General features: G+C 35.2%; 1 protein-coding gene across 2 annotated transcripts; it reads right to left on the bottom strand.

The window, feature by feature from the left end:
- Window positions 1-20,719: 20,719 nt before the first annotated feature.
- Window positions 20,720-39,492, bottom strand: LOC131161696 (protein RER1A-like). Of its 2 annotated transcripts, XR_009138598.1 has the most exons (4): window positions 39,051-39,486; window positions 21,912-22,092; window positions 21,636-21,747; window positions 20,720-20,977 (listed from the first exon to the last, which is right to left on the bottom strand). XR_009138598.1 is itself a non-coding variant. In XM_058117638.1 (3 exons), exons 1-3 carry the CDS (start codon window positions 39,407-39,409, stop codon window positions 21,700-21,702), a joined length of 588 nt encoding a protein of 195 aa, XP_057973621.1. In that variant the 5' UTR covers window positions 39,410-39,492; the 3' UTR covers window positions 20,720-21,699. The 2 variants fall into 2 exon arrangements, 1 of the variants encoding a protein (XP_057973621.1); XM_058117638.1 differs by having other exon boundaries at window positions 20,720-21,747; window positions 39,051-39,492.
- Between the last annotated feature and the right edge of the window lie 32,597 nt (window positions 39,493-72,089).

The following is a 72,089-nucleotide window of genomic DNA, read 5'->3' as shown; positions in this document are numbered from 1 at the left end:
TTACGTATCCACCTTGCTTTTAGTGTTAGTGAGAATTTGGACTTGTCTCCCGTCATATGCCTTGAGCATCCATTGTCCAAATACCACTTGTCTTTTGAAGGGGTGGACCTAAAACATACCTACAAAAGGATTTAGGTACCCTAAACCTTCTTCAGTCCTTTTAGGTTAGTTTTAGATGTCTCTTTGACTTTCCACACCTTTCTTGTTTTAACATGCTTTCTTTTAAATGGGCACTCAAATTTTATATAGCCCTTCTCTTTACATAAGAAACATGTGGTGTGTGTATGCGTGTGTGTGTTTGTGTGTGTATGGTTGAGGAAGTATTTGTGTAGTTTTTAGATTCTTTTACAAAATAGCCCCTATAGAGACTATTTTTTCTCCTATTTTCTATTTCATTAAATCTAATGCCTTCTTTGTCTAAAGATATCTTTTGAGACCCACCTAGTTTGTCAAATTTATCTTTTCCTCTTGTGAAGTTGTATATTATTTTAGATTGATCTTCTCTCTTTCTTACTAGACTAGTTATCTTTAAATCTTTCTCATTTTCACAGGTAGCTTGTGATTTCAAGTTCTCTAGTTCTTTTGACATCTTATTAGTCTTACTTTCTAGTTCAGCAATGTATAAGTCCTTTTCCTTTTCAACAAAGTGAGTTGATTCTAATTTCTTCATTAACATTCTCGCTTTTTAGTGTGGTGTTTCTTTTGGACACCCTAACAAAGATTGTGTGCAATTTAAATAATTCAATTTGCAATTCAGTGTATAATGGGATGCTATCACAAGATTCATTGCAAGATTCATCACTAAAGTCAAAGACCGAGTAAGAATAAGAGTTTACCTCATCATTTAACGCCATGAGGCAGAAGTTTGCCACCTCTTGATCACTCGAATTGCTTTCCAAGCTACTTGAGCTGGAGTCATCCAAAGTTGTAGCCTCCATTGCCTTCTTCTTCTTCTTCTTCTTAAACTCCTTTTTAACTCTTAAGCTGTGGACAGTTAGGTTTAATGTGACCTAATTTTTTGCAGTTATAGCATGTTGGAGGTTCTGCTTTTGTTTCTTTCTTGCTTGTTTCTCCTCTGTCCATTTTAGATCCTCAAAATTTCTTAGTAAATTTCTTATTCTTTTTGAAAAATATACCTTGTCGTGTGGTGATTAAAGTTAGGTCTTCATCATCCATCTCTTCATCTTCCTCATCACTTGAGCTTTCTTTGGAAGCTTTAAGTGTGATGGATTTCTTAGGTTTGACAACTTCAGTTGTTCTTTCATTAATGGCCATCTCATACATGAGAAGTGACCCAATGAGTTTGTCTAAGGCCATGGCTTTTAGGTTTCTACCTTCAAGTATAGTTGTGGCCTTGGGTTCCCAAATAGATGAAAGTTCTCTAAGGATTTTCCTAATCATTTCGTATGTCGGGTAGTTTTTCCCAAGTGCGTTTAGGGAATTTATTATATGGGTGAACCTAGTGTACATACTCGATATAGATTCTTTTGGGTTCATCCTAAAAGTTTCATACTCACAAGTGAGCATGTCTATTCTACTATCCCTAAAATCTACAGTTCCCTCATAGTTTATTTCTAGCTTTTCCTAGATTTCCTTGGCACACTTGTAACCCAGTATTCTATTGAATTCATTTGCATCTAACGCACAATACGAGGCATTCATTGCCCTAGAGTTTATCTGCATTTGTTTCATGTTAGTCTCGTTCATTTCATTTTCTTCCTTAGGAATTTTCTATATTTTCAACGATTATAGTAGGAACATAGTTTCCTTGGACTACAACTCTCCAAACCCTCCAATTCATAGTTTGTAAAAATATTCTCATTCTTTGTTTCTGGAAGGTGTAATTTACACCTCAAAAAATTGGGGGTCTAGTATAGGATTGTCCTTCACCAAATAGGGACACACCTAAGTTGGCCATTTTGATCTTTGTGCAACTACCTATTAGGATATGTTGCAACCTATGCTTTGATACTAATTGAAAGTGAAGGTGTAATTCCAAAAGGGAGGTGAATTGGGTATTTTAAAATTTTTATGCAAAAACTTAATTAATTTTACTTGTTTACCACGTACTCTAAATATTTAAATCACTATGAAAATCTATTCAAAGAACAACTATACCAATCATCAATCCTAAGTATGAAACCAAATCGCAATACTAACAATATTCTTGGCAGGTTAATGTCAATAACAATATGTTCAATCACACAAATATTTATTCTTGTATTTAAATAATTAATCAACCAATATCAAGCAATCCTCGAAAATTAAATCAAGTCTGAATGTGTAGCTATAGCAGAGTTTGCTCACAATACTATTTAAATCATTCAAGGCATCCACAAATCAAATTAATTCATTCACGGCATTCCAAAATCGAACAAAAACATTCACAACAAATAAAGAACAATATATATTTGCGAAAAAGTAAAGAGATAAGGGATAAGAATGACACCGAGATTTTTTATAAGGTTCGGCAACGTGCCTACGTCCTTGCCTCAAGCAACCTTCTATGAGGATTTTACTAACTCTCTCCATTCAATAGGTGGAGTACCTCTCTCCTTTTAGTAGGTCGAGCACCTCTCTCCTTTCAGTAGGAAGATCACCTCTCAAGCAAGAACACCCTCTTGCTTGTCACTGATTTAATACTCGAATCGTTCGTTTATAAATAAACAGCAACAGATTTTTGTACAATAATGTAACTCTCACAAATAGCATATTTGTACAAGTTAAAATTACTAGGATACTCTCAGCAATAAATTTTCTAATGAAGCTCAAGATATTGCTAGGTTTTTTGGAAAGAAAGATAAGAAATCGAAGAACAAAAACCAGAAAATACTTTCAACGTAGATGAATAGCGCATAACAACTTTTGGAAGATAAATCAATGTATTTTTGTGTAATTAGGTTTTTCTAACAAGATTAGGGTTAGCCTTAAATACCTGGGGTTTGAATCTTGACCATTTGCTCAAGTTTTGGTAACAGTATCTTTCGAAAATGGAAACAAAACCATGTGTTCGGTCCCCCAAACTCTCTGATACTAGACCAGGTTGTTCAGTTTACTGCATTCGATCGAGTAAGCTTTAAGCCTTGGTTGCCTTAACATTCCGAAATTCATTTTTCCTTTTATTTTTTATTCCAAAAATCATATGTATTCATTTGAAAAGGTATTTGGACTTTTTGAAAATGTTTTCAAGTTGTGAAAACAGGTCTCTAAGTCCAATTATTTGTCATAAGAACTTCATAAACAAACTTAAAAATTGATAAGTACTTACATAAGACTCATATTACATTACATATGAAATATTAACCAAGTCTTCATGTCTTCAAGCTTGATCCTCATCCAAACTCTAGCCAATCTTCATTTAGATTATGTTCTTTATAACATTTAAACTTTAAATATGAACCATTGTTCTTGTAAAATATAATGCTTGTAAATTCACTTGAAAGCACAATTAGATTCCTTAGTTTGTCATTATCAAAACTGAGATTAAGCCCTGTTAGGCCAACAAGTGATGGTTCTAAATCGCCACTAATACACGAAAAAAGGTCGCTAATATTTTCCCGCGATAGTTTGAGCGGAAAAACTAGTTTTTAGTGATGAAAATATTAGTGATGCTTTCAAATTCGTCACTAAAAGTGCAGTATTAGTGATGGTTTTCTATTAGTGACAGTTCTCAAAACCGTCACTAATACTGCACTTTCAGTGACGAATTTGAAAGCGTCACTAAAATACTTTCGTCACTAAGAACTAGGTTTTTGTAGTGCATGTAGTATTTGGCTCGTGACAATTAGTGTCAAACCTCGATTTATTTTTTATGGACTTAACTGCCTTCAAATTGTGTAGTTGGGTGAAGCATTGGTAGGAGAACCATGTTGCACAACAATACAAAGAGACTTGATGTGTTAAAGCCACATATAGAGATTGTTAATGTGGCCATAAAGGTGGCCCAACTTAAGAATTACATTGGTATAGTGGAGGATCCCAAAAGCAATGACAAAGTTCTATCAAATAATTTGTGAAAAAATGTCATGGTATTGTAGAAGCTTTTGGTCCATGCTAGAAAGGTGAACCTTTTGGTTGAGCTTACTAGAAAGGTGAACCTTTTGGTCCATGCTTTTTCATGGAGATTGAACTTGGTAGAGCAAAGGAACCATAACCAAAAGCATTCAATGGTGTTTATGATGCTAAAGAGGCAAACAATTTCTTGTTAGACATAAAATAGTACTTTTGTGCAATTAGGGCCAACTTTGAGGATGCAAAAATGTCTATGAATATTATGCACTTAGGTGTGGATTCTACACTATTGTGGCATATCAAGTATAATGAAATAAAAAATGGTTGATCTACAATTAATACTTGGGAAAACTCAATAGCTTAAATCTCAACTCTTTCATGAGAATATTGAATACAATGTTTACAACAACTTACAATATCTTAAGCACATCATATGAATGTGGGTACAATGCTCAGTGCAACTTAAAAGATCTTAAGCATAGTAGGGCAATAAGAGAATATGTGAAGAAATTATTTTCTATGATGTTGGATATCCGAGATATGTTAAAGAAAGATAAGTTGTCATACTTCCTTGAAGGTTTGAAATCGTGGTCAAGAGCTGAAAATCATCAGCTATAAGCTCAAGACTTACTTATCACGTAGGCTATCTCAAAACTCTTAACTTACTAGATTAGAGGAAATTCTCCCACACCTTAGGAAAGTAGCTCCTTAGGTGAACACAAAGGAAAGTATTTCAAAATAGGCAAACCCAAGACTTGGAGAGCCAATAACAAGACATAGTGCTCAAAGGATTCATCCTTCTCTCAAGCCTCAAACATGCTCGATGGTAATGGTAAGATTATATGTAGACCTGGAAAAAAAGGGTCATAACCCGACGGGTCACCCATGACCTACCCGATTAAGACAAGTTTGGGTTTATAAAAATCAACCCTTTTATAAACGAGTCAACCCACGACCTAACGAGTCAACTCAGGTTCGGGTCGGGTCACCGCCCCAGTTTGTTCCACCTTACCTTACAGGCTTACACATAAAACATTAAAACCCTATCCCCAAATTCCCAATCCCTGTATATGTATCCCACTATCCTGCCACCTCCAGAGTCTAAATCCAAAAGGACCAGGATGACTACACCTACCAGTCACTTGCATGCTACCAACTGCAGCTGCAGTTGCAACTACAAGTTCTGACAACCACTAGGTTGATGACTCATGATTCATTAACTCATAAACTCATAGATCGGCCAAATTAGCAAATGGTGGGGTATGAACTCATGGCAAGGCTGGTCAATAGAAGGCCAAAGATGCAATTCAAGTGAACGCCATAGACCTCATTAACGATGGAAACAAGAATAGAAATGCTCAGATTAGCCACGACTACCATGGCAAAATTGGCATCAAGATTGCACACCCTTGTCGTGGTCGCTGAGATCCCTTTATGGCTTCACTCCCTTGCCCATCTAGCAGTCGCAGTTCTTAAAAACTACAGTTCTTCTTCTTCTTCTCGCCGTGGTCTGCAAGGTCCCTTCACAGACTACAGTTCTTCTTCTTCTTCTTCCTCAACCCGTCAGGCATCAACCGAGAGGTCCAAGACTCCGAGAGACGATCTCTATTCTTAATTTGGCCTAAAAATTTTAAAATAATTAAATTATTTTTTTTAATGGGTAACCCATGACTCACCCATTTATTAAACAGGTGAGTTAGGGTTTACATGGTTGTGACCTGTTTAATCTCAACCCATTTACATCGTTCACGGCCCGCTCAAACTCAGCCCGTGAACTCGTTTTTCCACCCCTAATTATATGTTTCTTACGTTGAGGCTTTTGTCAAGTTGCCAGTTACCTTACAAGTCATTGCTCAATGTCTTGCAAGATTCCATTGCCAAGAAGCCATAAAAGACAAGGAAGAAACCTTGCAAATGGGTGCAATTTGATTACTCAACACATTAGAGAGGTATATGAAACAACCCAAGATTTCTCAAGCTAAGGATTTAATGTTTTTGAATCTATAGATCAAGGGGAAGAGTACCCGTGCTATGGTAGATATTGGGGCTACCGATAACTTTGTCTCACAACGTAATGCCCAAGACTCAACTTGAAGTTAGATAAATGCTCTTGATGCATAAAAGTGACAAACTCCATAGCCTAATCTACATTTGGTGTAGCTAAAAAAGTGCTTGTGAAGCTTGGTCAGTGGGAAGAGCATGCAAATTTCACTTACGTTTTTATGAAAGATTCCAAGATGATATTTAGAATGGAATTCCTATGAGAGACTAGGGCAGTTCCTATCTCATTTAGATCCCTTTTTTTAATGGATGGCTATACTTTCTTGGTTCAATTTGTGGCAAAGAAAGGAGATAATGAGGAGTTACTCTCTACCATGTAACTTAAAAACGTTTAAGAAGGGTTAAACTAACAAATCTTGCCTCATTGGCAATGAATGAAGACACTGGGCAAAAGTTGATGCCCGCTGTCATCTAAGAAGTGTTGAAGGGGTTCCAAGTTATGGTACAAAATAAGCAACCAAACAACTTGCCCTAACAACAAAGTATGAGACATGATATCAAGTTTTTATCAATCTTGAAACCTTGTTACTAAAGAACTATTATACCAGATGGCGCCTCTAGAGTCCCTAAAACTATTAAAGAACATTAATAAGTTGTTGAAATTGGGTTACCTATGATATCTTAAGGACGATTCAAAGCACATGTATTGCTTTAAAATAAGCATAGTGGAAGTATGCAGGTATATATGGAATATCACACACTCAACAAGTTTCCTATTCCTTTCCTATTCCTTTTATTATTGATTGTTTGATCAACTTATTCATGTCAACTACTTCATCAAACTTGACTTGTCATCAAACTACTAGTAGATAAGCATAACAAAAAAACTAAGTAGAAGACTATTTATGTGATGCAAGGGTTATGAGTTCTTGGTGATGCCCTCTTTGTTAATAAATGTGTCAGGGATTTTTTGCATGCTGATAAATTAGGTGTTTTGTAACTACCTTGACAAGTTTGTTGTAATATATCCAAATGGCACTATTGTTTATAATTTAGAAGAAAGCCAAAAACATTTAGAAAAGGTGTTTAGTAGGCTAAAGGAGAATAGCCTATATGTGAAGAAGGATAAATGCTTCTTTGTGCAAAAGAATATCAAGTTTCTCAACCATGTGATTGAACAAGGTAGCATTCGGACAAATAGAGCACATGAGGATTATTAATATTGAAATATCCCAATGATGGTTAAGGAATTACATTCCTTTTATAATCTTACCAACTATTATAGTAAATTCGTTCAGGGTATTTAAAGATGACTGCCTTGTTAAAAGTGCTAAAAAAGGGTTATGAGTCGAGCTAGACGTAGGAGTGTTAGGTAAACTTCAACAAGTTAAATTCATGTGTATTTTATCTTTAGGATATCATAAAATATTTGAGGTACAAACAAATGCATTCAAATATGTCCTCAATGGTGTCTTGTTATAGGAAGGACTGTAAAGCTGAAGGAAAATGTATAACTCAAGAGAATAAGATGTTAGTAATGATTGATTTTCTTTGAGTGTGGAGACATTATTTACTTGAACAAAGTTTGTAGTTGATAGATAACTTGGCTATCAGCCACCTCTTTACCCTATCTAAATTATCCCCTAAGCAGACTCGTCAAAAAGGATTCTTAGCAAAATTTGACTTCCTTTTTTAGTATAAGGTGGGGCAAATGAACCAAGTTACACACGCATTTAGCAGGAAGGTCGAATTTATGGTCCTCCAAATGGTAGCACACTTGATGGTAAACAAGAATACCACAACAATGCATATGCACATCACCACCCTCTCAAAGATTTGATGGCCTAAAACCTAATAAAATTGCTGGAAGAAAGCATAACGTGTTATTCTCAATAGAAGTCGATATATTGTGAACACATAGAAATCAATTCTTCATTCCTCCAATTGGTGACCCTAGGAAGACACAGTTATTGGAGTCTCATGATATCAAGTAGGCAGGCCACCTAGGATGGTATCCAACTTTGACATTATTGAAGCAAAGATGCTACTAGCCATACAAACACGAGATGAGGTAGTCTCACTTGCCAACAAGACAAAGTCAAATGGAAGAAGATTACAAGGCTCCTGAAACCCATTCAAGTGCAAATAAGTGTAGAAACCCACCCAAAAAAAAAAAATAATAATAATAATAATAATAATAATAATAATAATAATTAGTTAAATAATTATTATTTATTAAATAATATAATATAATATAATAACATATTAATATAATATTACTATAATAATATTATAATATTATATACATTTCACCCGAAGGATTGAGATCCTTTAGGAGAAATCATTTCCTGAGGAGACCCCTCTCACGTCTCTCAACTCTCTGTGTCTCTTTATATCCTCTCAATGTTCTCTCTCTATCCACACGCTTTCTCTCTCCTCAATTTTCATAGTAAACGTGCGCCGATTGAAGAACGAAAACTATCCATGGGTTCTAATTTCAGCCCCCAATGTTTTAATTAGGGAGATTTTGTGGTTTAGGCGTCGAAGGCACCACTCCTGGGATAAGGTAAGGGGAATAGATTATGTCAGTCTTTCTCAAGATTTTGAACTAATTAAACTTAAGTTTATGATACGTTTATGTCGTACATGATTTTTCTGAACAATTCAGGCGTAAAATGTAGTGACCCAAAGAATTAAGTATTTAAATAATAGAGGGAGGAGAGAAAAGAAATTGCAAATGAAATTCAACAGGGGCCTCGTCGACGAACGCAGCCCTGAATCGATGACGGGGGCGCGTTTCGTCTAAGAGGAAATACTGAGAGGCTATTTCTCGGCCCTGATTTTCGTCGACAAAGAATAAGCATTGTCGACGAACTTCCTTCGTGACCTCGTTGATGAGGTGACGTGTCTCGTCGACGAAGGCTAGTGTATAAGTATGCAAAAACTGGATTTTTCAACAGAAATCATGCGAGGAAATTCTCTCTCTCCCTCTCTCCTTTTGTCCCTTCCCCCTTTCTCTCTAAGATTTTGAGCTGATTCTTCACCGGATCGACGATCCGAGGCCACCACGACACTCCTGGGAAAGTTCTCTTCAAGTCTACTGGAGTGGATTGTCGGTGGGGCTACTTTGAAATTCATTTTAGATTCAGGGTAAGACTTTTTATTCGAAATTTGGCTTTACCATAGTTATAAGAAATGTAGTACACAACGAAATACTGAAATTTTGTTCTAAGAGATGTTGTTTTCAGGGTGTTTAATAGGGAACCCTGCAGGTATAGGACCACTCATACTAGGAACTTTCCAGTAGTCAGGTAAGGGAAATATGCTATGCCAATTTAAATAGAGATTTTTACCAGTAAAGTATAGTATATGTTTATGGGTTTTCAGAGTAGAAAATTATACGGTTTTATAGATTATAATTAATGAGTTTTTAAATATTGTGTGAATGAGAATATAGATTTAGTGAAGAATTCTACACAGCTTTTACAGAACCACGGTTGAATAGTATTTATAGAATCATGTTATAGAGATTGTATAGTTTATTACAAAGCTATGACTACATAGTATTTACCAAATATATACGAAAATATGTTTTTACAGTATTTTCAAGATCATGATTTACAATATATACAAACAGTTTATTACAAAACTATGACTACATAGTCATAAGCCAATGTATGCCTCTTTACTTATGAATTTCAATATATAATAGAGGCTCAAGTTCAAATGGCTTTTCTTTCCTAACATTCATGCATAGGTTTCTTAGTTATTGCGTTTCCATATATGTTGAAACCTATGGTCATCATATTAGCCATTTATCTTATTTCTAAGGACATGAAGCTCTAAAGGATATGACTTAACGTTTTGAGAGCGTGTGGCGTAGATTAAATACTCTTAAAGATTATAATTCTTGTTATGTTCAAAGAGTATTTAATATAAGTGGACATGATTCAAGATATTTTCATGGAAAGGGATATGTCCACCCGCTTAGGCAAAGAGCATTTATGAGTATTTGAATTTTCTTGAACAATGCTTTTCGGAGAATGGAAAGTATCCTATAGATATGATCACATAGAGGAGCAAGGATACGAACCAAGGCATAGACAAAATCTCAACCTGATATAATCGTGGTGTGGTAAAGATTTCCTATGGATGAGATGAACCAAAATTAGAGGATTTTTATATCTTTGGTTCAAAGGGAATATTTTGATTTAATCAATAAAATACAATTCCCTTAGCGGACCCCTCTAATTCAGATTGTGAGAGGGATGTGTTATTATTAGCACAAGATAGATACGGAATTTATTATCATTGGTGCTTATACCTAGAGCGATGACTTAATTTTGATTGATGAGTTTAGGGTAAAATGATACAAGGCAAGACGAATTCCCTAAAGCTCAATTATATGCAATGAACAAAGTATGCTTAACTTAAGATATTTATATTTAAGTGTGGGTTAAGCATTTTAAATTAAATACCAGGCATAGATGTCATGTCCATTTGGAAGTGGATAAAGATTCTTAGTATAACAAGATAGTGTTTAGTGAATGCGTATACTAAGATTTGGAATTTTAAGCATGTACCACTTCCTAACCTTTTGGTCATCACTACCCTTAAACCTAGAAATTAAGGAAAGATTAACTAGAAGATAATTTCAATTTGAATTCATTTTTCCTTAAGTCCTATGGGGTTTGCCTTCATGATTACCCAAATCATTTTCTTATGTAAGTCTCTTCCATTTTTACTTGACGTAGCAGATTATGGGTTTGATGAGCTAACCGTGAACCCTTTCTGAAAAATTTATTTCTTTTAATTCTTAAGGATTCATTGTGATTATTCTTTTCATTTTTAATTTCAAGTGTTATGCTAGAATAATCATTTATCTTTTTCTCTAAGCAGATGATTTTCAAGATCTTCTTAACTTTTTTCTTTTCAAGGATGGCATGACACTCTTTTAATTTTGCTAATTGCTTTACCAACCTATTTAATCTCATTTTTCAAAACGGTTTTGTTCTTAGACATCCCGACTAGAATCTTATGCATTTTAAATAATTCATTTTCTAGTGTTGTATGTGAGGGCATGCTTTCATTGTAAGATTCAATACATGATTCATCACAAAATTTATCACTATAACATTCATATGAATCAATGCACACAGTATTATCATCAGAACCAATGGATGACTCATCATACAATATGTCACAGGATTTGGCCCAAAAGTCATCACAACATGCATCACATGGATTATTATATGAGCTAATAGCATAATTATCACTAGGGCAATCGAATGATTCATTGCGTGATATATTCCAATATTCAACATGAGAATCATCAAGTGCATCAATAACATAACTATCACAATATTTAACAGATGATTCAGTATTAGATACATCATAGCATTCAGTACCAGAATCATCTACGAAGACTGAGATAGGAACATATACCTCACTGTCTATTAATGCAATTATCGTGTCATTTACCACTTCCTGAGTGGTGATTTCATTCTCCCGGGATTCTCCATATTTCCTTTCGAGTTCATCCCAGATTTGTTGTGCACTACTATATGCCACAATCTCAACAAAAATATTAGTCTCTAAAGCATAGTATAGTATATCCATGGCATTAGAATTAATCATATTAAAATTATTTTCATTTATTTGTGTACATCTTCCTTTTGCAGTCACAAGCCAGACCCTCCAGTCCATAGATTTCAAAAATATAGTCATTCTAATTTTTCACGTGGTGTAATCGACACCATAAAATAATGGAGGACTAGAAAGTGACTGTCTCTCTCCGAATGGGGATACACCAAATTGAGTCATTGCGATCTTTTTGCAAAAATATTTCAGTCTAGTGCAATGAGGCTCTGATACCAATTGTTAACTTTGGTGTATTCCCAAGAGGGGGGGTGAATTGGAATTTAAAACTCTTTCCTAGGTTTCACCTAAATAGCAGCAGTACATACACAACCTAGGGTTGTTTACCCAAATGTGCAGATAAGTATAATATGCAAAATTTAAATCATATGCATCATTTACACAATAACATACACGTGCGGTAAATATAAAGTGCGGAAATATAAACAGACACACGATATGTCATCGAGGTTTGGCCAATTGTGCCTACGTCCCCGCCTCTAGCTCGCAAGCCTGAGGATTCCACTAATTGCTTACTTAACGGGTGGAGCGACACCTAATACAACTAGGTCAATTAGTGGGGATGACCTCAACCTACACCTTACATAGATGGTGTACATATCTTTCCTAATCGGGTTTAAGCCAATCCGGGACTATTTCACAAGGCTAGTCTCCCTCTTCAGGCCCGTGCCTGGAAATACAACAGTATTTTTCTCAATTAAGTTGGTATAGTGATTGTGTTTTCATATAAAGCAGATATGTACCCAAATATGCGCAATATAATCAATGCACTTCAATAATGTATGAACTATAAGCTCGATGCTCTACGTGTGCAATCAACACTCAGAATAATGACTTTATCTAATCAAACACAAGAGTATATATCAAACAAGCTATTCTTTGAAAACCAGATAAACTATATCTCAATCACAGATTAGGGTTTCAAAAATGCCAATCGGAGTCTTCAAACAACCTCAAAAAATATTTTCTCAAATGTATCTACCACAAGAGTTGTTTGAAATCTAGCTTTAAAAAAATATTTTTGCACACAAAAGAATAAGCCCAAAAGAGTATTACAATGATAATGCAAACTCACTTAGCTATATGATTTTTCCCAACCAAAGATCTATCGAATGAAATCAGGGGAAAAATCAAGCTAAACTCTCAATATGAAAATCACAAGCACAAGAGCAAGTGAGGGTTTTTAGCAAGATGGAATAATCAATAAAACACTCGCACAACATATTTCTCAAAAGAATGAATGTATTATGAGTGTAAGGGCTTGGAATGAACAAATAGGGTTTTGGAAATTTGAGAGATTTTTTTGTCTAATACTATTTGCTAATCCTCTCTAATCTAGGCAAATGAACCCCTATATATAGAGAAAATGGTAAATTATGACCATTAGGGGACATACAGGGTATTCTTAAATTTTTTAAAAAAGGTTTAGCAAAATTAACCTTATTTGCTTAATTTTAACCCCGATAGAAAATAATTTTACCCGCGAGATTCGGGTGGCTGAACCGAGGTTGGTCACCCAAATAGACTCATCTTAAAAAGCCCATTTAAAATAGTTCGGTCATCCGTGTGTAGGTTCGGTAGCCCAAACAAAAGTCAGTAGCATTTGTAGCGCGGTTTGGGTGTCTAGTGTAAAGTTCGGTTAACCGAACTTACCAATTCAGTCTCCCAAGCTCAATTTGAACGTGTCGTTCAGCCGCCCAAGTAGTTGAAAAATGCCTTGACACAGGTTTGGGTGCTCGAGGACGATACACTCAAAACAAGTTCGGGTGCCCGAACACAAAGTCAACATGTTGACTTGTTCGGTGACTCGAACCCTCTCAACATTTCCATTTAGTTCATTTTAGCCTTGATTTGATTCCCCCTGATATGTTGGGGACTTTCTTATTTGCAAGTGCTGGGACCTAGGTCTTTTCTAAAGCCTTTTAAAGTATGCCAAAAAACCTGGCGTAGGTCGACCTTCGGTTGACCAAAGGGTATTCCCTAAGGTTTCTACGGTCTTTGAGCTTTAGTTCCTACATGCATGTCATGCATTAATTATTACAAATCGTTCCTATATTACTATTACAGACCCATACAATATAAATTACAACAAGAAATAATCTTTTGGGTCTTCATGCTTTGCTTTCATGTGTCATTACTTGATCTGCTACAATGAACCTGCACATACACTTGAAAGCCATCAAATACCTGAGTATTTGTCATTATCAAAACCGGGTGTGACCTATAAGGTCAACAATAGTGACTTATCCTGGTAGGCCAGCCAGTGATGAATTCCGCCTACGGGCCGCACAACCCAGTCATGAGGGGTTAAATCATGACATACAGTTATCCATCTAGGGAGATTTTCTCAATTATTATATGTATAACCAAATTTCCAGAATCAATAGACATATCTATGAATATTAGAAGTATTATGAATAGAAAATGCATAAAGACAGTTATGTTAAGTAACATAGGTAAGATATATTATACGTCATTTATACATGCTTTCTCAAATTCAGTTATCTATGGTATTTCTCTAAATCAGATTACACAATATGTAACTCATTTGCCACACACTCACAATAGCATATTTCATCTTACTGAGCGTTGTCTCATCCCAATGATTTGACAATTTTTCAGGTGATCCAACTAGGCAAGTCGATCAGGCTCGCAGATAGAGGGATCTACAGTACTGCCCTATTTTTAGGGTAAGTTTTTGGGAGATTATTTTTTGTATAGCCCTAGTTTCGATTAATGGTATTTTTGGGAATAGTTGTGGTTGTATATTTTGGGACATATTTTGACACTCTGGTATTGTATATATGTATATGGTTATGGTTTAATGAAATCAGCTTCTCGCTGGTTAGGTTGTATGTTGAGTCTTAGATTTTCGTGGGTCATATCTAAACCATGTTGAGGGTTTGATTTATTAGCGCAGTGAAATTTCACAGTCAGTTGTTTTTTAAAAAAAATAAAAATAAAATAAAAATAAATGGCATGGAAAATCAAGTCGTTACAGTTTGGTATCAGAGCCTAGGTTGTTAGATTCTGTAAACTTTAGAGTACAGCAGAAGGAATACTAGGGTATAGGAAAGGATTGAGGTTTTGTTATGTGGTCTGGCTACAGGATTTTCGTGGTGGTTTCTGTGTCTTTCCTGGGGTGACGATTTCAAAAAAGTCATAGTAAACTATTGTCGGGTCATGTGTCTAAATTGGAGAATTGGATTTTGAATTAAGATCAGGAAGGGTAGTTAAGTGTAAACAGAAATAGCCTAAGATTCTTGGGGTAAAGCTATCAAGTGAATAAAGAAGTGGAAAAATTAAGAAAAAAATATTGTTGCACTTCAATCTAGGAGACCTAATGTTTGTTAAGCTCCATCAATAACAAACCAAGTTTCCTAAGAGACCACTTTATAAATATAAAGGACTAGCTTCCAGCTTAGATAAACTTAGGAAAAGAATCTTGCAAGGCTAATTCTCTGACTTGGATAAAAGCGCACCATGTTTTGCATGTCAATTATCTCGAGCCATTTAATGGCAATGCTAAAAATTCAAACTACAATTAGGCAACCAGAATATCATTTAAGACCACGCAGCTCAACAAAAGAGCAGTTGAATCATAAAGTGGAATCTTAGCATATGGTAAGGTAAATCACAAACAAATAGTAGTAATTTAAGGGTAAGAGGATATAATACTTAAGAACTAAAAGTTACAACAATGGTGAATTTGAAAATGAAAAAAAATTTATATAACTAGACAAAAAACTAGCAGAACATTTTTTGAATTTCAAAGTAAACAATATTGCATATTATCTTCAAGGCACTTTGTGCAACAGATATTCTCGTTGTACTTCTCTCTTAATTCTCTCTCATACATTTATATTCTCCTCTCACTTTATAATTGTTGATTCGAATGCGCAACGGAAACACACATAACTTGAATCTGGAACAAGTAATGCAAGCACTCAACGATGAATATATGGAACAAGCAATCATAATAAGAATAAAGGAAAGCAATTAAATCAATAACAAAAGAAATTACATGATTCGACAATGTGTCTACGTCCACGGGAGCAAACAGCTGATTTTCACTATCAAATTGTCAAGCTTACATCATGGGTTACAAAATATAGTTTATAAATCTAACCCTATTGCGCATAGAAGACTTAAAATACATCTAAAACACTTCTGTAGCAAATCCCGGAGGAAAAACCTCCGACTCCCCCAATCTACTGATCACCAAATTTAAAAATCTATAATCTGCGACAAACAAAACCCTCAACAGCTTTAGCAAACCGTCGGCGGTATGGGCTAAAACCATCAATATGAGTCATATCTCCAACAATAATCTATTTGTGTTGTTCCTCCTCAAAGTTCAACACGAGGTTAATGTCTAATGTTCTTCTTAGTCTTATTTTTTATGCATCCTATTTTTAATATCGAAAAATCAAAAAGATAAAGTAGATATGACATAGTTCTTATAATGGAACATATTGATTCGTATTAACAGCTGTTCAAGGAGGAATGTTTTTATGCTATGTTAATGATTTAATAACTAGTTTTGTAGCTCCAAAATGTTTCAATTTTTGCCCCTAGTTGTTATCTAGATATACCACAAAAGATGTATAATCTAATGAGGCTATTATGAAGTATAGACTCATGGGAGGGACAAGCTCTTCTGAGGATCATTTGGAACCACTTAGGCAGAAGTGTTTTTTTTTAAAAAAAATGCTGAATTTAATAAGTGCTAATAGTAAATGTTGAACTAGAAAAGTGTTGAAATTTATAAGTATTGTTTAGTTGTGTTTAAAATAAGTGATATTTGGATATTTACTTTTATTGTAGGGTATATGACTAATTTTAAATGCATTTTAATTTATAAATATTAAAATTTTTAATTAAAATTTTTATTAATAATTATTTATAATAAAAATTTAAATATTTTTTAAAAAAAATAATAGAAGATTATTATTTTTAATTAATAATAATCTTGTTCTAATTGTGTATTTATAGCATATTACAATCAAAATAAATTATGATAAAAATAATATTATTAATTAATTTTAATTTTAATTTTATTTAATGTTATTTAAATTTAATAAATAGTTCTTGTTCAATCTAGAATTGAATTATAATAACTAATATGTATTTGTAAAATTATTTTAAATAATATTATTAATATTCTATAATTAAAAATTTAGACAATAATTAAATTAACATTCTAATTAAAACTTAACTATTTGCTATTAACTAAAAAAATATAATATTATTTACTAATCACAATAATCTTATTATTAATGTATATTTATAGCATATGATTATCACATTAATTTTTTGTAAAAATAGTATTAATAACTAATAACTTTTTTAGTTTATTTAATGATAATTTAAATTTACAGATGATTTTTTACTCTCTCTAGAATTTAATTATATTTTATTAATAACTAATAGGTTATAATGCATAATACAATAATATATGATTATCTCATTAATTTATGTTAAAAGTAGTATTAATAACTAAATTAAAATTTTTATTTTATTTAAGGATAATTTAAATTTATATATGGTTTTATATTCTCTCTAGAATTTAATTATATTTTATTAATAATTATTAGGTTATAATGCATAGTACAATAATATATTTTTTAATTAAAAATTTAATTAATTATTATGCTAATTATTATTTTTTAATTAATATTTAAATATTTTTTTAAGTAAAAATATTTTAAATTATTTCTCAAAATTCACTTAAATAAATCTTGAAAAATATTTCTAAAAAAAGTTCATTTTATATTAAGTGTTTATTGTATTACTACCTTTGCACTCGAAGGTCAATCTCTGTCTGGCCCGAAAAAACCTTTGTACGCCTCTGCTGCCTTTTAGGAGGCTTATGCCTCATAGAAAATGTCTACCTGAGATTGTCCCTTGACTTGTAGGTCCTGACATAAGGTTAGAATTTTAACTCTTCCAGAGTGATAAGTCAATGATGGCTCTCCCCCCCCCCCCCCCTTCTCTCTCCCAGGAAGGAGGCCTTCTCTGCCCTCCACCTAAGCTGCACAAAAGAGGCCCAAAGCCAATCCTAAGAAGTAGTGGAGTTTCGTAGGGTCTTTTTGTCCAAGCCACATCTTCACAAACATGTTTATTTCACCGAGTCTCCCCCTGAGACAGTGCCCAGATCGTTACACCTTTCGCACGGATCGAAACTTATTCGATAAAGAATTTTGCTATCATAGGATCATTAGGTAAACGTCATTTTTTTTTACTAAAAGTATTTATTTTAAATGATAAGTGCTTAATTACTAGTACCCCAAAGCGAAGGCTGTCTAGTTTATGATTTCTCAGGGCTAGGCCTGGCAAAACGAGCTGGTGGGTCGGGATTGGGCGGGTCACTAACGAGTCGGGTTATAAACCAGCCGGGTCATAAACGGATTGATGTTAAACGGATCACACACATGCCAACCCTAACCCGCCCGTTTAATAAACAGGCAGGTAACGGGTCACCCGTTGAAAAAAATATAATTTTTTTTATTTTAAAATTTCATATAAAATGACATTTTTAAAAAAAAAAACTGCATTATATTTATTAATTTTTTGGTCTCCGCCACCGACTCTGGTTTGCCGCCATCGTCCCACTGATCAGCCCAGGATGCCCCGTATGGGCTGCATCATTCCATCTATCCCCTTTCCTACAGCACAAGCTTCAAACCCCATGTACCAACAAAAATCTAGAGAGAGGTTCCCCTTCTTCTATGTGAGGTGGGGCATACGTAAGAGCGCAACCTAGATAGAACGTGGAGCGCCGGCCGCCGATACAGTTACCATGCTTACCAACTCTTACCATTGCCGCCTATAGATATAGATGGGAGGTCAGTGAGGGTAGCTTGCTTCTCTTCTCCTAGGCTACCTGCACATGTTATTCTCGAATAATGTATATATATATATTTGTAATGACCCTCAGGTACACGTGAGGGCAATCCACGGTCAACTTGCCAGCCAGACAGGGAAATTTCATAGACGACCCAAAAGAGGAGACTGGAGAGGCGCGGCGCGGGTTAGGGTTAGGGAGTCGGAAACTTTACTTAGCCTTAGGGTATTTTTTTTTTTTTAAAGTGTATGTGATTGTGAACCTGAACCGTGAGGCGTGAAGGCTTGAAGTGAAAGGGGGGCTAAACGCTTAACTGAGAAGGGCTGAAATAGCGAAATAATGGGTCACCCACCGGATAACCAGCCCAAACCCGCTTAACCCGTTTATAAACGGATTGACCCATGACCCGTCCAATTATTAAATGAGTTGACTTTCTCAAACCCAGACCCGTTTTAAACGGGCGGATCCGGGTGACCCGACGTGTTTTGCCGGGCCTACTCAAGGCTGTAGGCTACTTGAAGGAGGGTCCCCCACCAAACGTTGCCCTAGGTGGTAGAGCATCATCATGGACTGAGACGAGATGTCCTGCCCCCATTCACCTCCCCCTGCATTGCATTTTGGGCTAGCTCGCTTGTTAGCTACCTTTATGCTGCATGTACTCAAGACAAGCCTCAGAAATACATACCCATATATTGTGGCCAATGTTTGGACTTCTCCTTTATATAGTACATGTATTATGTTGTAGCTAATTTTCGGATTATAGATTCTCCTTAGTAATGTTTTCTTATGTGGGCAAGAATACAATTATCCTCATTTCTTAAAGCAGGAAAATAAAGAAGGTACTTCAAAAAACTGTAATTCCTCTGATATGGCCAAACTAAAACACCATTTTACCAAACCTTTTTCTATTTTCTTGAACTAAATTCTAGCAAAGAGTTAGATGTGGTCAAAGAAAACATTCTTCTTTTAATTTGAATAAAAAAAATCTTGGAATTTGAATATAAATTTTTTAAAAATTAATATAATTATATTATGTTTTATTCAAACTTACACATTTAAATCCAAAGTCAAAACATTATTTTCTATACATTGTGTTGGATAGACTAATCATGGGTATTCTTTGATGCGTGTGAAGTCAATGATTTTAGTTTAATATTTCACATTTTAAAGTTAAATTTATTATTCACATCATGTTAGATACTTTGTAAGAATTTGAAAAATACAAAAACAATATTTCTAAAACATGAAAGTCAACATGATTTAAATTTGTGTGAATTCAAAATATATATATATATAATTTTATATTATATTTTGTTCAAATTTTATATAAATATAAATCCAACACTAAAATTGTATACCCCAAACACACGGTGTCGTTGAAAATTTTCCATCTAAGCTTTTAAAAATTTTGTTTGCAAAATAATTTATGCTTTTATATATAATTTAGAAATACATTAAAATGTTGACAGTTAGATATTTAATATTTAAGTACAAAAAAATCATAATAAATTACAAAAAATTACCTGCTAAAAGTTTATTTATTATTCTGTGATTGGAAGAGACTTCTAAACTAGAAAGCAAATAAAAATCACATAAAAAAGATTTTAAAGTTCAAATCTCAACTCATAATAAATTACTAAAATTTAGCTGCAGAAAAAATATTTATTACTCTGCAATTGAAACAAAATCCTTGACTAGAAAGCAAATCATAATCACATAAAATTTTTTTCCAAAGTTCAAATCTCAACATATGTCTAATATAAATACTCAAGATATACTCTTATATAATTCATATTGATCTTACATTGTAAAAGTATTTTATCTTAATTTCAAAAATAAAAATGTCCAAAATAATTTACCCTATCTGTATATCCTCTATAGATTATATATTATCATTAATAATGAGAACAATATTATTTCCAAAAATAATAATAATAATAATAATAATGGCCCATTTGAAAAGCACAAGAGAGGGCAGCTGCACCCTGCAGGTGAGGCAAGTAAAGAGATTGACAGCAACAAAATTGGGGGGCAAATTGGCATCCCGCTGTTTCTAAAATGACATTCCTACAATGGCCCATCATCCCTGCCCAATTTATCACCTTCATTATTTTCCCTATCCCTTTGGAATTGAGCCTTCCGTTGGGGCATTTTATATGCATACGCCTCATCTGTTTCACAAATCCATACAGACGCCCACTATAATAACAATTCAATTTCTGTAAATTAAATTTCTGAACTCATAAGAATAGTTTACCTAATTTGCATCAATGTAATACTACCACGACTTGACGTGAGAATGAAATGCTATTTGACATCATATTTTCTACAAAAAATTCTAAAGAGATCCCATCTATATATAAATATATATAGACAAAGGCTCGCGCACACAAAATAAATAGACCATTCAATCAGTGATGGACGGTTGGATCAGATCAGTGATGTCTGTTCCATCAGAATCTGCAAACAAATCTAGCTATCAAAAACAAATAAAAAATCAAGAACTCGACAAATAATAGTGTTTTTATTCGCATGAACGTAAACTATAAATTCAAAGAGGCATTGCCGTATAGCGCACCAAAAATGGACCACACCAGCTGACCTTATTGCCATGGCGCCATTATGAAGAGGCAGTCTCTTGAAAGACGGTATCAAGGACCCAGCCATTTAAAAATGGACAGCATGGGACAATGGTTGTGTATGACATCAGCCAAACACATCTTCGTGATATCCATAGAAAATTTTAAACTCTGAGGTACACCCCAAAATTCAAAAAGGACTACAGAAGTAGTGTCAAAATGCAAATTTGTTTTGGTACAATCCGAGTGTGTGTGTGTGTGTGTGTGTGTGTGTGTGTGTGTGAGAGAGAGAGAAAGAGAGAGAGAGAGAGAATGCGTGGAGCGATGAATTCAATCTATCTGCATTTACATTTGCTCAGACGAGAACAATCTTATATTTCTTCTATGCCACAAAGCACACAAGAAAACTGCAGACATGGTGGCACATAGGAGCTGCCACACGTTTCCTTTCCCCAGAAAGGTGGACTCTAGGGAGGATTATCAAACAAGATCTAAAAGATAATCTCATGAACCAAAATATCATTTTCTTCAACAGTTACCTAAGCAGATGGCATGCTTTCTGCAGTATATGGTCTAACACACCCACCCGAAGCCTTAATCCCTTTAAATATTTGTTTCCTCTGCTGAAGCTGCTTTCTTTCCAGTGTACCGCTGAAAAGAGAGCAAAATATCTCACTGATACTCCTATGGGTACATGATAATTCCAAAAACCAAAAAAAAAAAGAAGGAATAGTAATAGTAATAGTAATATAATGAAGAAATAACCAAATAAAAGGAAAATGGACTGACATGTTCGGGAGAGGGAATTAATTTACCTGTTTGCCCATGGAGAAAGGAACATATCGGTACTTAATCATGTGCATTATCTGCCTCTTCATTGTTGAAATGAAGAGTAGCAGCCAATAGAATAATAGAATTGGCCAAAATACAGGCACATCAAACGCACTGAAGAATGTCAACATAAAGGCAATACAGAAGGCTTTTGTAATTGAATACCTGTCACAAAGAAGAGTAATAGAAGAATGCTTAACCCAAGTAACTAATTTTTAACAAGCATTCAGGAGAAATAAGGCAATAATTACCAAGATAGAGACAACATTAGGAAATAAAGACATTATTTATCAAGATATCTCTCTTTTCTAAAGCAAATCCCCCGTCTGCCTCCCACTTCAAAAACTCATTTTTGGAAATTTTGACATACATCATTCATTTCCTAGCAGTTCCATTGATTTTCAAATTTCAAAAAAATATTTCTTTTGTTTCATAAAATGAAACAAAATCACAAGGTTTATCATTCATTCTCAACACTTATTACATCTTTTTCTTTTATAAAAGAATTTTATTAGAGAGAGAGAGCTCAAAACAAAAGGAATAAAAAAGCAAAATAAGAACTCCAGAAAACAAAGATTACAAATCAGCTCTATTGAAGCAAAGCCAGCCAGCCATGCTCTTAAGTCTGCCAGAAGTAGATACCAAAAGAAGCATTCGCCAAAACCCATAAGAGTGCAAGAAACACACTATACCATTCTATTCCAAAGCAAGTTGTGGGAAATCCAAGTTCTTAAAAACTCGGGCATATCTCTCCAACCAAATACATCAAAAGATAGCCATAATTGAACACTGTCACAAAGCCTTTATCTCCTTCCCCTTTCTGAACCCCTAAAATATCAAAGAGCAAAATGACCCCAAGGACGAAGGGCACGCCAAATTCTTTCCAGAAATACCACAACTAGCTCCAAAGGGTTGAAGAAAAAAAATGACAATGTAAGAACAAGTGTGAACAGGTCTCCCATTCTTGAAACAAAGGACACGCACATCAAGTGATAAGTGACTTGTTAGGTCTACATTTCAGAAGCAAGTTATTGGTATTTATTTTTTCCGAGATCACTGTCCACAAAAATGCATTAACCTTAGAAGGAACATTAGCTTTCAAAATGAATAAGGGCAAACGAAGTAGCATTAGGAACATGAGTCAAATAATTACAGAAAATCCCCAGGAGAATCTAAACCCAGAACTCTTTCGTCAGCCCCAATTGGAACTGAAAAGAATGAAGTGCATTAATCAAGAGGGCAAGCTCGTGGGTCTATCTCTTATTAAGGTTCCTCACAAAATGAAAATTCTAAGAATGCCCAATCTCTTGCACAGGGGAAAAAGCAGAGACGGGAATCATAAAAAGAAGATAATTTATAGAGACAAGGATAAATGATCACAAAGGGGCCTCCCCAAACCAACGATCCTACCAGAAGTGGATTCCTCCCCCCATTACCAACACTGTATCGCACATGAAGGGAAAACAAATGATGAATCAGTGACAGAAATTTCCAAGGGCTCAAATAGGTAATAAAAACCCCAACTTAGGGTCCACCATTTCGAAGAAGTCTAAAGTTACTACAGATAACCCCTGAACCAAAGAGAATTGGGATCCCAAAGGAAGTGCAACGCCTCCCGCCCACCCCAAGGAAATGATTTTTGGACACCAAGTTACCCAGACCCAAACCTCCCTCCTTTAGTACATCTTTTCATAATCAGTTGATTGGTATTTCATCAACTCCCAAATAAAGAAGAAAAATCTTGGTGTTAGTTCTGCATTTACTTAATATTAACTATTTATTTGGCATTTTCACCATTTGTTAATGGAACAAAATCTTAAGCTTTATTATTAGCTTTCTCAATATCACTTGTGCCTTTTATAAAGTGTTTAAGTTTCAGCCACCTAGTGAACTATTAACCATTATGATATTTTTTAACATTGCATACCAGCTTGCATCTCTGCCTCTTCCTTGCCCACTTCCAAACAGGGTATCTAGAAGGGACACAGTAACAAAGAAATCCACCTAAGGACCACAACAATAAACTGCAGACAACAAAAATGAATGATTGAACCCCTCTTGCTTAATGAGAATTCCTTTCTCAATGTGCAAAAGGACAAGGACCACTCCGGAAATGGGAGACCCAAAAATCAAAAAATTACATACACAACACAAGCATCATCAAAAATTGTTTATGTATAAACTAGTGTTTGCAAAAAAACACGGCACAATATAACAAATAGCAGATATATCCTATTCATTGTAGAGTCTCAGAAAAAATAAATCTTGAAATTAGCTAATAACAATTGAGGCTCTCCACCAATTGGCAGCACGGCAGTCCTCCCCCTGCAAGTGATCGCGCAGCAGCAGCAGCTTCTGTGCTGCACAGGAAGAGAAAGGGAGGGTGGTCTCAGGTTCCTACTTCTTTAGTTATTTCCTTCTAGTGCTTGTGTGAATCTCTCTTCCACAACCATTCATAGCCCATGCAGGCAGATCACTGGGTAAGCTGTCCTTAGGTTTTTTATTTTGGTCCATATTTTGCATGGTCCATGCAAAGTCTACATGTTAAGCTTTGGTTATTTCATGTTATTGTTTTATTCTATTTTATTCTCTGTGTTTAGTGTCAAATTATCCATGCATGGCGTCCTTTGTGTTATTTTATTTAGTTATTTAAAATAAAGCAAAAAACTAAGGGGGAAAGTAGAAAGTTTTCTTTTAAATGTGGGGATCATTATTTCTATTTATTATTATTATTAATATTATTATTATTATTATTATTATTTAAATCCTGCAAAAAAAATATGAAATATGTTTTAAAAATCCAAAAGAAAAATGTGTTTAGTTACTAGCCTTATTATTATTATTAGTATTATTATCCCCTTCAATTGATTTGATAATTATATTAATTTTATAATTAAAATTTATATTTTCCATTAATTAAAATAATATAATATTATTATTTATTAATTAACAATAATCTTGTTATTAATGTGTATATATATAACATATGATTATCACATTAATTTATGTTAAAAATAGTATTAATAACCAAATTAAAATTTTTAATTTATTTAATATTAATTTAAATTTATAGATGGTTCTTTTTATTCATTCTAAAATTTAATCATATTTTATTAAGAATCAATATGTTATAATACATAATAAAATAACTACAACAATTACAACAATAAAACCAAGCCTTAAGTCCCACTAGGTGGGATCGGCTATATGAATCATTTTCTGCCAATTTATGCGATCATGGACCATTTCTTTTGATAAATTCATAGATATTAAATCATTACTTACTATCTCCTCTCAAATTATTTTAGGTCTACCTCTACCCCTTCTACTGCCCCCTACAATAACTAACTCATTCTTCCTCACTGGCGCACTATGTAGTCTACATTGTAAGTGTCCAAACCATCTGAGTCGTCCCTCCCTTATCTTATTTTCTATGAAAGTTACACCTAACTTACCGCAAAATATGTTCATTCCTTAATTTATCTTCAATGTTATACCACTCATCCATTTAAGCATTCTCATCTCGGCAACTTTTACTTTTTGGATATTTTATTTCTTTGTCGCCCAACATTTTGATCCATATAGCATAGTTGGTCTTATAACTGCCCTATAAAACTTCCTTTTTAATTTTAAGGGTATTCTACAATCACAGAGCACACTTGAAGCACTTCTTCATTTTACACAACCTGCTTTAACTCTATGCATTACATCATCTTTAATTTCTCTTTCAACTTGCATAATAGATCTAAGGTATCGAAATCTACAAGTGCTATTTATTTCTCCATCATCAAGTTTAACTTTGTCTCCAATATTCCTCTTACCATCACTGAAATTATGTTTCATATATTCTCTCTTATTTCTACTTATCCTAAAGTCTCTAGAATCCAAAGCTTCTCTCCATAATTCTAACTTGGCCTCTACTCCGTCCCTAGTTTCATCAATTAATACAATATCATCTGCAAACAACATACACCATGGAACCTCCTTTTGAATACTCTCAGTCAGTTGTCCATCACTAAAGCAAAAAGATAAGGGCTCAAAGTAGATCCTTGATGTACACCTATGGTGATTGAAAATTCTCTAGTTTTTCCATCTATAGTCCTTACTCTAGTCATTACTCCATCATACATATCCTCAATGACATCAGTATACCTACTACATACACCTTTTTTTTCTAAAACCCACCATAGAATTTCCCTAGGTATCCTATCATATGCTTTCTCTAGGTCAATAAATATCATATGCAAGTCCCTCTTCTTTTCCCTAAACTTTTCCATTAACCTTCTCAAAAGATATATAGCTTTTGTGGTAGATCTTCCAGGCATAAAATCAAATTGATTTTCTGTGACCTTAGTTTTTAACCTTAATCTTTGTTCAACTACCCTTTCCCATAATTTCATTGTATGACTCATAAGTTTAATTTCATGATAGTTATTATAATTTTGAATATCTCCTTTATTTTTGTATATAGGTGTTAAAGTACTTTTTTTCCATTCATCTGGCATTTTCTTAGTTTTTATAATCGTATTAAATAAATTAGTTAACCATATAATTCCGTTATCACCTAAGCATTTCCAAACTTCAATAGGGATGTTATCTAGTCCTATAGCTTTCCATTTTTCATCTTTTTTAGTGCAAACTTAACTTCGTTAACTCTAACTTTGTGAATAAATATCATATTTTTAGTTTTTTACTCATTTGACAATTCTAAGTTTAAGCCTTCTATTTGGTTTTCATTAAACAAATTACTAAAGTAACTTCGTCATCTTTCTTTAATGTCTTCGTCCTTAACCAAGACAATATCATCATCACTTTTTATACATTTTACATTTCCTAAGTCCTTACTCCTCCTTTCTCTAGCTTTAACAAGTTTAAATATATCTCTTTCCCTTTTTTTTGTATCTAATCTATCATACAAACTATTAAATTATCTATATTTAACTTCATTAAAGGACTTTTTTGCATCTTTTCTCATCTCCTTATACTTTTCAAAGTTATCCATGTTTCTACATTTTTGCGACGTTTTATACCAAATTCTTTTTGTCTTTATAACTTTTTATACATCTTTATCCCACCACCAACTTTCTTTGCTATTCGAGAATCTTCTCCTTGATTCACCTAAAATCTATTTTGCTATCTTTTTAATAGAGCTAGCAAATCTACTCCAAAGAGTATTTGTATCTATCCCATCCTCTATAGTCCAGTCTCCATCTTTGATCATTTTATCTTTAAATTTTATTATATTTTCTCCTTTTAGGTTCCACCACCTAGTTCTCTTACACTGGTTTATTTTATCTTTTTTCTTCCATTTTTTAATACATATATCTAACACTAAGACTCTATGTTGTGTGACTAGGCTTTCACCTGAAATAACTTTACAATCCTTGCATGATAAACAATCTACCCTCCTAGTTAAAAAAAAAAATCTATTTGACTTCTATTTTGTCCACTTTTAAAAGTTATTAAGTGTTCTTCTCTCTTCTTAAAACAAGTATTTATTATACTAAAATCATATGACATAACGAAGTCTAAGATCATCTTCCCAGACTCATTTTTGTCTCCATATCCATATCCTCTATGTATCCTCTCATAATTTTTATTATCCCTTCCAACATGTCCATTCAAATCTTCTCCTATAAATATTTCCTCAATCCCTGGTATGCCTTGTATAATACTATCCATATCTTCCCAAAATTGTCTTCTAAGATTTTCTGCTAAGCCGACTTGAGGAGCAAAAGTACTAATGATATTCATCATCTCTTGTCCTAATATTATCTTGATTTTTATAATTCTATCCCCTACTTTATTTACATCAACAATGCTATCTTTTAAGTTTTTGTCTATAATAATTCCTACTCCATTCTTATGTTTTCATTTTTCCAATGTACCAAAGTTTAAATCTTGATTTATCAATTTCTCCAACTTTCTCCCCCACCCACTTAGTTTCTTGAAGGAAAATTTTTTTTTTTTTTTTTCTAATCATTGTCCACAATTTTCATGTTTTTACCCGTACGTGTCCCTATATTCCAAGTTACTATTCTAATCCTAGTTTCCTGAACTAACGTCTTTACCTTCCCATGTTCAGAATGATGCAGGAACCCTCGCATATTTGACACCATACCCGGGCACTAACACGGCATGTCGCTTTAGGGCGACGATCTAGCCCACCCTCGCCCACTTTTCGCTACACCCGGGTGGTACAAGTGCAACGCATCGCTCGTAGAGGACACCCCAGCAAATATTTGGTAAGGATTCATATCATTAGTGATCTGACAAATTTTACACTGGATGTCAGCTACCTAACGCAACCCTCCTCCTTTAAATACAATATTTTTTTTATTAACAATAATCTTGTTCTTAATGTACATTTATTACATATGATTATCATATCAATTTGTGTTAAAATAATATTATAAGTTAAATTAGTATTTTTCTTTTTTAATATTAAATTTTAATTAATAGATGGTTCTTCTTCTTCATTTCAGAATTGAATTATGTTTGATCAATAATTAATATATTATAATATAGAATAAAATAATATAAGATTCTCTTCTAAAATATTTTTTAAAATTATAAAATAGCCACTAAATTTTCTTATATTTACAAAATTAACCCTGCCTATAAACAGTGTCACTTATAAGTAGCCAAAAAGTTATCTTAGATTGTTTCTCAAAATTCACTAATATAGTTATCAAAAATGTGATTCTAGAAAAGCACTTTTTGCAATAAGAGTTTGTTGCAGTACAAGTCAAATGCAACTTTTTTTATAAAAGTGGTTATTTTAAGTGATAAGTGCTATAAGCACTTTTCTTTAAGTGCTGCCATACAGAGGCTAAATCGACCAAACCATGCTCTAGGGGACTGTTTTAAACCATACAATGATTTCTTGAGCCGACACACTGAGCCTTTACTCCCCTTAAGCAACGAACTAGGTGGTTGCTCTATATCAACCTCTACCTAAAGATCACCATATAGGAAAGCATTCTTCATATCAAACTAAGGCCAATGACATGAAGTGGCTAAAGAGATAAAAGTACCAAGGCAAGTTTAGTGACCAAAGAAAATCTGTCTAAATAATCTAAACTATACATTTGAGGATATCCCTTGGAAACAAGGCGGGCTTCCAAACAAGTCACAAAACCATCAAGATTGAATTTCAAATTATACACCTAGTGATAACAACCCATGGACTTGTCACGAGGAAGAGCTACCAAATCCTAGGTATCATTATCATGTAGCGCACGCATCTCTTCAACCATTGCAATCCTCCACCCATAATGGAATAGGGCTTTAAAAATAGATTTTGCAAGAGCAAAAAAAGACGAGTACTAACAAAATAATAATATGAGGATGACAAGAAATGAAGAAATCATAACGAACAAAATTAGAGAGCAGATATTGGGTACAAGTACGTTTACTATTCCGAACAGCTATAAAAGGATCAACATCATGAGAAATAGGATCATTTGATGAGGAAATTATGGATGAAAAAAGTAGAAGCTAGAGGAGGCTCCTCCCTTGAGTCATCATGTGTATACTTGCAAATTGGGATGATCCAAGCAACAAGAAGGACTCAAATTGAATGAAGATGTAAGAGGATTGGGCATAGATAATAGGTTAGGATCTAAAAGGCAAGGTAGAGAAAAGGACTCATGAAGACCAACCAAACTCAAGGAATCAAAGTAGTATGGTGTATACTCAAAAAAAGGCGATGTCGGGATAAGATTATTGATGGATCAAACCAGAATTTGTCATATAGGTAGTGAATTGGGTACGAAAGTACTCCTTAGCATTATCATTACGAAGTATCCTGCCCAGCATATCAAATTGAGTCTTTATTTGAGAGCAGAAGGCACAAAAAGACATTAAACAACTCCAAAATGATCTTTCATTAAATACAACCAAGTCAACCTAAAGTAATTATTGACAAATCTAACAAAACACCAAAACCCCAACTTCGACATGACACGACTTGGACCCCAAACATCGGAATTGACTAGCATGAAAGGGCTAGCTGCCCATTTGTTGACCCAAGAGGCGAAGGGAACGTGATGATGTTTTCCTAGTTGACAAGAATCATAGCCTCACACACAATATTAGAACAAAACTCAAGGTAGGAACTAGCTGTTTCAACTTATCCAAAGATGAATGACCAAGGTGACAATGGATTTGAAGCAATGTAACAACAATTGCGCAAGCAATGGGAGAGAGAGACTTAAAGTAGCATAATCCATGAGCCTCACGTTTTGTGCCAATTGTCTTGCTCGTCTTTAGATCCTGAATAACCACAAATCACAAAATCAGGAAAGAAGGTTACAAACCAATTTAGTGTTTGTAAGCTTAATAACATGAGATCGAAAGGGAATTTAGAAATGTACAAAACAAAATAACGATGGACTAAGATTTACTATTCATATCCCTTTAATTGTATTAGTGGACCAATCAGCCAGGGTAACTTGAGGTAGATTTTTAGAATACCAGAGGGTAGAAAAGAAGTTGGTTACACCTATTATATGATCAGTGACAGCAAATTTGATAACCCAAAGACTAGTGGGAAAGATACCAGATGACATACAGACTATAGGATCACTCTTTTGAGCAAAGGATGCAATGTGGTGAGATGCTTGTTGGGATTCTTGATACTATAAAAACCTTGAATACTCTTCCTCTAAGACGATTATAATACGTTGATCACCTGAGCAAGTGCCTATGAGGGAAACAAACTTTTGGGATTTGGGGTTGCCATATTCTCATGGAATTCCAAAAGTGAACTTTTGGACCAACTGAAACAAATACAAACAAGTCAGCCACTGATTCAACCACAAACGAGCCACCAATAATCAAACAGCACTGCCACAGCCCCCAAAAATTAACCTACACACAACCACTGCCACAAGGCACCAACCGATCAACTTAATAATACCGAAGCCCCCAGGCATATGGCGCAGTGGCAAAGGGCGGTCTTGGTGTTGGCATCTCACGATGTGTGGGCATGGATCGATTCCTGGCTGCTGCGCTGCACATCCGCGTTTACCTCCAGGAATGTGATGGGCTAGCTGCTCCTGGCGTGGGATTAGTCAAGCTAAGCCCAGACACCTGGTGTTATCCAAAAAAAAAAAAACTTAATAATACCGAAGAACAACTAACAAATTGCCATGAGTGAATGACCCAAAAAAGTTCATCTTTGAACAAAAAACATGACCACCAACTTGATATCGTGGTATCTGGAATGGTTCAAGACATTTTGGAGAAAAAAAATGCAGGAAAAACTGGTTGGAAAGTGCCGGCAGTTGGCCAGCGTGTGAGATGAGGAGGTCTCTGATGATGAGATTTTACAGTGCTACAGATCAAAAGGTTCTGTTGTTAACTATGTGATCGGTTTTGTGAAATATACAAGGGTTTTGATGGCTTTGAGAAAGGCAGCAACAGCCAGGGTATTTTCCAACAACTGCATTTTTTGGCAATCCCTGGACTGGTTTCTAGGCTGTAGGAGTGTGGTTGATCCTCCTATACTAGCTGATTTACATAGGATGACTAGGTTTAGCGTTTAGGGATTGGTTTGGAGGTGGTGATAGGGTTTGGGTGGATCTTGCTCTAATACTATATTAAATAATTGGATAAAACGGAAGACTAACCACAATGTAGATCTCTCCATCTATTTATAATATATAACAAGTACATACCAATGACCATAAAACTAACACACACTTACTAACATAACTCTAGCACATATTAATAATGCTAAATGTGACCAAACAAACCATTAACAGGCTTTATGGAGGTTGATTTATGCGACTTGGGGCATAAAACGGGTAATGGCTGGGAAGATTGATCAAGCAATGGACACTTCAAGAGGGATAAGAATCATAAGATTCTCTGGGATGTAATTCTTTCGCACTTTTTTGGCTGGTTTGGAAAAAGAGAATGATGTACTGCAGGCAAAAAAAAAGAACCATCAATGGTAAATTTGGACAACCACTAAAAAGTGATTGTAAGTAGGAAAACGGAAACAGCAATATATTTGGTTAATACTTCTAAAACTAAAACAAATTAAAAACTTGATTGAACAAATGATCATTTTTCCCTTGAAACAAAAAATAATTAAAAATATGATTAAAATAACAAAAATAAAAAAAAATACAAATAAATAAATATTACGATTTAAATAAAAACTATCATAATTATTTTACTTAATTATTATATTTCAGAACTCGCTTTTTGTGCTACAAGAACAATCTTATTGTACACAACAATTGCAAAATAGTAAAAATATTTTTAAAAATGAGCTTTATTCTTTGCTCAACTTGTTTAAAATTTCATTGATATTTCTATATTAATTATATTTTAAATTCACATGATCATTTTATTTTAATCACATTAAAATTTGTGTAAAAAATGAATAATTAATCCACAAAATTTAATTTTCTATATTAAAGTATAGTGGCAATTGTCATAAACTGAAAACCATAAGAATCTAGTTTTTAGTTTTTTTTTTCAAAAAAAAAAATGACAAGAGAAACAAGACTAGCAATGTAAAAAAAACAAGTCATATTTCTCCATAGTAAAGGCATGGAAACAAAAAATATAAAATAAATAAAAGATACCAAACAGCCCCTTAGTTCCTTCAATGCATTTTTTGAGATAACATTTTCCATGTTCCCTCATCTATCATAAGACCACATCTTAGTGCCATGAGGAACATGTGTCCAAAAAATGCTATGCTGCCACTAATCTTCCTCTTCATCCTTGATTGTTGTTGCCATCACCCTTCATACCACCAATGACTCCCTTAAACTGGATAAACATCAACTTCCTCATTCTCTTCATTGCTATCATCACAACCAAGATGGCAAGATCTAACATCTCCACAATGTCCTCTTCAAGCTCAGCTAGGTTCCCTTTTCATCCTTAGCCATATTCACTATTCATCCATTAAGGCATATTGACAAGCAACTCCTATCTCATCTCTAATACATGGATATGAACCAGCAAGATAATTAATTTCAAACCAACCCATATAGATAAGTTATTGAACTTAGAAGCATATTCCTCTACCAACATACCATGTTGCTTCGGTGAATGAATCACTCCAACAATTCCATTCCATAATCAGTGCGCAAAAACTTGCTTCATCTTTGCTTTTTTAAAATATGTTCCCGAGTATTGACTTATGGCTTCGCCTTGTCAAGCACCCAGCTCCTCAACTCTCTTCCACCATTAAAGTGCAGTGCCCTTTCATTTAAGCATCCATTTCCATTCAAAATAATTCCCCAAGCATGCTTCCAAATCCATATAATCTTCAGCATGCATGTTCCCAAAAAAAACAGTACCTTGTATATTTATCCCAGCACCATTCAAATGAAGAACATGACTCACAGCTCCGGCATCATGAGTGGTATTTTCATCTTCAGCATCATCAGTTGTCTCCTCAAGACTACCATCGACCGTGTCTAAGCGATTGTTGTTGCCTTCTAAAGTCTCCATGCGGGCACCATATATTCTGGTTGCTATGGACTTGAACAACATGGAACAAGCTGACAAATCTTCAAAAAATTTCCGCATCTCCCCAGTTTTAGTTGTTGAGCTTCATTTCCTCTTATACAGCCTCTACTGCACATTGTTTGAAATTAAAACCCTAACACTAGCCACTATCTAAGGATCATGCTGCTCTAATATCAATTTGAAATAATGCAAGCAAGAAAAATCATCAAATATAAGCAAAACAAACGCTAAAACTTGAGTGAGATTAAACGTGGAACAGGAGATAGAGTTTAGGGTTGAAGAACCACCAAAATTAACATCAAAATAAATAAAACACCAATTGAAATGAATGCTAGTTTATCAATCCTGGCCTTGATTACAAACCCTATCTAATCTTAGCCATTCAATCTAATTAAATGACCACATGCTAGTCATGTGAGTACTAACATTTGACACCAGAGATAATAATAAATAAAAAAACTAATTAAAACAAATGGCTGCTACAATATCCAGCTAACAGTGGCATGGGTAGAGCTAGTGCAATGATAACCATGTTCCTGCATCACAGAAACTCTATCTTGGAAGGAATTTATTCTTCTTTGGAGAGACCAAAAAGCAAGTATTTTGTTTTTGGACAAAGGGTTCATTTAGTAAAAGCCCCAATAAACAAAAAAACTACAAAATAACCACAAAGTAGTTAAATATACAAATTAATTAAACCTAAACTAACTGATCTTCTAAAATAACCAGAAATCTCCCAACCTAAAATACTACCAAAAAAACATTTAAAGTTATCCATTGGTGGTTCTCCATCAGTTAGTCTCTCGGGGCAGTGGTAGTGTTTGTATGTTAGTTTTTTGGGGTTGTGGCAGCGTTATATCAGTTTGTTGGGGACTCGTTTGTAGTCATTTCAGTGGTTCACCTTGTTTGTTGTTGTTCTGGCCATTCACCTTGTTTGTCATTGATCTTGTTTGTGAGCGTTGGGATAAAATCCATGAATCCCAAAAGTATTGCTCCCTTCATCACTGCCGCGTATAACAACTGAAAACTGAAAAGTTGGACGGAAAGAATTATGTTCAATGGTCTAAAGTTGTTAAGATCTACTTGACGGGCTTAGTAAAACTGAACACTTGTTCCAATTCGAGTCCTCTGGTGATAAAAGGAAAGAAGTGTGGATTCAAGAAAATGCATTGATTATCTCCCTCTTGTGGAAATTGATGAACCCCAAATTGCACGGAACATTTGAATGTACACAAGGAGAGGAGTGTTACTAATTCTTGGTGGCACAAAGTTTCCATCTTTGCTAAAGTCTATTCTCACATTCTTCATGCTTCCTCCAACATATTATCCCCAGCCCTTGCATCTAGCATTTCAACCCCTGGCTCCGAGAGGGCTGCTTTCATAACACAAGATGATTCTGGTTTTCATTACAAAAGTTCTCAAGGCGGTTCAAGTCATCATGGTTGAAGAGATGGACAAGGTAAAGGCCCTCCTCACAAGTGCACTCATTGTGGATAAGGAGGTCATACAATTGACAATATTGGGATCTTAACGGCAAACTGCCTCACATTGCCAATGCAACCACCACAGCTTCCATACATTCAAGCTCGAGTGGAGAGCAAGGTATTATATCTGTGTCAAAGGATGAGTATTCCAAAGTCCAATCCCAGCAAGCTTCACTTCCCATTGCATCTCTTGCTTAGACACTAACCCTGCAACTTGCCTGTCAATATTTCTTTCCGTAGTCCTTGGGATATAGATTCAACAGCCACTAACTATACAAGAGATGCACCTAAATTATTTTCTACTCTCCATTATTCCAAAAGCTTACATTATGTTACCTTTGCTATCAAGTCCACTACTGCCACTAAGGGAAAAGGGAAATAGTAAATCCCACTTCCTATGCTTCTCTTTCTTCTATTTTATATATCCCCAAGTTCCCCTTCAATCTAATGTCATTTAGCAAGATTACCAAATCCATGAATTGTTCAATAACATTATTTCCTGATTATGTGGTTATTTAGGATTTTAAGACAAGAAAGACGATTGGAAAGGGGTATGATGCTAGTGAACTCTACAATTTTTAGTCAATATCTCCTTTTATCGTCTGCATTGATGTTGTTACACCACTCCAAATCCATTGTCGCCTTGGTCATCCTTCATTGGAAAAGTCAAACCACTAATTCCTACTTTGAGTCTTATGTCTAATCTTGAATGCAGACCTTGTCTAGGAAAGTACCATTGTGTTCCATTAGCTTCCAAGTCAATAAATGGGCAGCAAACCCTTTTGTGTTGGTCTATGTTTAGGGTCCTTGTCGGGTTGTGTCCAAATCGGATTTCCAATACATTGTAACTTTTGTTGTGTCTTTTGTGCCTTTCATTCTAAAATAAAACTCAATTTGATTTGCACGTTCAAATACTTCAAAGTGATAATGTTAAAGAGTACTTCAATATCCAATTCACTACTTATATAATGCAATCTAATATTGTTCATCAGTCATCATGTGCCCACATTCCACAACAAAATGGGATTGCAAAGAGGAAAATAGACATCCTTGAAGTCACTTATACCTTACTTTACCAAATGCATGTTCCTCAAGTGATGAGGAATGATGTTGTGCTCACTATTGCTCTCTAATCAACAAAATGTCATCCTCTATTCTAGGTAACAAAATTCCATACTCCGTTCTCATCACGAATGCTCCTTTGTTCTCTTTACCTCCTCATATATTCAGGTGTATCCCCTTTGTTCATCAGTTAACCCTTGTGGAGGATAAGTTAAACCACCATGAAATGTGCTTTTTTGGGCTACTTGTGTACTCAAAAGGGTAATCAACACTTTACTCCTACTTTGCAATGTTTTTTTCCCTATTGATGTGACCTTATTTGAGTCTTTACCATGTCATTCTCAGTATGTTAGTGCTTTGAACCTCAATGAGCCTCTTCCCCCACCTAATTTTCTAGATTCTAGTTTATTATTCTAGTCAAGATGGCAAATCAAGGGGGGAAAGTCCCTTCCAACTTCTACTGCTACGCCTTCGGTTTCTTTATCTAATGATCCTATTTCCCACAAGGTTGATCCTCTCATTGCTATAAAAGTAACACACATGTACACTACATCCCATCTTTAACTTCGTTTGCTATAAATTTTTGTCACCTTTCTACTATTGTTTGGTTAGTACTATTATCTCTACTCTTTTTAAATTTGTTTATGAAGGCTCAGCCCACTATGGATGGAGAATTACAATGGTCGAAGAGCTGCATGCATTAGGAATTAGAATCTCTTCCTCCCAATAGACCTAAATTTGATTGTCGCTAGGTGTGTACTGTAAAATCAATCCTAATAGTTGTGTGGCTCATTTGAAGGCCCATCTTGTTGGTAAGGATATAGTTAGTTATATCAGACACATTCTTCACAATCGCCAAACTTGCATTAGTACACTTATTCATCTCCTTAACAACCATTTTCACTGGCCTCTACATCAGTTAGATGTGAAGAACACCTTCCTACGTGGTAATTTCAAGAGGAGTTTATATGGAGAAATCACCTAGGTTTATAGCTCATGGGGAGTTAGGTTTAGTGTGTCAGCTAAAGAAATGATTACTTAAAATGGTCTCCTAAACCATGATTTGGTCGATTTCTCCTAAACCGTGATTTGGTCGATTAGGTGTTGCAGTACTTGATTTTGGTCTCCGATGTACAATAGAACATTCTATATTTTATCAACATACATCTAGCAAAATTTTACTTATTGTGTATGTGGATGATGTTGTGATTACTGGTGATGATAATCAAAGTATCTAGTGCCTATAGCATTTTCTATGGACTAAGTTTCAAATCAAAGATTTGGGACAGTTGAAGTACTTCTTGGCTATAGAAGAATCAAGATCTTGTATGGGTAGTTGGGTACCATTTTGTCATAGAGGAAGTATGTTCTTGATCTTTTAGATAAGACTAGACTGTAGGATCCAAACTTGTTGATACACCTGTGAATCTTAACAGTAAGTTAAGCTATATATGAGTGATTCGTCACTCAACCCAAGAGGGCATCGAAGACCTATTGGAAAATTGAACTATCATAAAGTCATTCGACCAAATATATCTTCCGCAACAAGTCTTGCGAGTAAGTTTCTTAATTTTTCAAGAACAAGCCACCTAGATGCAGTAATTCGCATATTGAGATATCTCAAAAGTGCACCTTTGGTCTCTTATATCAAGATCAGTGTCACACTTATATTCAGGGATATACAGATGACGAATGGGCCAAGTCATCTTTTGACAGGTCCACAACCAGGTACTCTATCTTTGTTGGTCTGAAAGAGTAAGAAACAAATTGTGGTGGCTAGATGAAGTGTTGAGCCAAAGTATACAATATGGCTCACACTACATGTGAACTTATTTGATTGAAGCAAATGTTAGAAGAATAGGGTTTTAAACATTCTCAATTTATGGTGTTGATGTGTGATAATCAAGTTTCTGTTCATATTGCCTCCAACCCAATCTTCTATTAATGGACAAAACGCAATGAAGTTGATTGTCACTTTGTTTGGGTAAAACTTGTGCAAAAGGTCCTTCCAACCACTCATGTGAAATCTAGTTTGCAACTTAATGATTTGTTCACTAAATCCTTGGGGGATTCTCGTGCTAAATTCATTTATAACAAGCTAGGACTACGAGCATATGATATCTGTTCTCCAATTTGAGGGGGAGTGCTAATGGTTTGTCATTTAACTTTGTTAGTATGTGCAAGTGTTATGTTAGTAAGCGTGAGTTAGTAAGGGCATTATGATCATGAAATGTACTTGATATATATTATAAACATAGGGAGAGACCCATTGTTGTAATTAGGTCTTCCATTTTACCCAACACTTCAACAGCATAGTGGCACAAAGTGGGAGCATGTGTTTTCCGGGGTATGTTAAAAGACAAAGGGTAGAAGCATATAGGAAGCACCTATAAAAAATACAACATCTAGTGCACAAGTCTCTTGCGTCATCAGAGGAGTGAGAAGGGCAAGATGTACACAGTCTTACCTTCAAGCTTGGAGAGACTGTTTCTGTGATTTGAATCTATGACATCCAAGTTTTGATATAACACTATGTTGATGTAATGTCCAGTGGATAAAGCTCCCAACAACTGAGGACCTAAGGAGGCATAATGTATGCAGTCTTACATACACTTAAGAAGACTTGTTTGCGTGAATTGAACTTCTAACCTTTAGGTTGCCTCTAGACACTAAGGGGCACAAAGGGTTTGCCCCTTTCGTCAGCTCTGATTTTAGAGAAATTTCAGAACTTTTTTTTTTTTTTTTGGCAAATGATAAATAAGATTTTTCCACATTAAGCATCAACCACTATGCAATTAAATCCTCAATCTGTATAAATGTGACTCTAAACGTAGGAAATCTCATCCCATATCTCTCAGAATTTTCATCTTATATGTTGCATTGATCAAGCCCCATATGATGTAAGCATTCTGGTACAATTTTCTCTATTGTTCAAATTAATAAGGTTACTCAAGAAAGGAATCGCAGGGCTACAATTTAAGCTACAAAATTCATTCTGGTTCCATAGTGTGCTAAACGAATACTTGATATAAAAATTAAAAAAAAAAAAAATAGAATCTGATATAATGAACACACCAGAATTTGAACTCGGGAAGGCGGCGGACGAAGGGCCGAAATTCATCGGAACCCCGAGTAGGGAGGGCGGGACCGTCGACGAGCTCCTGAATCTCGGGATCAACCTGGGGAGAGAGGAAGGCGATGAGTAGTTGGAGGATGTAGATACCAAGGGCGTAGGTGATGATGTAATAGCCTTGGATCAGATACACGCGCACGGCATAAATGAGAGCAATCGCGGAAAATGCGATCCAGCGGTGGAAAACAAGCAAGGTCGATTTGTCGAGGATGTGCCGGTACCGCCGTGAGACGGCGTGGCCCCACCGTGATACGGCGGAAGACGCGAGATCGTCACTTCCGGCACCGCTGCTCATGTTCATACCCCCAAACGCTCTCTCGCTCTCTGTTGTTTCGCGTGTCGAAAAACATAAATGCTGCGACTTTAAAGAGCCGCCGCTATCGGTGCGGGTCTAAACCGTCCGCGTAATGTTCACTTTGAATCGGGTCTGAAAAATCCAGGTCTGAGGAAACGGAATGTTCGTTGACACTTGAATTGACACACGATGGGACCGATTTGGATCCAGCAACTTCTGGGCCGGGCTAATGTACGGGTTTTTTATAAAAATATTTAACATAAAATATAATAAACACAATTATTATAGGATGGTTGGTCATATAATTATGGAAATAAAACTACTAGCTTTTGTTCAATAGACTTTTCAAAAGTCTAAATCAATTCTTAATTTAAAAAATACATTAAAATTACATTAGGGAAGAACATAAGGAGAAAGAATCAATTTTTAGAAAGTCGTTTTTCATTTAAAAATATATTAAAAATACATTAAAATTGCTTCGAATTTAGGGGAGATTAGGTGGAGAGAGAACTAACTTTTGAAAAGTCGGCTCTAATTAAATATAATTTTCATGGGTTTCTGCAAAACCAACTTTCTAAAAGTCGGTTATGCTTATGCATAGTACTATCACAGATTAAGAGAAAATGCAGAGAACAAAGGAAGAAGAAAAAAAATGTAGAAAGCAGAGGAAGAAGAAGAAATTGCGTAAAAGGGAGCTTCAGGCTTTCATCTCCTTGCCTTCTTATATTTTGTACAGAAGAATCATTATATAAAGGAAGAGAAAATAACAGAATTGCAGCCTCACATGTCTATACAAATGGAAAAACGGAAAGGGAATATACAAAACAGAAAACAGAGCTGAAGCGATGCCAATTTTGTTCGAAGCCATTCACGTGGGATCCTCAACTAAATTCTCCTAGCTTCCTTTTGATCTCTGATGCAATGTTGGAGTCTGAGCTGGCAAGGAAGGTTGACTTAATCCTTGACCATCCTCAATTTGTAATAGCCCCCCGCAAGATTACGAGTTGATATTCTCTACTCCCATCTTGGACATGTGTGGATAAAACAGGGAAGAGGCTATAGGTTTAGTGAACATATCTGCAATTTGCAAGCTACTACTGACATGCTGAGTAATTAAACTGCCATCTTGAATTTTTTTGTGAATAAGATGACAATCTAGCTCAATGTGCTTTGTGCGTTGATGGAAAATCGGGTTCGCAACGATATGTAAGGCAGCCTGGTTGTCACATAAGAGAGTGGCAGGTTGAGGATGAGAGACTTGGAGATCATTCAAGAGGTAACGAATCCAAGTCAATTCACAACATACCATTGCCATGGCTCTGTACTCTGCCTCAGAAAAAGACCTGAAGACAGTGTTTTGTTTCTTGGACCGACAAGAGATCAAAGAAGAACCAAGGAAAACACAGTAGCCAATTATAGACTTCCGGCTATCAAGACACGAACTTCAATCACTGTCACTATAAGCCTTCAATTGCAAACTAGAATATGAGGGATAGAAGAGACCTTCACTAGGTGCTCTCTTGATATATCTGAGAACTTTGTGTGCTACATTCAAATGAGGGAGCCATGGAGTTTCCATGAACTGGATGAGAAGTTTAACAAAATAAGAGAGGTATGGCCGAGTGATGGTTAGATGCATTAATCGACCAACAAGTCTTCTATAAATAGTAGGATCCCCAATAGGTTCTTCCTCATCCTTTGACAACTTGAGATTTTGATCCAAGGGTATTTTAGCAGGGGTTGACCCAATGGTTCTTGTATCTAATAGAATGTCTAAGGCATACTTCCATTGACAAAGATGAATTCCCTTTGCTGATCGTGCAACCTCAATGCCAAGGAAGTATTTGAGTTGGGCAAGATCTTTGATCTTAAACTTTTCATTCAATGTTGCCTTAAGTTCATTAATAGATCTCATGTCATTGTTGACCATAATTATGTCAACATAAACTAAGATTGTAGTAAAGGAACCATTATAGGCTCGAGTAAACAACTATAATTACCTCTAGATTGAGTGTAACCATGCTGGATGATGAAGGAAGAAAGCTTGGCATACCATTGCCTCAAAGCTTGTTTTAAGCCATATAAACTTTTGAGCAGCTTGCAAACCTTTGTTTCATCTTATGTGGGATAACCAGGTGGTAGTTTTGAAATTAGGATAGCTTCCCAAGAGGGGGGGGTGAATTGGATTTTTAAAATTATTTCAAGTTTAATTCTTTGTTGTATATTAATAATCACAACAAGTGAGTACAAAAACAATTCAACCACAACCAATCAACGAGATAATCAAAATTTTGTTCTTTGCAACAATAGCCCTGTAATAAATTGTAAAGCATGCTGAATTTATGTAAGCCCTATGTTTATTCCAAACTCGCAATTCTTCTTTGTGTTTAGCTTTTAAACAAACTTTTAGATTAATAAGTTTAGGATGATCAACCAACGTAGTCCCTTTCGGTTTCCACAATCAATGCTAATCAAGTCAAAACAAATTATCATCTGATCTATTTAACAACCATACACTCAAAATTAATAATTTAAAGCATACACGCAAGTTGTAAGTATTGCTAAAAAATAAAGAGTAAGGAAGAGAAGAGAGACACAAGGTTTTATAAGGTTCGGCTTATACCCAGCCTACGTCCTCGCCTTTGGCAAACCACCAAAGGATTCACTAGTTCAGTTCCGTTGACAGGTGGAACAATACCGATTACAATCACTCCTTCCGTTAGGCTAGAGCCTACCTCTCCAAACAAAATTCCCTCATTTGGTCAATGATTCTATAGCCCTGAATCGTCTATAAATAAGAACCAAGATAGAGAAGAGTTTGTGTATAAGAAAACACTATCACAACAGAGTAGGTTAGTACAATATTTAGCACAATAATACTTCAAAGTAATTCAAATATAAAAGAATTTGAAGCTCAATACTCAACCAAATATCTTCCAATTATTGAAAGATTTAGACATTGAAGGCTTTACTTTGAAGTTTGTATCAGCAATAACTCAGTAGTTGAAGATGAATGAACACAAGAGAATTTGAGAGCTTTTTTAGAGAGCTTTGATTGCTGGAGAATCCTTGGTATAAAAATCTTTGAAGTTTGGGGTTATTTATAGATGTTTAAAAGTAATTCCTTACCCCCAAAGTTTCCTTGAAGTAGTTTCTAGGTTTTTCAAAATAATAGTGTTAAAAAAATCCAATTAAAAAATCTTCCCGTTGAGAGTTTTTAAGCCAACGTTCGAGTGGCAGTTGCCTGCCACGACTTAGCAGTCGCCTGTCATAGAAGAAACTCACAACACATAACACTGGCAGTCACCTGCTAGAACCAAGGTAGTCACCTGGCATGACCACCCAGGCGCCTGACTATGTTCAGGCAGTCGCCTGGCATGCTACTGTCTCTTTGAAAAATTTTTCATTTAATTTGGCAGTCGTCTGCCACAAAAGGACAATCGCCTAGCCCTTCTGTTTTTCAAAAACTTTTCTTTTTCAAAAACCTTTCTTTTCTTCGATTTGAAAAACATTCTTTAGGGTTTTCTTAAAAAAATATTTCTGATTTTTATTTTATTTTATGAGAGCTTCAATTCAGTTTATACTTGAAATTAACTTGAAGTACTTACATTCAAACATCCTTAAAACTTTAATCCTTTGATCTTTAAGTAAGTCATTGTTCTTCCATCATCTTTGAGTTTCTGATCTTTTCTTTGAGCTTTCATTAAATTATCTTTAATCCTTATGCTCTTCAAGACCTTTCTTGATTCATAAACTTTATCATCTTTTTTAACTTTGTCACTAGCTTTAAGCTTTGCACTTTTCCTAAAAAACTTTCACTTAAACCACATAAACACATCATGATTTGTTATCATCAAAATAAGAATTGTAGGTCTTGTTAGGCCAACAATCTCCCCCTTTTTTATGATAACAAATCGAGAGCAAAAATAATAAGAAATAATACTCATGGCTCCCCCTTTCAACAAGCATGATATATCCATAGTCATAGTCACATAAGTAATGAATTTATGGTACTTGCAAAATGATCCATACAATGTGGTACTTGCAAAATGATCCATAAAATGATTCATACAAGATCTATACAAGATAATACAATCCATACATGTTCATAGTCTTACAAACAATAGCATATTAGTATTTTTCATTTTTGCACTCCCTTCTCTCAAATATCTCCCCCTTTGGACATCAATAAAAAAGGAAAGGAGAATAAAAAAATATAGTGAAGTGTTGCAATACGTAGTACTTATAAATCAAACATAAAGAACATACTATCCGGTAAAGCACAAATACATAGACAAAAGTTTTTTAAATAGCTCATAGATGAAACACATCAATCGGAGGCTTCCATAGATCCACTTTCTTCTTCTTCTTCTTCTTCTTCTTCTTCTTGTTCACTAGATTCATCATCACTTGATGGAGCAGAGCTGATATCCATTGGAGATTTGCCTTTAGAGGAGCTAGCCAAATGTCATTCAATCTTGTCAACTCACTGAACAAGGCTTGACCAATGAGTTTCTACAGTAGAAACCTTCTCCCTTAGAGTACCAAGTCCAGATTGCATTCCATCACTGAAGGTCATATAGTGATTAAAAAATGGAACGAATCAAGAAGGAGTTTCTGGGTCAAGTTGAACTGAAGATGTTGGTATGGAAGATTGAGGTGGTGGTGTAGATGATACATGACGATGTCCCTTATGAAACCACCCTTGAGAAGAGTTCTTATATCCCATACGCTTAAGAATAGTATCAGAAAAGATATCGTAATGGGTTTTGCTAGTGAAGTTAAATGATGGTGTAAGAACATTGAAATGAGCAAATACCATATATTTAACATCCCAGCATATGGTAAAATGACACGAGGAGCATCGACTTTCAAAATAATCCACTTGATAAGTAAACTTGGATGATCCAACTTTTTCCCTTTAAGAATACACCACATTACAAAGCAATCTAAGAATGAAATATGATCATGAGAACCAAAACATGGTAGGATATTGTATGTAATAAATTTGTGCAGAATTAGAGCTTGTAGATTGAGCTGTTTATAAAGAGGTGGATGCCCAAAGTTGATAGGTGTATCAGTTATGACTAAAGGTAAAAATTCCTCTAGAGTAAATCCTTGGGACATAATCCATTGTTTCTCAACAATGTGGACCTCAAAATCTCCTGACTTGACTCAAATAATTTTTCCCAAAGATATGGGAGTAAGATGAATATTTTGCCCTAGAAAATTTGTCTTGATCCCATTTTCATCCCTTTCCATATTTGCATAGAAAATTTGAACCACGTTTGGATAGTATCCTTTTACTTGATAAGTAATAAACCTATCCCACCCAATTTCCTTGAAAAGTTCCATAATTTTAGGAAAATCTGAATTGAAGAATGTAACATCAAGAACTTTACCTAGAATGGGTTCAGTCGAAGCGATTTGATTCCTATAGAGTTGCTTAGCATGTGGAGTTACTAACAATTTCTCTACTTCATCATTGTTAATCCTTGTCGAAGAAGAAGAACCCTTGTTACCAGTTGATTTTATCCGTGGCATGTTTGTATGGAATAGGAAAGCTGAAAAACCCTAGGTTATACTTGCGATTTGGTGTGGAGGGCAAGTTTGATGCTCAGTTTTAGACTGATTTGGAAGAAGATTCTGTGTGGAAAAGAATAGGAAAGAAGAATTTCAGAGAGAGAGAAGAAGGAGCAGTTGCCTGTAGGAAGTTAAAATGATATAAAACAGGGTTTTAAACCCTACCCACCGCGAGGCAGTCGCCTGCTAGAATAAGGCAGGGGCCTGTCAATGAAGAATTTGAAAAGTCAGTAGCATGGAAGTCGCTTGGCACCTTGGTGGCAGTCGCTTGCCAAGCAGAAAAAATTTAGTTTACTTCTAGAATATGCATCATACCCAATTTTCTTCTAATGAATATGAATCGCTCTTCAGATAGAGGTTTTGTAAATATATCTGCTAATTGGTCATTTATATTTACAAATTCTAGCATTATGTCTTCGTTTTGCACGTGATCTCTCAAGAAGTGATGTCGTATGTCAATATGTTTTTATAAATAAAGTACTATCTATCTTTCCTCTTGAAAAATTGTTTTGAATAAGAAACTTGCTTAGCCTTTCATACCAAGCTCTAGGAGCTTGTTTCAATCCATATAAAACTTTAGTTAACTTAAATACATGATCTGGATTTTTTTGAATTTTCAAAACCTGGAGGTTGTTTTACATATACTTCTTCATTTATATATCCATTTAAGAAAGCACTTTTTACATCCATTTGATATAATTTGAAGTCTTTATAAGCTGCATAGGCTAAGAGCATTCTAATTGCTTCCATTCTTGCTACAGGGGCAAAGGTTTCATCATAATCGATACCTTCTTCTTGATTGTAACCTTGTGCTACTAGCCTAACTTTATTTCTTACAACAACTCAATTTTCATCCTTTTTTATTTCTAAACACCCATTTAGTTCCTATGATTGATTTGTCTTTGGGTTTAGGTATAAGTCCTACACTTGACTTCTTTCAAATTGATTTAGTTTCTCTTGCATAGTTATAATCCAAGAGTCATCTTTTAAAACTTCTTCAATATTTTTGGATTCATCTTGAGATAAAAAGGCATAATGGTTGCAAATATTTTTCAATGAGGCTCGAGTGGTTATTCCTTTTGAAGTTTCTCCAAGTATTTGTTCTTTTGGATGACTTTTAGCATATTTTCATTCTTTAGGTAGTTCTAGATTTTCTACAATGTTTTCATTTGAAGTCTCATTATTATTTTCTTCCTTTATTTCAAGATCTTCTTCTTTTTGTGGAATATCTTCTTTTTCATCATTCTTAATTTTATTTTCATAATTGTTTGATTCATCAAATGTTATGTGTATTGATTCAATGATAGTAAGAGTTCTCCTATTATAAACCCTATAGGCTTTTGTTATTTGTAAAGTAGCCTAAAAAGATACTTTCATTCGATTTTGCATCAAACTTTCCTAAATCATCTTTAGTGTTAAAGATAAAACTTGCGTCCAAATACATGAAAGTAAAAGATATTAGGTTTTCTTCCTTTCCATAGTTCATATGGTGTTTTATCTATACTTGATCTTATAGATACCCTATTTATAATATAACATGTTGTGTTTACAGCTTCAGCTCAAAAGTATTTAGGTAGATTATTTTCGTTTATCATTGTTCTTGCTATTTCTTGTAGGGTTCTATTTTTTCTTTCTACAACTCCATTTTGTTGTGGAGTTCTAGGTGCTGAGAAATTATGGTTTATTCCATATTCATTACACAATTTATCAACCTCTTTGTTTCTAAACTCCCTACGTTGATCACTTCTAAAACTTGTTACATTATAGCCCTTTTCATTTTGTAATTTCTTACATAAGGTGATTAGCATGTCACAAGCTTTATCTTTATTTGTTAGGAATAATACTCAAGTGAATCTTAAATAATCATCTTCTATTACAAAAGCATATTGTTTTCCTTCTAAGCTTAAGGTTCTAGTTGGGCCAAATAAGTCCAGGTGTAGTAGTTCTAGAGGTCTTTTAGTAGATATATACTTTTTCTTTTTAAAACTTGTTTTAACTTACTTTTCCTTTTGGCATGCGACACACATCTTGTCTTTTATAAATTTGGTATTTGGTAATCCTTTTACAAGATTTTTCTTTGATAATTTGGATAATAAGTCCATGCTAGCATGTCCTAACTTCCTATGTCATAGCCAACTTATTTCATTCATGACTGCCAAACAAGTTACGTTTTGATTCATTAGATTCTCAAGATTTATACAATAAACATTATTTATCCTAAGAGTTATAAACAAGATTTTATTTTCTTTGGGATTTTGAATAACACATTTTTCTTTCTTAAAGGTTATTTCAAACCCTTCGTCACTTAATTGGCTAATGCTTAAAAGATTGTGTTTTAATCCTTCTACTAATAATACATTATCAATAGTAATAGAAGGTTCTTTACCTATTCTCTCGATGCCAATGATCTTACCTTTGGCATTACGATCGAAGGTGACGCATCCTCCATCTTTTTGTTTTAGAGAGGAAAACTTGGTCTTATCGCCGGTCATGTGTCTTGAACACCCGCTGTCCAAGTACCACTTGTCCGTTGATGATGTTGTCCTAAAACATACCTACAATGGAGGATTTATTGTGTTAGTCTTTGGAACCCAAATCCTTTTAACTTTCTTTGTTTTGTTGTTAGTTCCATTATTAACTTTCCATTCTCCTTGTACTTTAACATATTTCCTTTTTAGGGCAATCAAACATTATGTGACCTTTAGTCTTGCACATATAGCAAGTAGTACCTGTGGTGCAATGTGTCGGCTCTCTGCGGAGGATAGGCCACACGGCCTTATGGATCTATTGAGAAGGAGAGTGCCATGTGTCGACTCTCTGTGGTGCAAGCAAGCTTCTAAAAAAGGAATTTTTTTTTTCATCTGTCTCTTTTCTACTTTCTCTTCCTAATCTCTCTTTTCTCTTTTCTTCTCTATGCTTCCCTTCTATTCCCAACGTCTCCTCACGACTCTCCGCGCACCAATCCCTCCTCATCTTTGATCTCCTCGTCTCGGTGACACCATCTCTCCTTCTTTTGAGCTCTCTCTCTAATTCCCCATTTTCGTCATCAACATCGAACATCCCCTGTTTGGTCAGCAAGGCTTCTGTGACTCCAGAATCGGCGCCTTGCCGAGCACGTCGCTACTACGCGCCACCCAACCCCTCTCGGAATCATGAACCGGCATGCCTTCAACTTCAACCTCGCCCTGCGGTTCGGTCCTAGACACTTTTGCTAAAACCATCGTGTCCTATTTTATTTTCGCGACACTCCTCTTTCCTTCGAGCTCTCCATTTCCCTCAGCCTCATGTCCAGAGCATCCGCGAGTGCAAGCAAAAATTCATGAAAGATAAGTACCCTTCCTTTGATCTGGGCTTGCATTTTGTGTTTAGTGTGTGAGTTTCATGCCCTGGAGTGGTTGTAAGTGAGGTAGTGTGTGGGTGAGTGCATGAGAATGATTTGTGTGTTGGTTTCGTGTTTTGGAGTGTGTGAATAGTGTTGTGCGTGGGTTCCATGTCCTAGTGTGACCGTAAGTGAGGTTGTGTGTGTGGGTTCTGTCCACCTCTGCAATTGTGTGAATTCTAGTAGTTATGAATTTCGAAATACTCACACACGTACGCACCAACACTCAATAATTTTCAAGACAAACTCACAAACAATCATTGATTTTCCAAATAAACTCTCAAGCAAACATTGATTTTTTTTAGAGTAAATTCAGTTCCTCTGCTTGAATTCTACCTCATTGGAATAAATAGTGTGGTGGTTGACTCGTTTGTGTGAGAGCCTGCGAACTTGATTCGATTGAATCTGAGATTCGAATGATGCTTTGGTTACTGCGTAAGTGTTCTGTGTGTGAATCTGCTGGAGTTAAGATTTCAAGAGTTTTGTCAAATGGGTTTGAAGAATTTTCAAAATGATTTGGGCCTCAGGCTAAATTCAAAAACCGGCCTGAGGGATTTTCAAAATGGGTCGAGTTGAGATTCTTTGACACGGGCCTGGGTTAAATATTTTGGGAATTGGTTGGGCTTTTGGGTCTTTTAGAAAATGGGCTTTGGTTTAAAGTTTGTAGCGGGCTTTGGGAGTCTGAAATTCAAAATGGGCTTCGAGGTTTTCAGAGACAAACAGGCTTTACTCAAACTGGGCCTGTGGAATTTAAAATTTTAAGTAGGGTCTGGGGTTTTGAAATGAACTGTGGGCATAGGGGAGTTCACAAGGAATTGGATTGGTTCAACAGATTTGAACTTGAATCCAGGTTCATGTTCAGGGCCCGGTTTTGGAATGGTAGATGGGTCAAAGTTTTGGGTACAGGTGATTTCTCAAGTCGGCCCCGAATTTGAATTCGGATCCGATGCTCGGGTTAGAGCATGAGACTCAGGGTAGGAGGAGACATGCATTTACATTTTCACAAACAGTGCTCAAATGGAAAGATACAGGGGAGGGGGTATTGGGTTTTACCTTTGTTTTCTCTCCTCCGGTCTTCTTTCCTTCCTGTAGGTCTGTCTTAGTTGGTATGGTTGTCTACTCTTTTGTACCTCTACACTCTGGGTATGTGATGTGTGCTCCGAGTTTGACGGAGTCTACCCCGTTTTGTTTTTTTTTTCTTTGAACTCTCCCAGCTCTCTTTTCAAACTAGCATAACCTCCCCTCTCACTAATTTCTTTCTCTCCCAATTTTGGCAAGGGTATTTCTGTGCTCTCCAAGAGGTGTCTTCTATTTTCCCAGTATTTCCTTTGTAAAGACCCGAAAATTTAAAATGATTAAAATAATTTGAAAAAGAAATAAATAAAATAACAAATAAATAAATAAAAGGAATGACGTGGGAAAAAAAATTTTAAAAAAGGAATCAGCGGATTCCTGATTCCGCTGCCGACATTTCTACTAGAGCAGATTGGTCATGGGAACGACTTATGCACTGCTCTTGAGGAAAGGTAATTTTTCCTCATTTTCTCAATTTTGCTTTAAATCTACTGTTAAATCGGCGAACGGGTACCACCACATGGTCCTAGTCATCGTCATCGTCATTTTGACGTAGGTAATTTTTCAATTAGAAATTTCTAGGCCCTACTCCAAAGCGAGAGTGGGATTTACCAAATTTCCCAAATTAATTAATTAATTTCCTCAAAATACTACTCATCTAGCCTTTCCTAAGCTCCACACACCTCAAATTAACATTTAAACTTATATTTAATACTCCCACTTAATTTTCTAAATTATGTCTACGAGACCCAAAATTATACCCGCGGCGCTTACCCGAGCCCTAAATCAAGAACCTTAATTTCATTTAAATTATTCCTAAATAACATACTATTTAAATATTTTCTAGGGTCATTATTTTTAATTTACGGTTATACCCACAAATTTAATTAATTTGCCAAATTTTCCAAATCCCACTCTCGCTTTGGAGTAGGGTCTAGAAAATCTCAATTGAAAAATTACCTACGTCAAAATGACGACGACGACGACTAAGACCATGTGGTGGTACCCATTTTCCGATTTAACAGCAGATTTAAAGCAAAATTGAGAAAATGGGAAAAAATTACCTTTCCCCAGGAGCAGTGTCCAAGTCGTTCCCATAGCCAATCTGTTCCAATAGAAATGTCGGCAGCGGAACTAGGAATCCAACAGTACCTTCCATTTCCCGATTCGCTACAAATTCGCCAAGAAATTGAGAGAAAGAGAGAGACGGAGATAGAGTGGCTGGCGCAAGAATTTTTTTAAAAATTTTAGTGCAGAGTTTGGGGGGGGGGGGCAGCAGTCTGTTTCTTCTTTCTTCTTCTTCTTCTTCTTCTTCTTCTTCTTCCTTCTTCTTATCTTCTTTTCTTCTTATATTATATTACTTTAACTTATTAACTTACTTATATATATATATTATATTACTTTAACTTATATATATATATATATATATATATATTAACTTACTTATATGTATATATATATATATATATATCTTATTTTAATTATTATTATTTTTTTAAATCCAATACAATAATATTTAATTTAACAACTAGTAATTTAGTTATTTAATTTATCTTAATTTAATTTAATTTCTTTTTTTAAAATTTTTTTCCCACATCATTCCTTTTATTTATTTATTTGTTATATTATTTATTTATTTTTTAAATTATTTTAATCCTTTTAAATTTTTGGGTCTTTACATCCTTACCTTCCCTTATGTGTGTATTGCAATGAGCAAGCCTCCCTATTTATAGGGAGGCTTGGGAGGTATTTGGGGCCAACTTTCCTTCCCTTTTAACAGACTTTCCCTGAGCTGGCAGGAATAATTCTCTAACCGATTTTATTCTTCTGTGCTCAGGTGAATGGGCATTTTGCATTTTAGTTTTCCCGTTATCAGACCGATGTGTTGTATCTCTTTGCACATAGGTGACATGGGGAAGTCCAGCTGGCTTGGGATCTCTTTTGCTCTTTTTTTTGTGTAATTTTTATGTATTTATTATTTTATGTACGAATGTAACCCTGGGTTGCTCCTTCTACAACCATTATTTGCATCCTCTTTTATTTTGTACCTTTCATTTTTTTCCATATGTAATTTTCCATTATTTATTGCACCTCTCCCTCCTAATTCATGACTTTACATGTGGTCTTTCAATTTTGACCAGAAATTGGTTGATCAATTTTGACTTAAAAGAACTTGGATATTAAAGCATGATCTTTAAAACAAATCCCCAGTTTTAAAATTAAATGGCTCACTCGATTAAAAACCTCATTAAAAGTTTGAAAGAGCCAATTAAACATTTGAAGCTCAACAACACATTGCTTAATTTTGAAATTTGACTCAAAGATTGTCATTCAGATTTAAATTGAGACTTTTAGAATGAATTTAAAGAACGAACATTTCCTAGCGCTAAATAAATCTTATGAAGAACCCAATTTAAAACCATGGTAAAAAGGACTCTAACAACTTTTCCTAGAATACCGGGACTTGACTAGAAACTACAAAACCATCTTGAGATAACTGGGATTTCAGAAGAGGGCTCCATTTATGGAAAGGTCACAAAATTGAGGCAACCGGGATTCAATTGGGCTTAAAGTTGACTTTATTATGCTAGGTCTTTTCAGAAAAGCCTGGTAAAAATTAGGGTGTCTACAACGTATAAACATGTATGTATGGTTTGGAAATACTGAATTCTGGCATTGTAAATATGGATGTCTGAACTTATGTTTTCCGCTGTATAGGTGTGTCAATTTATGTACAGGGATACCTCAGTGCCATCTGGGTCCTGAGATGTTATAGTAGGTTTTACAGGGGTATCATAGTAAATTATATATAAAAAAAATGGTAAAATTTTTGGGTTGTTACATGTAATACTACTATACACACACACACACAATTATTTATAAGCGAAAGTTCCTGAGGATAGAGGAGATTACACACTCATACATGTAGCTCCCCTCTGCTTTAATATGTAATGCAACTTGGTATGGCTACAATTGATACCTATTAGGGCACTCGCCTTTTTTAGTAAGCCCTCAGGCAGAGAGTTTACTTTGCCCCAAATACATATAATACTACTATATTTAATACATTTAATATTTTTTTTACTTTACGTTGTATGTTGTTATCTCTGTAAAACCCAACTTTTCATAATCTATATTTTCACATGCTCTGTTCTCCTATCACATACTCTGTTATCACATTTCACATCCTCTGTCTTCATATATTTTGTATTCTCATACACTATTTTGTATTTACATGCACTACTCTATTATATTTTGGTTAAATCTATAGATATGAATTTAGAACTCACTGCCAGATGGATAAAAATTGACATGCTTCCCCCTATGACGGGTTGTGCGGCCTATAGGCTAGACTTAATCCTAGTCGGCCCACCAGAGTTAAATCAATTCCCAACTCTTCAATATGCTAGTTTGATTGGCTTTCCCATGTTGGTCTAGACTCCAGGGGAAACTCTACCTTTCACAGCTCAATCGACTATTCAATAACAACACTCTCTCTAAGACAAGTGGTTGCACTAAGCTCTCCATAACTCTCGCAACGGTACCGTGCGTACTATGGTCTACCAGAGTTCTCAAACCATACATTTCAATTTAACATTAATATTTTGCTCTGATTAAACAATTCCAAATACAATATAATCCCAACGCATTTCAGTATTTCAACATATTATACATATTTCATAACAACACAGTATTTTCATTTTTCCTTATACCACACGATTTGAATAATACACATATTTATATAACTACTGAAATAATAAGTCAATCCATGTTCATTATTTACTTTACTAAAAATATAGGTTAAATTATCTCCACAACTTATCTAATACTCAAAATAAGCGTTAATAAGAAAACGGAGATAATTAACCCTACTCACCTTGACCAATTTTAGAAAATGTAAAACAATTCCAACCAATCAAATTATCCACAAAATCCATTACTTAAATCCTATAGCCTTTTTCTTTACTTTAATCGGTTCATTTTCAAAAATAATAGTTATTAACATAACCCTAGGCTCAAAACCCTCAGTTTAAACTGTTGACTTTTAAAACTTGCATGATAATCATATACATACACATATAATTTCCATTTTAATCGATATAATTTACAAAACAACTATCTTAATCTATTTCCCTTACCTGATTTTATGAAGCTACGCCTGCAGGGATCCCAAAACTGTGTCTGCGGCGTTCACACGAACCCTAAATTCATAAATAATAGTTTAATCATCTCAACCCCAAGTAAAATACTATTTTAACATTTTCTAGGCCCACAAACTCGAAATAAATGATTAAAATCCCAAAAATATCAAATTTTCTTAATTCCCTAAATCTTACCCTAATCTTGGAGTGGTGCTTGGAAAGCCCAGTTTAAAAATCTACTCCGCTAGACTTCTAGAGAAACGTTCCTAGATCATCGTGGTGGTTTATGATCGTCAATTTGGCTAAATATTGGGGATAAATTGAAGAGAAAGAGTGGGTTTATCTTATCCCAGGAGTGGTGCCTACGACGCTCCTATGACAAATCCACTCTAATTAAAATGTGGTGGCAGAGAATGGAACCCAAGGGTACTTTCCATTCTTCGATCGATCGAGAATCGGGGAAAAAATTAAGGAGAGAGAGTGGGAGAATGTGAGGAGAGAGAGAGAGAGAGAGTTGGAGAGGCACCACAATCCAAATTCAATTTGGAATCGGAAACAAGCTTCTTAAAGAAGCTTTAGATTAATATATATATATATATAACCATCATCTTACTTAATTTAATTAATTAATTAATAATTAATCTTAATTTATTTATTTAGCACTTACTCACATATTATTTTTGAGGTTGTCACAACTCAATTGTTTGTAGTTAATGAAAATAAGAACAACATCTAATCTTCCTCAATTCGCACCACCATTAAAAGAAGTAACCTCCTCCTCATCATCATTATCATCTTCTGAGCTAGCCTCCATGGGAGCCTTCCCTTTTGAAGTGGAAGAACCGCCCATATAACTTTCAATGTGCCCAAGCTGCTAATCAAGAAATCGGGAAGGAGCATCAGTATTGGGTACTACTGGTGCAAGTGGTACATCCTGAGGTGGAGCCTGATTTGGTTGCTGATTGGCTTGAAGTCCGACATCACCTCTAGGAGCTCTACCAGCCTTAGGTAACCACCCATGGTTTCGATACTTCTTGTATCCCATGAGTTTAATCGTGGTAGATGAAAAGTTTTCATATTATGTGCATTTAATGAACAACGTGGATGGGGTGGTAACTCCAAAATGATCAAAGATTAGGTTCAGAATTCCTCCATAGGGAAGAATTACTCACCATGCATCTTATTTAGAAATCATCCACCTTAGGATTAGGCTTGGCAGATCCAGGTGCTTCCCTTTGTACAGACACCACATTACAAAATAGTCTAAATAGGATAGATGGTCACGAGAACCCACCCTAGGTACAATGTTATGGGTAATAAGGATATGTATAATCTGGGCCTCAAGGTTAAGTTGCCGATACAATGGAGGGTGACCAAAGTTGACAGGTTCTTCACTCATTATTAAGGGTAAGAACTCTTTAGAGGTGAAATCCTGAGTCATGATCCAAGATTGTTCGAGGCGTGGACATACAAAATCACCAGTTTGGATCCTAAAACTAGTGGCAATTGTTTGTGGAGTAAGTGCAAAAGCCTTGTCCATTACAATGGTCGTATACATATTTTCACCCTTTTCCATATTGGAATAAAATAACCTAACTAGATTAGGATAAATGCCCCTAGGTTGATATGTGATGAATCTCTCCCATCCTAAGATATTAAACATTTTTAGGATGTTAGGAAAGTCTTCTCGCATGAAAGAAATGTCCAAGACCTTATCGAGGATAGGATATATGGATCTGATGTGTTCTCTGAACATTCTCCTTGCTGCAAGAGAGACAAGCTATTGTCGAAGAGCTTTAGAGTTGTCTTTCCCTGAGGTGTTGATGTGATTAGCCCTTTGCTTTGTTCTTGGCATGATTAAAACTTCTTAAAATTAAGAGAAGTAAACAAAATATGAAGTTTTAATTGAGGTTTTATGGCTCAAATGGAGTGAGAGAACACTTAGAAGTGGAAGAATAGCCTTTGGGAGAGGATAGAATAGTGTTCAAGTACCTGAGGGTTCATAAAATTAGGGTTTTCGTGAACAGATTCTATTTATATCTATGCGGTTCAGGTGCCTAACCTGAAACAGTCAGTCGCGTTTTAAAACCTCACAAGTTAGTAGCAGTGTAGTCAACTGATCTTGAATGTTCAATAGCCTGAAGTGCTTGAACTTTAAAAAATACACAAGTCAGTATCAGGTCAATCGACTGATGGTGAAGGGTTAGTCACCTGTCCTTCTAAAATTTTGACTAACTTGCTTTTTTGATTCAAACACTCATTTTAATGAATTTCTCCTTCTCAAATCACTTATCTACTATGTAATAATCCTAATTCTCATTGTATTGAGATGAACCGATCCTCTGAAATAGGTTTTGTGAAAATATCTGCCCATTATTTATCTGTGTTTACGAATTCAAGAATAATATCCTCCTTTTGCACATGATCTCTAATAAAATGATGTCTTATATCAATATACTCAGTCCTAGAGCGAGATATAGGATTTTTGGATATATTTACGGAGCTGGTATTATCGCATTTGATGGGCACAGCAACATATTCCAAATTAAAAATCTTTGAGTTGTTGTTTTATATACAACATTTGTACACAATAACTACCTGCTACAATATACTCAGCTTCAACAATGGATAATGCCATGGAATTCTTTTTCTTGGAAAAACCAAGATACCAGAGAATGTCCTAAGAAGTGGCAAGTACCACTTGTACTTTTTCGATATATTTTACATTGAGCGTAATCCGCATTTGAACAGTTGATCATGTCAAATGTTGTATCTTTAGGATACCATAAACATAAGTCTATAGTACATATCAAATACCTTAAGATTCTTTTAACAGCTATTTGATGAGATTCTTTAGGTGCTGCTTGAAATCTAGCACACATGCAAACACTAAACATAATGTCAAATCTACTAGCTGTTAGATAAAGCAAGCTACCTATCATGCCTCGGTAGTATTTAACATCTACTAGTTTTCCTTGCTCATCTTTGTCTAGACTAATAGAAGTAGTCATTGGAGTTCCCAATGGCTTGCCATCTTCTATATAATATTTATTGAGCAAGTCCTTTATGTACTTTGATTGATTGATAAATGTTCCATTTTTGGCTTGTTTAATTTGAAGACCAAGGAAGTACATCGATTTGCCCATTATGCTTATTTCAAACTTATCTTGCATGCATGTAGCAAATTCTTTGCATAATTCCTCATTCGTAGCACCGAATATAATATCATCAACATAGATTTGTATGATGAGCATATCGTTGATCTTAGATTTTATAAACAAGGTACTGTCCATTTTACCTCTAGTGAATCCATTTTCTAACAAGAAGCCACTCAAATTTTCGTATCAAGCTCTAGGAGCTTGTTTTAATCCATATCATGTAAATGAAAGTCTTGAAAACCAGGGAGTTGAGCTGCATACACTTCTTCATTGATAAACCTCAAAAATGCACTTTTTACATCCATTTGGTAGAGTTTGAAGCTGATGCATAGGCTAGTAACATTCAAATTGCTTCCATTCTAGCTACGAGAGAAAAGGTCTCATCATAATCAATACCTTCTTCTTGATTGTGACCTTGAACTATTAATCTAGCCTTGTTACGGACTACAATGATGTTCTCATCCTTGCTATTCATTTAGACCCATTTAGTGCCAATTATTGAATGATCAGCGGGTCTAGGAACTAACTTCCAAAATTTGTTCCTTTCAAATTGATTCAATTCCTCTTGCATGACTACTATCCATGAATCATCATTGATTTCTTCATTTATGTTCTTAGGTTTCTCTTGAGATAGGAACGCACAATGATTACATGGATTCTTTAATGAGGATCTAGTGGATGCCCCTTGTGATGGTTCACCTATGATTTGATCCTTATGGTGATCCTTCACGAATTTCCATTCCTTAGGCAATTCAGATTGTTCTAGAGAGTCATCGTATATTGGTTTCGTTACTCTCATCCTTTAACTTCTAAACTTTTTCTTATTTCTAGACCATCAACAGCAATAGGTTTAGAAGAAAATGGGTTTGCTTCATCAAATATTACATGAATGAATTCTACAATAGAAAGGGTTCTTTTAATATAGACTCTAAAGGCTTTACTATTTGCTGCATATCATATGAAGATTCCTTCATGTAATTTAGCATCAAATTTTCCTAGGTCTCCTTTATCATTTAAGACAAAGCACTTACATCCAAATGCATGGAAGTAAGAGATATTTGATCTTTTACCCCAAAGTTCATATAGGGTTTTATTTAGGCTAGTCCTAATGTGTAACGCCCCAACCCACCATGTGCGGCCCAGGGTGTTACTTTAGTAATATTTGTATTCCTGATACCAAGATCATCATATAAAAGTAGAGGAAATAAATGAAACATCCTCTAAAACATTACCAGAGTTCTAGAATACCATCACACATAGAAGTTTTCAAATACCCATATTACAAGCCAAAAATAAAAGAAAGAAACCAAACTTCGTCCATACAACTCACGCACATAAACTAGACAAACTAACTCGACCCTTTTAGCCTGCTAAGCATGATCCCTGGTGTTTCCAGAAAAGTAAAATGATTGTTCGGGTGAGACACCTCTCAGTAAGAGGGATAAAGTTAATATCAGGGTGTGGCCAACATGAGTTTTAGTAAAATCATAAAATATTCATTTCTCCATTTAATCAAAAATAGCATTTGCAAAATTGTACTCACACCTCTACAGTTGGAAATACACATTCATTCCCACAGTATAAACCAGTTCGATTAATAGATAACACTATTTACATAAATTCACATATATGCATAGAAGACACCCCCTGGGACAAATGACATGATTAACCCCCATGACGAGTTGTGCGGCTCGAAGGCTAAACTTAGCCTGGGTGATCAACCCAAACAAAGTCAAAGTAACCATCTGCAAGTACGTCTGTAGGCATCTGCAAGCCCAGCTGTAGGTCTGATTGCCTCACCACTTCCTGATCCGGACCCCAGGGAAGGTACTGCAACACTTCATAGGCTAACCGGCTGAGACCCCCTACACTTCCACTACAGTGTGGTTGCACCTGGCCAAACAACTCACTAGCAATAGTACCGTGCTCTCAATACAAACAGTCCTTAGATTTATTAAACCATATCATGCAATTTTAGTAATAAAAACAGTAATATAAATCTTATTTTCATCACTCAGTACAAAACCTGTCATATCACAACTCGGCATTCAGCCGTCATATCACACTTCCAATACTTTCCATAACCAGTATAGATCCTAATTTTGCTGTAATAGCATACCAATACTCAGGTTCAGTTATGAGATAAATCATATAGATTATTCTCATGCCACACAATTTTAGTATTAAAACATAATCAGATACACAACTAGGAAATACCTCATAGTATATTTAGTTCATATGATGAAAACCAGGGTATGATCACCTTCATGTTCTAGATATTCAAAACATGCTTATATACATATATACATATAGATTTTTCCATAAGAATATGAAGATGATCACCCCTCACCCTTTGATTCTTTCCCTAAACATAGATATGACCATAAAACCAAGCTTTCCACCATTCATCTCATTCAAAATACTCTATGATATACCCATATTTATAAAGTTCATTTTTGAACGGTTGGATTTTGTAAAATTACCATTGATACCATGAAAATACAAACCTACGTACAGTTTAATAGGTCCAATTTCGATAAAAGACCTAACATAACTCAATCCCCTTACCTGTTCGTGAAAATAAGATGATTACGTTCGGAAAACGAGAAACCTTAGCTTTCAAACCCACTGCCGAAAGTGAGTTAGCAAGCCGAGAGAAAAGGGGGAAACGATCGGGTACTGATGACAAACTCCTGGTGATCTTGGAGAAATAGAGCCACGAGAGAGAGTGAGAGAAGAGAGAGAGAGAGACTCAAAAGCATAATTTAGAGAGAGAGGGAAATGTTTAGTTATGAAAATAAAATCTTGCTTAGCCCTTAAGTAATGCCAGCCCAGAGGAAAATCGTCGACGATTTTCTTGGGGTTTCTGAAATCGTCGAAGGTTTGGCAGTTCCATGCTCTCGATTGTTTGTAGTCGTTGACATTTTTTCCTGAGCTCAGTAAAACCGTTGACAGTTTGGGGTCCTGCCAAACTGATTTCCTCTTTTTTTCTTTTCTTTTTCCTTATTTCTCTTTTATTTTATTTATTTTCTTTTATTTTTTGAGTTTGAGTCCCTACAATATCCCCCCTTATAAAAATTTTGACCCCGAAATTTGCTAACTATTACCAGTCACACCCTCTGGAGTTTTCCTTAAATAACGATCGAGCTCTACAAAAGAGTCGATAGCCACCCATATAGCGGTCTCGTCCCAAGTTTATTAAATATCCTCACTTATGGCGGAGGAATACCGTGGTTACACACAATGTCTCAGGAGATTACAATACTCATATAAAACTCTCCCAAATACCATCCATATACTAAAACCGTAAACACACTGATAAAACTAAACAAACCTACTTTACACAACTTGTATACAAAATCGAACACTTACTTGTGCTATCACACTGACCTTTCTAGCACTGAGTCTCTCTGAAAAATTGTGGATATTTTCGTTGTATTTCTTCTTCCAGTTCCCAAGAAGCCTCCTCAACTGTGTGATTCTGCCATAACACTTTCACCAATGGTATTTCCTTAGTATGTAGTACCTATATTTTCCGATCCAAAATTTGAATTGGTACTTCCTCATAGGATAAGGTATCTCCGAATTCTAAGAATTCATGACTTATCACGTGTGAAGGATCTGGAGCGTACTTTCTCAACACTAACACGTGAAAAACATTATGAATCCTAGACAAAGCTAGGGGTAACACCATGTTGTAGGCAACTGGACCAATTCTCTACAAAATCTCGAACTGCCAAATGTACCTAGGGCTCAACTTACCCTTCTTCCCAAACCTTATAACTCCCTTCATCAGAACAATCCTCAGAAATATCCTATCCCCCACCTCAAACTCTAGCTCATGTCGACGCTTATCAACATAATTTTTCTACCGACTCTGGGCTGTCCTAATCCTATCCCTGATTTGTTTAATCTTCTCAGAAGTCTAGTACACAAGTTCTAGTCCTAAAACCTGTCATTCACTGACCTTGTCCCAATACAATAGAGATCATCACCTACGACCATACAAAGCTTCATATGGTGCCATCTCGATACTAGCCCGATAGCTGTTATTATAGGCGAATTCCACCGGTGGTAAAAATCGAATCCAACTACTAGCCTAATATCTGAATTGTTCACTCCATCTGCCCATCAATATATGGGTGAAATTCAGTATTGAAAGTAAGTTTAGATCCTAAGGCTTCCTACAAACTCTTCTAGAACCGAGAGGTAAACCGTGGATCTCGATCAGATACTATTGAAATCAGGGCACCATGAAGTCGGACTATCTCCTGTACATATAACTCTGCCAGCCTATTCATGGAGTAACTGACTTAATAGGAACAAAGTGCACTATCTTAGTCAGACAATCCACTATTACCCATAAAGCATTTTGTCCATGCACTACTGAAGGCAGCCCCATTACGAAGTCCATAGAGATATGCTCTCACTTTCACTTGGGAATACAAATCGGTTGCAGTAGTCCCATTGGCCTCTGATGCTTTGCTTTCACTTGCTGGCATGTCACTATTTCACGAATCAAGCAATCTCTTGTTTCATATTGCTCCACCAGAAGGATTCTCGCAGATCTTTATACATCCGTGTGCTTCCTAAATGAACGGTATAGAGAGAGCGATAAACCTCCTCCAGAATTATCCTTTTAATCTCTGTATCCTTAGGTACACACAGTCTAGTGTGAAATCTCATAACTCCGTTGTTTGATATATTGAAACATGTTCCTGAACCACTATATACTTTCTCTATGATTTCCATCAACTCTGTGTCTTTCATCTTAGCAGCTTTAATCCTTTCCTGCAAGGTTGGTTAAACAACCAGGCTAGCAATGAATACCTAGTGATTTCCTTCCACTAACTCCACACCCAACCTTTCCAGGTCCATCCTGATCCGATGTTGCATTCTAACTGCTATCATTGACGCATCCACTAACTTTTGACTTAAAGCATCAGCTACCACATTAGCCTTTCTTGAGTGGTAACTTATGGTACAATCGTAGTCCTTTATCAATCCAAGTCATCTCTACTGCCTCATATTCAACTCCTTCTGGGTGAAAATGTACCTAAGACTCTTATGATCAGTAAAAATCTCACACATTTCACCGTATAGGTAGTGCCTCCAAATCTTTAACACATAAATTACCGCCGCTAGTTCCATATCATGCGTCGGATAGTTCTTCTCACACTCCTTGAGTTGGCGAGAAGCATACGCATTGACTTTTCCCTACTGCATTACGACGCACCCGAGTCCTTTATGAGATGAGTCACTATAGATCACAAATCCACCATCTTCTAATGGAATAGTCAACACTGGGGTAGTGACTAATCATTGCTTAAATTCCTGAAAGCTCTGCTTGCACTCACCAATCCACACAAACTTCATGTTCTTCCTCGTAAATGGTGTCAAAACACTTGATAATCTAGAAAATTCCTCTACAAACTGGAAATAGTATCCTACTAGATCCAAGAAACTTCTGACCCCATGCACGTTCTTCGGCCTCGCCCAATTAACTACCACCTCTACTTTTCTCGGGTCCACTAAATCACCTTTCTTAGACACTACATATCCCAGAAATGCAATTTGTTCCAACCATAATTCACATTTCTTAAATTTAGCAAATAATTTCTTTTCTCTAAGTACCTAAAGTACCAATCTCAAATGAGCTTCATGCTCTGTAGAGCTCCTCGAATAAACTAGGATGTCATCGATGAACACAACATGAACTAATTTAAGTACTCATGGAACACCCTGTCCATCAGGTCCATAAATGTCATAGGAGCATTGATGAAACTAAAAGGCATAACCAAAGGTTCGTAATGGCCATACCTAGTGCAGAAAACCATCTTTGGTACATCCTTTGATTTAACCTTCACCTGATGATACCTGTATTGCAGATCGATCTTGGAGAAAACATATATGCCCTGTAACTGGTTGAATAGGTCATCAATATGGGGTAACGGGTACTTGTTCTTTACTGCCACTTTATTGATTTCCATATATTCGATGCACATCCTTATCGACCCATCTTTCTTCTTTACAAATAACACCGGTACTCCCCAGGGTGATATGCTCGGTCTGATAAACCCTTTGTCAAGTAGTTCCTGTAGCTATTCCTTTAACTCTTTTAGTTCATCTGGAGCCATCTGTATGGAGCCTTAGAAATTGGTTTTGTCCCTGGAATTAAATCAATGGCACACTCCACCTTGTGATCAGGAGGCAATCCCAGTAAGTCTTTTGGAAAAACATATGAGAACTCCCTTTTAAAAATTCCTTTTCTCTCATTTCTTTATTATTTAATTCCAATAATTCTTCAGGTCCCTACATATACCCCCTGGGACAAACGACATGATTAACCCCTATGACGGGTTATGCGACCTAAAGGCTGAACTTAGCCTAGGTGATCAACCCAAACAAAGTCAAAGTAACCATCTGCAAGTACGTTTGTAGGCATCCGCAAGCCCAACTGCAGGTCCGATTGCCTTACCACTTCCTAGCCCGGACCCCAGGGAAGGTACTACAACACTTCACAAGCCAATCAACTAAGACCCCCTACACTTCCACTACAGTGTGGTTGCACCTGGCCAAACAACTCACTAGCAACGGTACTGTGCTCTCAAAACAACCGGTCCTCAGGGTTCTTAAACTATATCATGAATTTTAAGTAATAAAAACTGTAATATAAATCTCATTTTCATCACTCAGTTCAAAACCTGTCATATCACAACCCAGCATTCAACTGTCATATCACACTTCCAATACTTTCCATAACCAGTATAGATCCTAATTTTGCTGTAATAGCATACCAATACTCAGGTTCAGTTATGAAATAAACCATATAGACTATTTTCATACCATACGATTTTAGTATTAAAACATAATTAGATACACAACCAGGAAATACCTTATAGTATATTTAGTTCGTATGATGAAAACCAAGGCATGATCACCTCCACGTTCTAGTTATTCGAAACATGCTTATATACATATATACACATAGATTTTCCATAAGAATATGAAGATGATCACCCCTTACCCTTTGATTCTTTCCCAAAACACAGATATGACCAAAACCAAGCTTTCCACCAATCATCTCATTCAAAATACCATATGATATACCCCTATTTATAAAGTTCATTTTTGAACGGTTGGATTTCGAAATAACCATTGATAACATGAAAATACATACCTACAAACAGTTTAATCGATTCAATTTTGATAAAAGACCTTACATAACTTAATCCCCTTACTTGTTCTTGAAAATAAGTCGATTACATTCGGAAAACAGGAAATCCTAGCTTTCAAACCCGCGGCCGAAAGTGAGTCGGCAAGCCAAGAGAAGAGGGAGAAATGATTAGGGACTGATGACGGACTTCGGGTGATCTTAGAGAGAGAGAGCCACGTGAGAGAGTGAGAGAAGAGAGAGAGAGTCTCAAAAACCTAATTTAAAGAGAGAGGGAAATGTTTAGTTATTAAAATAAAATCTTGCTTAACAGTTAAGTAATACTAGCCCAAAGGAAAACCGTCGACGGTTTTCTTGGGGTTTCTGAAACCGTCAATGGTTTGGCAATTCCATGCTCTTGGTTGTTTGTAGTCGTTGACGATTTTTCCTGAATTCAGTGAAATCGTTGATGGTTTATGGTCCTGCCAAACTGATTTTCTATTTTTTCTTTTCTTTTTCCTTATTTCTCTTTTCTTTTATTTATTTTCTTCTCTTTTTTTTTCGGGTTTGGGTCCCTACATAATGGATACTCTATTCATCACATAATAGGCAATGTTCACCGCTTTAGCCCAAAAATATTTAGGCAGGTTATGCTCATTTAGCATGGACCTAACCATTTCCTGAAGTGATCTATTCTTCATTTCAACAACTCAGTTTTGTTGAAGTGTACGTGGCGCTGAAAAGTTGTGAGGATATCCATGTTTATCACAAAAATTTTCAACTTCTCTATTTTTGAATTCTCCACCTCTATCACTTCTAATGTGTAGAACACCATACATTTTATTTTATTTTCATTTTGAAGCTTCTTACATAGGTTGGTTAGCATTTTACACACTTCATCCTTGGAGGATAAAAATAATTCCCAGGTAAACTTGGAGTAGTCATCAACTATGACAAAAGCGTATTGCTTTCCTCCTAAACTTTGTATTTTAGTAGGGCCAAATAGGTCTAGGTGAATTAGTTCTAGTGGCCTACTGGTGAAGATATGTTGCTTCTTCTTAAAGCTAGTCTTGGTTTGCTTCCCAAGTTAGCAAGAATCACAGACCTTGTCTTTTATGAACTTTGTGCTGGGTAAACCCTTGACTAAGTTCTTTTTAGCTAACTTGGACAACGAGTTCATGCCAGCGTGTCCTAGTCTCCTATACCATAGCCAACTAGCTTTATTTAGGGTTTTGAAGCATTTATTGCACTTGAGCTTATTTGTAGTTGTTTCATATTAGTTTCACTTAATTTGATTTCATCTTTAAAAACTTCCTTGTTATCTATAGTCTTAGAAGGCAAATAGTCTCCTTGGGTTACTACTTTCCAGACTTTCCAATCTATTGTTTGCAAATATATTCTCATATGTTGTTTCCAGAAGGTGTAGTTCACACCAAAAAAAATAGGACGTTTAGATGAGGATTGTCCTTCACCAAAAGGGGATAGACCTATGTTTTCCATTTATATATTTTTGTAACTACATATTAAGATTTGCTACAACCTAGGTTCTAATACCAATTGAAAATAATGATGTAATCTCAAGAGGGGGGTGAATTGGATATTTAAAAAGTATTTAGTGGAATCTCATTTTATTTTAAACCTTTTAATTTCATACCAATCACAACCTCACTCCAATGTAAAACACAATATACTAATCATTGAACGTACTATACCAATAGACAATCCTAGGTATATATGAAACTAAAAATACAATTCAAAATTTTTTACCTTCAACAATTTCAACAATCAGTCCTAAATTCCAGCAACAATCAAGTATTATCTTAAGACAAGAATCCAATAAAATAAATCAAGTAAATTATCTACTTGTGCTTTGAACAATTAATTACCCACAACAACTTTACCTTAGCCAATCACATCTGAATTCAAAATATCAGTACATGTCTGAATGTTTAGTCAGAAATATACACCATACAAATCTTCAAGAAACCAATTTATTTACTTGATGCAAACTCTATCAAAACTCAACATTCAGAAAATTTCCCAACGAATCCAGAACATGCATAGCAAATAATTAAGTGCAGAATTTAAAGAGATAGGGAAAGAAGATAGAACACCATATTTTTTACAAGGTTCGACTTACCAGCTACGTCCTTGCCTCAAGCAACGTGCTGTCAGGATTTCCTTTAACACTTCGTTCAATAGGTGGAGTATCCCTCTCTCTGTTGGAAGGTGGAGACCCCTCTCTAATGAGAACACCCTCTCGCTAGGTAATGATTCAAAACCATGAACCTTCAAAGTGCAAAAACAAGCAATACAAATAGTTCATACAATAAAAATACTCTCAGCAGAGAAGAATTTGTACAAGATAAAGCACTATATACTTCAAGAAATCAATATAGAATTGAAGCTCACAAAGATATCTAAAGTATTCTGATTGTAGGATGAAGAATTTAGAAAAACAAAATCAGAATTTCGTCTAGGGCTTTCAGCAATAACTCACAGCAATTTTTCAGAGTGTATATCAAGAGTATAGCAAAGACTTGAATTGTATGTGTGAGTATTGGTTACCCTAATTTGCGAAAAAGTAATCTTTATATATAGTAGGAAAGATTGTCACTGTTTTCCCCAAGTTTGGAAATCAAATCATTCTAATTTGGAAAGAAATCAACGTTGTTAACAAGTTTAAAACATAGACTTCAGTCGCCTGAACCATGAGGTTGAACACCTGAACTAATTCAAAATAGCGCTCCAGAATAGGCAGCAATAGTTCAGTCGCCTAACCCCGAGAGTTTAGTTGCCCAACCTTGTTATGTTTTCTTATTAACATTGCAGTAACATATCAGTCGCCTGATAGATAATCATCAGTCGCATGAACACTATACTACTTAGTGTTTTTCACATTTTAATTCGAAAACTTGTTTTTGTTAACTTTAAAAAGTATTTTGGACCTTATAAAAATACTTTTCATATTCTAAATCAAGTCTCTAAGTCCAAAATAAATCCTAAGAGCTTCAAACACAAAATTGAAATTAGAAGTACTTGCATGAGACTCTAAAAAGATACATACAAATAAATTCCTAAGTCTTTATGTTATATAGCTTCAATAATTGCCCAAGCTTTGATCAACTCTTCAGTATGCTTCATATTCCTCATGACTTGTAGCTTTAAGTTTAAGCTTCATTCAATATTTTCAAGTAAAATCATTGTACTTTATAAAACACTTGATTCCTGAAACTTAACTTGAAAACATAATTAGTAACCTTAATTTGTTATCATCAAAACGAGATTAAGCTTTGTTAGGCCAACAAGATCTATTACAACAAAATGACATCATCCTACGACATCTGACCAAATAGATCGAATGGGATCGGTGATGAAACCAAGAAGTTATAGTATCACTAATGTCCCGAGTAGATTAGGGGTGGGTATGACAGAATGGACTACGATGGCTCTAGTACATACGGTGTATTGATGGATGCCCCATATGGATCCTAAGATGCATGCATAAAGGTGTATGACCTTTATGATTGCGAAGTTGAAGTCTTGGCATGTCAGGGGGGGGGGGGGGGAGGTATATGACCTCTGTGACTGCGAAATAGAAGCCTTGGCATTTTAGGGGAAGGTATGTGCCAATATAAATTGCTCCGCTTGTACTATATAATCATCAATCCCCTAGTTGAACTGTGGTGGTTGGGTCGATCCTCCCCCATGTCCTCGAGCGAAACCCCTCATGCCTCCGGAGAGGCCCAACATGACGTCTCCTATGCGATGCCTACTCAGCAACTACGGCGTCATTGTTGGATGCAACATCATCTGCACCATCATCATCAGCAAGGCTAACCCTGTGAACTGACCGACGAGCCTCCTTTGCCACAAACTGTATACAAGTCACTACCTTCTATCTAGCCAGACAGTCTGGGACATAGTCAGATAGTTGAATGTCCCTTATCATCTACTTCTGTAAAAAATGTTATATTAACAATAATGGGTTATTGAAAATAGTTATATGTTAATCATATGCATTTAACAATTTGTTCACTCACCACTATTATATGCAAACCAATGGTCCTACTAATGCAAAAAACAATGATGGATCAATACCACTAACTGTATCCATCCTTAACCCACAGAGAGGTAGGCCTAGGGAGGGGAATCTCAGTCAGCATGTGCATGGCATGGTGTTGACCTTATAGGTCACGCCCTAGTTTTGATAATGACAAATACGATTGTGTTTAATAAATATCTAGTTTATGTGTAGGTTCATACAAGCATATCATCAATGGCACGTGAAAGATCAAAGCTTGAAGACAAACTCATGCTCTTAATTGTAATAATTTTAGTGAAATTTGTCTGTAATAGTAATTAGGGTAATCGGTTTGTAATAAGCACACACATCACATGCATGATTTATTTTGTAAGCTCAAACAAACCATGAATGAGAAGATGACCATAGAAAGACCTTAGGGTGTAGGTCGACCGACACCAGACTTTTTCGGTGTTTTCAAATTGGACCCCAAGTGCCTCTAGAACACTCACACTTTTATATATATTTGTTAGGCACTTGAATAGGGCTTGTTTGTTTCAAAACGGGACCGAAATGCACACATAATGCACTTTCGGTTGACCAGCCAAGCCAGTTCATTTTGGCCTGGTCGACCGAAGACATCCTGGGTCAAAGTTTGACCACCCGGTTGACCAGCAAAGGTAGTTCAAAAGGCCCTGGTCGACCGAAGCTCCTTTGGGTCAAAGATTGACCACTCGGTCAACCGAAACTTGTAGTTCAAAAGGCCCTGGTCGACCGAAACCCTCCTAGGTCAACAGTTGACCATCTGGTCGACCGAGAACTTTTGTACTACAACTAATTGGTCGACCGGAGGGTTCTCGGGAGAATTCCCAGCGGTCTGGTCAACCGAACCATGCAGTTCAAAAAGGCCCGATCGACCGAACCTCGGAAGTTTGGGAAATCTCCCTCCCCGGTCGACCGAGCCTTTTAGTTCAAAAGTCCCCTGGTCGACCGAGCCATTTGAGTCCTGGTCGACCGAACCATTTCTGTTCGACCGGACCTCTCAGGTTGCTCCTATTTTTTACCGCGGTTAATAATTTTAAACAGAGTTAAATTGATTTAAATGTCATTAATCTTTTTTAATAATCCCTAATAGGTCCCCAACGGTCAAAATTTTCAGTATGTCTATATATACTCTTTCATTTGGTGGATTAAGCACTGATTAGCAAAAAGATTAAGAAAATCTCTCTCAAACAAAAATACTTTATTTTTGCTTCTCACTGCTCATACTCTTTTGAAATCTATTCAAGCTTACCTTCTTCATCTATCTATATCATTTGTAAATGTATTGAGTATTACTACTTAGAGGTTTGCTCTCTCATTTGTTGCATATGTGAATTGATTTTTCTTTGAGAGCATAACCTAAGTTTTCTTAGGAGGCTTTGCTAATAAGCCTACCCTAAGAAGACTTGTGGTAAACTTCCGAGTGTTGCATTATCATTACAATATCTTTGGAAGTTTATATTTGTTTTTGGTTTGCAAAAACATATTTCAAGCTTACTTAAATATCTTGTGGAATTTATTGAACTATTTATGAAAAGATATTTGTGCTTGTTACACTAATCTTTGTGGTAATATTTATACAAGTATTTATATCATTTGTCGAAAACAAAGATTATCTATTTTGCAATCCAAGCATATACACATTTGTGTGATTGAGATATTCTCTTATTGATATTCTTGAGGCTTGCTTTGTGGTATGTGTAAACATGTTTGATTGAATATTTTGAGATACACAGATTATTATTGATACTCTCACGTACTCACTACATTGATAGAAAACATCTTTGAGAGTTAAACTGTTTAGACCACATTGAGCTTACATTATTAAATTATCTGTGGTGTATGTGTTTGTGCACATTTGTGGTACAAATCTGCTTTACGTGAAAGCACTCATATATTGTACCGTTTGATTATATACCTGAGAGATTCCAGGCGTGGCCTGAGGAGGCGGTAATCCAGCCCGGTAAGGATTGGTGTAAAGGTTGAGGTCAGCCCTGTGGTAATTTGACCTGGTTTGTATAGGTGCCGCTCCACTCGTTTAAGTAAGCAAGTTATTGTGATAATCCTTGTGCTGGTTAGCCAAGGCGGGGACATAGGCAATTGGCCAAACCTTGATAACATATCTGCATGTCCTCCTTTCTTTACTACTTTCTGATGGTTGTGTGATTGTTTAAACTGTTTTATTTAATTTCTGGTATATTTACATTATTTGCACTAGATTGACCATAGGCTTGTGAATATACTGCTGTTAGGAGGAATACCTAGGAGATAAATTTTAAAAATACCAATTCACCCCCCCTCTTGGGATCACGGTAAAGCTAACACATGGTCCAGTCCCTACTATCACATCTCGATAGAATGACCATAGAATGTAGGTCAATTAGTGTTATAGTGGTTGGGCTTATCAAGGTTATGCAAATCCGTGTAATTACCATATGGTTCGTACCTTGTGTGAGGTGGATGGGATCTGCTACCTTAGCTCGAACTACTGCAAGACTCTTTCCGGTAGGTGCCACTCCATAATCTGAAAATAGATCAAGGAAGTGTGAACAAGCTAGATTTGTGCTCCACTAAAGCATATACGAGGTAGTGTCATGTAGATATCCGCCATATACAACATCCATATAAACTGCAAAAAAAAAAAAAAAATGATATATGTTAGAACAATACTCAATATTAACTAATGACATCTTAAAATGTAAATGTTAATAAAGATGTATTACCTAATCCTCACGCATCATATTGATACCATATTAGTATAATCGTAAAGTATGCATGGAGACATGCGGAGCCTAAAATGAAGCTCGCCGCCTACAATATATCATATTCAAATAAAACTTGACAAAACTTATTGCCATTTAATGATATAAAAGGATAATTAAAATTTTCAATATAAAGAAAGTAAAACACGTACTAACTTGATGGCAAGTGGGTACAATCTAGAGTCGACATCAATTGGAAGACATGGTAGGCCAAGTCTGGTGTGAGCAATGAAGGGCATCCGCTCCCATGCCCAAACCTGGTTGACTCGAGCCAACCACTAGGTGTTCATTTCACTTATAAATTCATTTTTTAAAATAAAATGCACTTAGCAGATAAATTTTCATAACTTAATTTATTGGATTAATGTCATTTTCTTAATTAATTTTATCAAAATTGATTGCAACAATCAAATTCTCATTTTATTAAGAGTAAAATTTTATTTTATTTTATTTTACTAACTTGATGGTTGACTAACAGTCAACTAATGGAAAATTTATTTTATTACTAGAATTAAAGTTTAAAGAAAATATTGGATATTTTTGTAAACTTAGGGGCAGTTTGGTACCACTATCAAAAATCATAAAACAAAAACTAGAAACAAAAAGTTAAAAACAATGAAGAGAAATAAAAAATTGAAAACAAGCAATCTTTTTGGTTAATATTTTTAGAATTAAAACAAATTTAAAACATGACTAAAAAAATGTTCATTTTTGTCCTTGAGTCAAAGACCAATTACAAAATATTATTAAAATAATAAAAATGTTAAAAATAATACAATAAAAATAAAAATTAATAGAATTATTTTACTTAATATTAATAAAAATTAAGAATAATGGTATTATTTGAAATATAGTAAAAAAAATATCTTGAAAATGAATTTTTTTATTTTTTAATTATTTTTTGAAAATTTATGATTTTTTTATTTTAATTATGTTTTAATATTATATTTATCATTTTACTTAATTTTAATTAAAAATAGATAAAATGAATGATTTAATCCAAAAAAATTAATTTTAAATACTAAAGTATTTTAACAAAATATTGTCAAAATAGCTAACAAATATAAAATTTAGTTTTCAATTTTTTTTTACAAACAGTTGAAAATCGTTAACAAAAAAAATAAAAAATTGACAACGTAAAAAAACGCATTTTCATAATTTATTTTTTGATCGTACAAAATTAAAAATAGAAAATCGAATATAAAAACGATACTAAACAAGTCTAACCCAATGTTTGGAGAGGTCATAAATTTGGATTTGAATTGAATTTGGTTAAAATAGAATATAAAAATATATTAAAATTTGTTCAAATCAATTTAAATTTAGGGAACAAAATTCATACTTCTAAATACAACATAAGTATAATGTT

Source organism: Malania oleifera, chromosome 8 (genome assembly GCF_029873635.1).
Source record: "Malania oleifera isolate guangnan ecotype guangnan chromosome 8, ASM2987363v1, whole genome shotgun sequence".
NCBI lineage: Eukaryota > Viridiplantae > Streptophyta > Magnoliopsida > Santalales > Ximeniaceae > Malania > Malania oleifera.
Note: the sequence above shows the minus strand (reverse complement) of the source record. Positions and strands in the feature narration are given on the sequence as shown.

Excerpts from the sequence above, each read along its gene's own strand:
- LOC131161696 (XM_058117638.1), bottom strand. The coding sequence starts at position 39,409 with ATGAACATGAGCAGCGGTGCCGGAAGTGACGATCTCGCGTCTTCCGCC. Across the intron at positions 22,093-39,050 it reads CTTCCCGAGTTCAAATTCTG|GTATTCAATTACAAAAGCCT; the intron begins GTGTGTTCATTA and ends TCTTTGTGACAG. Across the intron at positions 21,748-21,911 it reads CTTTCTCCATGGGCAAACAG|CGGTACACTGGAAAGAAAGC; the intron begins GTAAATTAATTC and ends CTCTCTTTTCAG.